This window comes from Poromitra crassiceps (assembly GCF_964638095.1).
Source record: "Poromitra crassiceps genome assembly, chromosome: 13".
Lineage (NCBI taxonomy): Eukaryota > Metazoa > Chordata > Actinopteri > Beryciformes > Melamphaidae > Poromitra > Poromitra crassiceps.
The window spans coordinates 24,985,257-25,057,345 of record NC_139644.1 but is presented as its reverse complement, the minus strand read 5'-3'; the positions used below and the strand labels follow the sequence as shown (position 1 = coordinate 25,057,345).

The 72,089-nt window shown below is 44.7% G+C and overlaps 3 protein-coding genes and 1 pseudogene across 4 annotated transcripts; 2 read left to right on the top strand and 2 right to left on the bottom strand.

The window, feature by feature from the left end:
* The first annotated feature begins 2,624 nt into the window (after positions 1–2,624).
* dock6 (dedicator of cytokinesis 6) lies at positions 2,625–35,285 on the top strand. The gene is made up of 49 exons (XM_083649563.1): positions 2,625–2,739; positions 5,015–5,102; positions 6,333–6,508; positions 6,743–6,811; positions 7,380–7,506; positions 8,163–8,375; positions 9,112–9,197; positions 10,118–10,184; positions 10,445–10,594; positions 11,344–11,424; positions 11,679–11,835; positions 12,118–12,248; positions 12,842–12,935; positions 13,514–13,676; positions 16,880–16,997; positions 17,403–17,473; positions 17,583–17,721; positions 17,842–17,943; positions 18,106–18,192; positions 18,567–18,798; positions 19,082–19,246; positions 19,383–19,558; positions 20,994–21,080; positions 21,573–21,668; positions 21,879–22,019; positions 22,334–22,447; positions 22,603–22,773; positions 23,094–23,233; positions 23,808–23,977; positions 24,103–24,254; positions 24,587–24,769; positions 25,347–25,473; positions 25,602–25,686; positions 26,293–26,389; positions 26,512–26,646; positions 28,235–28,387; positions 28,487–28,645; positions 28,765–28,865; positions 28,978–29,170; positions 29,467–29,610; positions 29,737–29,868; positions 30,007–30,021; positions 30,792–30,917; positions 31,044–31,133; positions 31,218–31,454; positions 31,956–32,099; positions 32,231–32,337; positions 32,448–32,621; positions 33,966–35,285. Exons 1-49 carry the CDS (start codon positions 2,690–2,692, stop codon positions 34,006–34,008), a joined length of 6,258 nt encoding a protein of 2,085 aa, XP_083505689.1. The 5' UTR covers positions 2,625–2,689; the 3' UTR covers positions 34,009–35,285.
* On the bottom strand, positions 14,248–15,558 carry angptl8 (angiopoietin like 8; the record flags this gene model as incomplete). The annotated part of the gene is made up of 4 exons (XM_083649291.1): positions 14,248–14,265; positions 14,355–14,465; positions 14,634–14,777; positions 15,253–15,558. The coding sequence occupies 4 exons, from the start codon at positions 15,556–15,558 to the stop codon at positions 14,248–14,250; spliced, it is 579 nt and encodes a 192-aa protein (XP_083505417.1).
* LOC310787812 (alpha-enolase pseudogene) lies at positions 27,025–28,042 on the bottom strand (annotated as a pseudogene). The gene has a single exon. The product of its transcript is annotated as an alpha-enolase pseudogene (transcript).
* Positions 35,286–38,921: 3,636 nt separating the features above from the next.
* kank2 (KN motif and ankyrin repeat domains 2) lies at positions 38,922–68,900 on the top strand. Its single transcript, XM_083649507.1, has 13 exons — positions 38,922–38,962; positions 49,253–49,357; positions 54,694–54,776; positions 55,121–56,515; positions 56,676–56,885; positions 56,992–57,103; positions 57,473–58,171; positions 59,958–60,045; positions 60,829–61,048; positions 61,206–61,348; positions 64,247–64,447; positions 65,268–65,366; positions 66,683–68,900. Exons 3-13 carry the CDS (start codon positions 54,740–54,742, stop codon positions 66,737–66,739), a joined length of 3,261 nt encoding a protein of 1,086 aa, XP_083505633.1. The 5' UTR covers positions 38,922–38,962; positions 49,253–49,357; positions 54,694–54,739; the 3' UTR covers positions 66,740–68,900.
* The last annotated feature ends 3,189 nt before the right edge of the window (positions 68,901–72,089 follow it).

Sequence of the window (72,089 nt, the reverse complement as noted above, 5' to 3'; positions counted from 1 at the left end):
GAGAGAGAGCTTTCATCATCAGTGATCTAGAGTGCGTGCTGCACGCTCTGATGCTGTTCTGACTGCTGCTCCATGCATTAACATATATCCCCGAGACGGCTGTCCTTGCTCAGCTACAGCCAAGCTTCTGTCACACAAGGTTAATTTCCCCCCTCAGCCTCCCCCCTCTCCATTTTTCACATCTCTCCTATACAATACATGCCATTCATCAGCCATCTTGCAGAGGCTGGCCTGAGTACCTGCAGCAGCTCTCCAGGGTGCTGAATAGGAGGACCGAGGGGCAGAGGGAGGGAGCAGTGGGGGTAGGGCTGCAGCGGGCACGTTTGGCTGTATGATTTCCTCATCGCAGGCGTGGGGGTAGGGAAGGATGGCGGGCAGACAGGGGGGGTGGAGATGCAGACCTGCCATTACAGTAAATTGACACATTTTGCCACAGTTACTACAAAAGCAACACTTCATTTTAGGCAGAGAGGGAGAACAGTGAAATACATTTTTCCTTTTTTAAATTTTTCCACATTTAATAATCCCCAACACATAGTAGCCCTGCATGACCTCACACACTCCTATAGCTGTTTGACAAATGTGAGGTATTTGTTTAATAGCATTACATATAATTGGTTCACTAAACTGCCTCTCAGTCACTCTTAGACAGTAAGCCAATATACAAGGCTATAGCTATATTTCCTCTACTGCAAGAAGTCAAATAGTCTAGGAGCAAGCAGAGGACGCAAGACGTCCTTTCTCCAACATCCATGGTAAACACCCCCGCCTGCTGGTTTAGTGGTGGTACAACACCCACTGCTATCTGGTGATATTACAGAAATGGCCACACGGTGCAGTCCACTAGATGTCGCTGTTGTCCATTTTCTTTTAGTGCCTAAATGGACATGAACAATAGAACCGTCATTGTGATTTGAAAGTTTTGAGGCAGTCAAGGGAGTGTGAAATGTGTCCATCTCCCATAAACACAACATTTCATGCCATTTGTACGTCCACAGTCAACTAAATCAAGTCATGGTGGTGAAAGTGTAGAGCTTATCTGGCCTGCTTCCTTAATTTTTATAGGGTAGGCTACTGAAATGAAACCAGTGAAACCCTAAACTGTGGAAGATTGATACTGTACCGCACTCCGTACCGTTCTCTGTTCTCTTGTGTGATCGCTTCAAACCGGTCAGGTGAGATTTCTACATCAACAGATGGTAGAGAGCAGACAGTAACGGATAGGTGTCAAGCCACCGAGAAAATAACTAGATTAAGACCGGAAGTAATGCGATCCTGTCTTCAAAATATAAGCGTACCCCCCCCCCCTTTTTTTTATGAAAAATAATAATAATATAGTCGGGTGTGTGGAGTTACAGATTGAATTGTATTAATGTAACGGTAGCCAGCGGGTAGTGCTGTGCAATCGGCAAAATAAACCTCACTTCCTGACGCCCTATGAAAGTGGTTTCTCAAATTGGGGTCCAGGGATCCCAGGGATACTTTGCTTGAAGGGGTTCCAGGGGGTCCCAGCTAAGGTGAATCATTTGTTTCCACTATACTTCCATCAATAAGTATGTGATGACCCTCCCACTCCCCTCGCCCTGTCTTGCAGTGGGGTCGTTTAGGATGATTGAGTGCACCTGTACCGGATGTACTCCTTGGGTTTTAGAAGTCTGCAGACTATTCTGTCTCTTTCTCTCCTCACCTAGGTGCCCCTTTTGTTCATTTGGTTTAAAAAAAAATCTTCGTTTTTAGGTAACAAATTTGTGTTACTTTTTAGAACTTTTACTTTGTGACTCACTCCTTTGGTACTTCTGAAGTAACAAGGAGGACTAAACAACTACAAACCAAAAGAGCAGAACAAAAAGGTGCACACAGGTGAGGAGGGAGAGCGACACTGAATGGTCTGCAGGCTTTTAAAGCCCAAGGAGTACACCGGGCCCAGGGGCACTCCATCGGGCCAACGACCCCAGCCACCAGGCCCCTGCAAGACAGGTCCAGGAGTGGGGAGGGTCAACACAAGTAATATCATGACAGAATGACTATTTTGGTCATGGGTTTCACTTTCTTCCTGTAATAAAACATCTAAAAGCAAAAATGTTATTCGATTGGGGACCCTAGGACAACATATTATCAAATGGGGGTCCATGGTCTAATTTAGTGAAAAGTTTGAGAACCAAATGCTTAAGTGACGCTCTAGCAACAGACACTATTGGTTTTAGCATCCTTGCTAGAGTGTCCGTCTCCCATGCCACAGGTTCCCGGTTCGATCCCCAGCTGCGGGGGGACTACACAACGCAGGTCATTGCGCATAGGCCTACTCATCATAATGAAACTGCCTTATGGATGTGTACATTTAAGGCTATATGGATGTTAATATTTTATTACATCAACATTCCTTGAATCTAACAAGCAATTAAAACGATGTACTAGCTTTTATTTCTTTATTTTGAAAGTGACTACCGGAAGTTGCATTTATATTGTGGCTGTCTTAACCTTTGCCCAAATGAACCTCCGCGGTTCAGCTCCCAACCACTAGGAGGAACAAGGATTCCCAGGCAGCGTGGAGAAGGAAGCGGTCTGACTCCTCAGCGCCCCCCCCCCCAACACACACACACAGGACGGGACAGAGCCAGAGCCAACACGCAGGAGGAGGGAGAATACTTTACATTTGACTTGGAAGACTTTCTCTACATGGGGACACGAAATGACGTCTACAGCGAGCGAAAGGAGGGCGTTTGCTCATAAAATCAACCGGTGAGACTCGCGGTTGTTTACAGAACTTATTTTATGCTGTAGTGCCCGGTTGCTATGTGTGAAAACCTATTGGATAGACGGAAGGTAGCCACTATGCTAGGATTTGAAGGGGTAACGTCAATGGTCATAAACTGTTTATGATAAACATGGTCAACCAAAGCAGTTGAGTCTATGTTTACGAGAATGGTCATTCACACTACCCACGACTTCCATTATCAGCCTGTTTTATATGATCAATCGCGGACTATGTAAGCATGATTAACGTTATCAACAATGATGTGATTACTCAATGATCGAGTGCTACTCTGTTGTGAAGCTAATGGATATTCTAATGTCCTAAAGATACATCTAATTGAGGAGATGGAATTATTGAATTTGGTAATAATGGTAGTAGCAAGGCCAACCAAATTGGATCAAACTGACTAGTTATGCTCCTTGTCAACGTCTTGCAGCTTGTTTCCACTCGTCATTTAAACTGGTCTCCAAACTGGTCCTGTTCCCATAATAAAAGTTATGGCACAGCATGGAACAAGCAGTCTTGTCGCCCATATAGAAAACTGATCACATTCCAGGAGGCATCACTGATGCATCATCTGTCAAGTGTGAACTGACCTATTTGAATAGTCATGGCATGAACTGTGATAGTTTCAGCCAAGTGAGTGCCTGTTTGCTGTGATAGTTTTACTTACTAATGGAACACTTCAAAACCATTATTTAGTTTAGGCCATGATTGACCTATCACCACTCCACTGACATTCATCATCTTCATTTCATAAGTAGTCTTTGTTGTTATGAGTCACCCGGCAGGATCGCTCCTCCAGAAGCCTGTGAGAAAACAAACAGGCTAACAGATTATTGCCACTGTTCTGCAAGTCTGCATGCTCTTCCCCCAGCGACACAAACTTATTGAAGGCAGTGCAGATATGTAAACAGTGGACCAGGCTGCGTCATGCTGTGGGCTTGCTTTAGTTTTCATTGAGCATGGTATGAATGCTCTACCTACCTGCATGAATTCAAGGCCATGGTGCCATGTGAGTGACTTTATCTGCCTGTGGCTTCACTGCTGTTCCTAGTAGATCCTAGAGTGATATTGGCTTAATTGATTGGCCTCCTACTGCATTCCCGGAGTCCTGTCTGTCCTGTCCTGTCCTGTCCTTAGTGGGACCCAGACCATTGTTCAGTCCCGGATACAGGAAAGGGTGGGTTGGGGTGTTCCGGCTATTGCCCTTGGATTCAAGAGCTTTCCTTTTTCCTGTTTTAATGGGAGGTGTGTAGAGCTGCAGAGTTTGTTTCCACATCTTTTGAGGATATATGGGAGTTATAGTGTCAGCCCATAAAGTTGAAACATGCAACTGAGGCAACCGCTGCATTGGGTATATTTCATGGCCATGACGTTAAAGAGCCGAGCGGTGTCTTAGAGATAGGTGTTAGATACATAACAGCAGCTAGGCTACACTCGGGTGCCTCTTCCTCTCTTGGTGCTACGACCCTGGTATTTGTGTATACAGTAGGCCTATATGGAATGAAGACATCCTACTGTATGTGATCATGACTTGGGAAAGGTTGAGTTCTTTGCAGCTGTGTGTGTGAGAAACAGCCATTTTGAGTTTGTAGAGGAGCAGCTGCTCGCTGTCTCTGTGAGAGGATTTTTTTCTCTTTCTTTTTTGTTGTCCCTCTCTAAGCCTCCCATTTGCCGTTAGTCCATAAAGGCCCGGGATAGAGTTCTGGCTGTGTGCCTGCTCCCTGGAGCCCGGCTCGCCACCTCTCTGACAGATCCGCTTGACTCCCTTTCACAACAGCTGCTGCTGGTCTTCAGCACCACTGTGGTACCATGCAGCTTCTGAAGACGGGGGTAGAGGGGCTGCTTCTTAGATCTTATAGCGCATGTTGGAAGTTGAGCCATACAGATGCGTTAAATGAGCCTCACTGTGGATGATGTTTTGGAAAGGATTTTGTTCACCCGAATTGTGTGTGCATCATAATGCTAAATTTCAACCTAGATTTTTCTCAGCAGTGATTTTAGATAACGGTATGCAATCCTGATTTTAGGAGAGCATTCATTGCCTTGATAACATCAGAGGTACACTCACGCACGCACGACACACACACACACACACACACACACACACACACACACACACACACACAATCAAATAATCTATATATAGTCAATTGTTGATTGTTGCTTTTTAAGTTATGTCACATCTATAAATACAAGTGCCTTTGTTCTGTGTTTGACTGCCTGACAAATCTCTCTCCTCTCCGTGTTGCTCAGGACGGTGGCTGCCGAGGTCAGAAAGCAAGTGTCCAGAGAGTATGGCTCTCCTCAAATGTCTAAGAAACGAGGAGGAGCGCAGCAGCCTGTAAGTCACCATGTGTTTAACACTGCTGGAGTTTCAAGTCACCTCAGCTTTATTTCATATAGCCCTCCAATTCATCACAAAAGCCAGTCTCAAAGGTCTTTCCAAAGACAAGCCTACCTAGATCTAACTAACCAGCAATCAGTCATAATAACACATCATGGAATACAGTGAACAAACAAAATAAAACACAAACACAAAGCACAATACGTCATATTGAAAGACATCACACGCCTATCTAACCTACCTACCTACGGTACCTACAGTATCTAGCATAAACCTACCCAGCACCGCCAACCTAGACCCTCAGTGAAGTCAAGGAAAAACTCCCAAGAAAACCTCATTAGGAAAAAAGCAAGCATGGTCAGCCGTCTGGCCCGTCACATTAGCACTGTATTTGTTGAGACTGATAGCTAGGTCAGAAATCGATGGTCGTGTTGTGAACTAGGTATAAGGATACACTCTACATACAAGGTCCTGTATTATACCATTCTAGTTCTGATTAGAGTTGACATGGCGTGTGGAGGGAAGTAGTTTTGGAACATGATATACTAACCCACTCTCACCCAGCTTTGTCCTTTGACATTCAGGCCAAGTTTCTACATAGTTGCTCCCCCAAAGTACCACAAGGGATAGTGACATCATGTCCTGGGCTAGTGACATCGTGTCCTGGGATAGTGACATCATGTGTTTTGGTGAATATGTCCACGTCTGAGTGGTTTCACGTCATATTGAAAGGATGAGGGTGGAATTTGGAATCAGTCCAACAGTGTATTAAGGATAAGATTACTGTATGGATTCCAGTGAAATCCCTAGAGATCACCAGAGGTACAGTAGGCTGCAGAATACAGAGTGGTGATTTATTTATGGAAGCCTAGATTTTCTTCATTTGGGCAAAAGAAACGAGCTAAAATGGGTTTTAGCGCAAGATTGGTGAGGGTTTTGTAAGACAATGTTTTTAGTAATAAGCTACTAAACATTGCATGAACTATGGAATAAGCTACACTGTATATTCTGAACAGATCTGTAGATGTAATCATTGTTCACATGGCTAAGTTAAATGAGAGGCACAACAACATCTCTTTCTGAGTCTTGAGTGAGAAAAAGATATAGCTGTAATCTGTCCTTGGCATCCTATCACCTCTCTCTGCTGCACTGATAAGTGCTTTTGATCAGATGAGGGGCTGTATTATATTGTTATCGGCTACATAATAGTCTTATGTTGATTGGCAGGTACCCCTGACGGAGGTGGTTGAGCCTGTGGACTTTGAGGAGTATGTGAGCAGTCATGCTCCCGGGGCGGAGCCTGGCCCCCTCAGGCAGCTGATGGAGTTCCCCCAGGATGACCTGGAGCTCCTCCAGCTGGAGAAAGAGTGCACTACACTGGAGCCCCCGCTGCCTGAAGAGGAGTAAGTCTCACTGATAATGACCGACACAAGCCTGGCACTGGAAAACACCCTCTCCAACACATCCCAGAACACCCGTAACACCACCACACAGATATGCAGAGAATTAGCATGACTGTAAAAGAGGACAAACATCACATCACATAAGAACAGCGCCTTTCATCATGGCTGTAACATGGAATAGACATAAATATTAAAAGCATGCCTTCTCAATTATTAATGTGTTTTTCTATGTAGCACGCTAGATCCCAGAGTGAGAGATGCGTTGGCAGTCTACACAGATGAGTGGCTCCTCATTCAAAGAAAGTAAGTGACGTCAGTTCGAGTTGTGATAACAGTTGCAATAACCCAAACCCACATGTTTGAACTGTTTAATAATGTGCACCACTCTGTCACGTGATTCTAGGGGACTTCACGACGAAGCCACTAGTCGACACTGTGACTTCATCATTCATCAATCATTCATCTGTGGTTTTAGGAATAAACAATATAAGTAATTAAATCCAACATAGATTTGTTTGAACAATCATTGTCTACATTATGCCATGTTAAATAAACATAATTTAAGGTTTTTAGAGATGGAAAGATTCCCATATATGTTGTTACTGCAGTCAAACAGTCGATATCTTCAGCTCAGACTAGTTGCTGGTGTTTAGCGGCTCATTTGTTTCAGAGCCAATCAGGACTCTTCTATGTCACATACCCCCAGGTTGGTCCCGCCTACATTAGTTAATCCTTTAATGGCTCTTTTTGAGACCTTTTTGACCAGAATTGATCATTTTTATTGGGTGAAAAAAAAAAAAATCTCCCGTGAGTAGTCGGCTACTTTTTGAGAGTAGTCGATGACTACTAAAATGCAGTTGTTTTTCTGTAGGTGTCAGCGCTACAGTACCATGTACACCCCTCACAACTCTGAGCGTCAGCGGGAGCGTCAGCGGGGCCTGCTCAAACAGACCTTTGAACTGGATGAGGCCGCCGCGGCCGAGCGTCACGACGACCAGGTAGCTGGCTGCTGAGGAGGGGAATGCAATTTTAAACACTGAGCGACCGTCCAGTCTCCACAGAATCCTTTTTGCTTCATTAAGCTAAATTTATTCAACATACAGCGTTGCCAAGAATAACGCGCTTAATTCCATGGCACATCACGTATAAATAATACATCCCAGTTCCCATGCACTTAACCTATCAAGGCTCAAGGGGGGGAAATCATCCATCTGAGAAATGGCTGTCATTAATGTCCATTTGAGCGTTTATGTGTTTTTAGACTAGTCGTTTAGTAGTGATTGAAATCAGTTGAAATTCCTTTACTCGCTGGACACAGAGATGGAGAGCCAGCAGACAAAGAGTATAGTGCTAATTTTGAACAGCATGGGGAAGGCATTATGGCTGGAATGCTTTCTGGTTACTGAGATGATTGTATAGGGAATTTGCAATGGATCGCGGACAAGGCACTCAGCTCTCTCACTCAGCTCCATTTGTGAGTGCAGATAATGGGGATCTGCATCATCTCTTCCTAATTATGTTTGGTAACATCTATACCCCCCCCCCCCCCCCCCACAGTGAGTCACTGTTGCACTTAAAGCTTACAGCACTGCCTGGAAGAAGAAGCCATGATCTCACCTCCCTGCCTCACCCTTCCTTGGCTTGCGTGTTTCAGGATGATGCAAAGCGGCGCTCGGTCTCCCTCGATGACACGCCGCGGGGGAGCTGGGCCTCCAGCATCTTTGATTTGAAGAACTCCTCCCCAGACGCTCTCCTGCCATCTGTGTTGGAGCGCACAGCCGCAGAGGACATGGACCACCGCAACACCGAGGCCCGCCTGCAGGGGCGCCATCCCGACCTGCTGGGCCTCTACCCTCCCCCCGATGAGGTTTGTATGTGCAGGAGGCCAGCCTGCCTCTGCCTCTGTCAAAATACGGTAGTAATCTGGCCCGGGACATTTTCATATAAATAAAAGTCCGCTTACCGTGATCATTTTGGGCCTTGTCCCACCTGAGAACAATGGATTTTCTTTTTAACTACAGTAATTTTATTATTATTTTTACTTACAAACTGCCAAAAATTTGCCATATTCCGTCACTTGGTTTCCATTGAACACAATGTAAAGGCAATTTAAAGTACTAAAGTAATAAGCTGGACTTCAGCCTGATGGCACGTTCACCGCGTGTGCCATTTATATCTCTTCCCGTTCAGAGCAGATCCGATAAAAAGCAGCGCATTTCACCCGGTATCACTGATGGCTTTGTCACTTTTAGACAGAGTTTGTGGATATTATTGGGTTTTTGGGCCAATCTAAAAGGGGCTATATACTTTTCTATACCACCAGAAGACTGTTGGAAATGTTGGTATATTATGAAGTTGCCATTTGTTCAGATCAGGGTAGGAAACCCATCCAGTGCCAGGGAACTGCTTTCCTTTCCTCTAGCTTGGACTCAACTAAATAGTTCTCATTGCCTCTCTCGCTCTCTCTTCCTCTTTTCTCTATGTCTGTGCAAACACTATCGCCGTGTCTGTTGCCATGACATCTGTGTAAATGTTACGTACGTGCGTGCGTGTGTGCGTGCGCATGTGTGTGTTTCACATGGCTTTGTTTTACTGTGTGACAGGATGAAGCAGTAGAGAGATGCTCTGTCCCTGAAGTGCCCAAGGAACACTGTGGCCAGAGGATCATGGTCAAGTGTCTGTCTCTCAAGTGAGTAACAACATGCAACGTTTATGCAGTGTAGGACATTATCCAGGGGCAAAGGCAAAAATGCCGCAAAAGAATCTCAGAATGCCCCTAAAAACCACGATTCAGGGTAAAAAATTGCCCCCAACATTTTCATATATATATTTTTCAATCAATCAATTAATTTAATTTACATTTCCATCTCTTAACCCACGCTCAGCACCTGAAAGCTGTTTGCCAGAACAAGACCATGAAGGAAAAAAACACACACTAACAGTGCTGATGTTCACACTACACTTTATACTTCAGTGTTGTCACTGTTTTGTAATGATACTTCTCAAGGACTTTTCAAGCAATAAAGCTGGGGGGAAACGGGGGGGGATTAAAACAAAAATGTAGCCACCGCAGGTTACCTAGGCGACCAGCCACATATTTGAGCTAAGAATGCATACGAGAGAGCACAACAGCCAATGACAGCTCAGCGATCAGCAAATCGCTGTATAGTGATACTGTATATAGGAAGAAAGTGTGTCAAGCTTGGCCCAGCACTAAGAATGGTGTCATAGGTGAATTATGAGATTACAGAGTGCACGAGGCTCAAACTCAGAGATTCCGGTAAGCTAAATCCAAGCACGTTTAAGGGCCTCTTTATAAAGCCAAGGACGTTCAAGTTCTGATTATTTTTTCTTAAATCCAAGCACTTTCTAGACCCTTGGCAACCCTGAACTTTATGCACTAATTACTATTTGCCCCCAAAATTTTCTAAATGCCCCCATTTTTTAGACAGTGGAGGCAAAAGTTGCCCCTAAAATATTTTTTCAAATTCCCTACACTGCATTCATGCATGAATTCAGTGATTCATTCATATATCCTCACTCATTAAGACCCCCACTTGTAAATGTGCTTTCCTCATCTGACTGAAAACTATTTTGTATGCTTTTCAGATTTGAAATAGAAATTGAGCCAATATTTGGAACACTTGCTCTGTATGATGTCAAGGAAAAGAAAAAGGTACTTTTTGTTTTTACAATACATTTTTTAATTTGATGTGACTATTCCTCCAGTGAGTGTTCCTTCTGGCAAACCACATACGTAATGCTGAGCTCATGCTTGACTACCGGTAATTGAATTCCGCCCCCCATCTCAGAAGTTCTAAGTGGTCTTGTGGTTTAAATCACAGTCAAAACCCAATTAAAATCCCCTGACGTGCATTTCCACTCTCTTCTTCCCCCCTCCCTCTTTCCTGCTCATCTCGATCCTCCCTCCCGCAGATCTCAGAGAATTTCTACTTTGACCTGAACTCAGATCAGATGAAGGGGCTGCTAAAACCCCACACGCCGCACACAGCCATCTCCACCCTGGCTCGCTCTGCAATCTTTTCCATCACATACCCTTCTGTTGATATCTTCTTGGTAATCAAGGTATGGCTTAGATAAGACCGCTTATAACGTAGAACAGTCTGACTCAATGTTGGTGGAATTAGACTCCTCCCCCCATTTTTTCCTCCCCTTGCTTCATACAGAACCGAACTGACCCTTTTATTCAATATTTTCCCATTGTGTGCCCTTGAAATTAATCCAACCCTATCCAACCTTAATGCTACTTAATTACGACATGATTTGATTTGATCTTTATTTTATCTCGAACAGATCAAGCATAAAAGAAATCGCAGTAAAGACAAAATGTGACCATATACGAATAAGTCAGTCTTTATCAAAGAAAACAAACAAACAAGGATGAGTTCAAGAAGGGGCAGAAGGAAGCAAAGCTTATCTGGTCCATCCGGCCCCTTCCTTACAATATCATAACATGTAAATTAAAAATCTCTTACAACCTAAAATATAATAATAAATAAGACTAAAAAACATATTTTTTAAGAAATCAAAACATTCCCTAAGCACAACTTTCTATAGTTCCTCAGTTCTGTATTAGTCTATTGATGTTTTTTTTGCATCTGTTTTTGAACTGTGTGCGGAGAGTAGGAGGTTTTAAATTAAGTTTCCCTCTTAAACTACTAATTATCTTTAATTTAAATACATCATATAAAGATCCTGTTCAAAAATGGTCATCTGTTTAGCAATATGAGAAATAGTTGTTTTAACTTGTCACTATGTACTCAAATTATCTTAAGTGTGGCAAAATGTGATATGATGTTTTTTGTGTGTTCCAGCTTGAGAAAGTCCTTCAACAAGGAGACATCGGGGAATGCTGTGAACCCTACATGGTCATGAAGGAATCGGATTCCTCGAAGGTAGTTCAGCCAATAAACTGTTGCAATGCCCAGGCAGCAGCCAGGCAGCAGCCAGGCGCGTGGCACTCAGTTACTGTCTGCTCATACTTATTACTCAATTCTCTCTGGATAGCTCCAATATTTGCTCTTCTCTTTTTGGCAGGGCCATTGTATTTGCTATCGCAGATTTTTATATAACAGTTGGTATCAGTAAAATGCCCTGAGGATGAATTTATTTGATTAAATTCTGTCTGCTCTTTCTTTTCCCTGCGCAGCACAAGGAGAAGCTGGAGAAGCTGCGTTCGCAGGCGGAGCAGTCATGCAGTCGTCTGGGCCGGTTCCGCATGCCTTTTGCCTGGACGGCCATTCACCTTCTCAACATCGTCAGCAGTGCGGGAAGTCTGGACCGCTCGGATCCTGACTCTGACTCTGGTACTGCTGGCTCCAGCCGCCGCCGCCCCCTTCCCCTACACGTTCACACACACACACGCACACGCACACGCACACACACACACACACACACACACACACACCACTGCATCCAACTGCTTACGTGAAAAAAGGCCCTTGTAACCGACACACGTGCCTCTCTTATATCATATATATATATGTATCTATCTATATATCACCTATATATATATTATATATATATATGTATCTATATATCACCTATATATCATATATATTATATATACTGTATGTATCTCCCTGCAGAGCGAAAAGGCCATGGGACGTGGAATGAGAGGAAGAAGAAAGGCTTTGAGCGGATGAGTGTGGGGGAGGACATGTGTAACTTTGCCACTTTCCGTCCAGCCACACTGACCGTCACTAACTTCTTCAAACAGGTCCGTCTCTGTCCAGTGGTTTTGCTTATTTATCAGTATTGTATCGAGTTTACACTAGATGAATTGCATGTCCTTACACTACAGTATTAATGTTAAGAGCACAAACACAAAACATTATGTTAAAAAGGAAGGGCTAAAATATTATAAACAGGGAGATCAAATTACATCGGTTGGTAGTTCATACTGTTGAAATCATCCTGACTTTGCCCATAATTATTACAGCACCATTGTTTGTGTTTGGCTCTCATTCATTATTAGGAGACCATATACTTCTCTGCAAGTTGTGCAAGTTATAGGCAAAATATAAGCATTACACCCCACTAATTACCTGCTTCATAAAACACCAATGCCAATCTATTTAATTGTATGTATTGTTTTGAATAGCATTATTATCATCATCTCCTATCATTATTTTCCCAGTGGTCTTGACAACTATATTACCACATTAAACAAACAAATGTGTCAGCCACACATATTGTTCTTAGTAGTCTACATTGTAGTCAGTCACATACTCTGCGTAATCACAGTTATCAATATTTGTGATCCCATTACGTGTGATATATTCCTACAAACCCTGCTGTTTGTGTCTAAAGGAGGGGGACAGACTGAGTGACGAGGACCTCTATAAATTTCTGGCAGACATGCGCAGACCGTCCTCTGTTCTGCGGCGACTGAGGCCAGTCACAGGTAAGGATGACACACACACACACACACACACACACACACACACACACACACACACACATAGTGAAGATCCACATTCTCATGACTCACTATGTTTTACTGAGGCCAGTCACAGGTAAGGATGACACACAAAGATCCACATTCTCATGACTCACTATGTTTTTTTTATATGCCTAAGAAGTCATCTACATTAGAGCTGCAACGATTAATTAATTGATTGTCAACTATTAAATTAATCACCAACTATTTTGATAATAATTTAATTGGTTTGAGTCATCTATTTTCTGGTTTCTTTACTTTATACTTTAGACTTAGTATCTTTGGGTTGTGGACAAAAGATGACATTTGGGGATGTCATCTTGGGCTTTTGGAAACAGCGATCGATATTTTTCACCATTTTCTGATATTTTATAAACCGAACAACTAATCGATTAATCAAGAGAATAATCAACAGACTAATCGACAGTGAAAATAATCAGTTTGTTGCAGCCCTACTACACATAAAGGTTTATGAATGATTTATGATTTCCTGTCTTTGTCCGTCGGTGTGTGCATCCTGTATGATTGTGTGTGTCCGTCAGCCCAGTTGAAGATTGACATCTCTCCAGCCCCGGACTCCCCTCACTACTGTCTGTCTCCGGAGCTGCTTCATGTAAAGCCCTACCCAGACCTGCGTGTGCGGCCAACCAAAGATGTGCTGGAGTTCCCTGCTCGCTCCGTATACACACCCCACACCACCTACAGGTGAGCATTCACATAGCACACATGCACATGCTGTAAATTGGCCTACATAACATACATTCACCCACTTATTGCATGAAAGGCTCACTGTGCTTGTTTGGTTATTTTTTTATCTTTAATTTTTGTTCCATACATATTTCTCTGCTCTGAGACTGTAGTTTTTAACAGGTACATAATATCAAAATACAAGAACAACAAGCCATTGCCATTCAAGAATTCAACAAGATATTCTGGAATGGAATTAAATAAATTATGATATAGAATATGAAATACAATCTTTAATAATTTAATAACTTTATATAGCACTTCTAAAACAAAGTGTACAGTCTGGTTCACACGAGGCAAAAGGCGGCGAAAAAAGGTAGTATCAGAAAAGCAGAGGAGAGACGAAACACCAGAGATGAAAGGACTTTTAGTTGCAGCTGTAAGTGTAGATGAACTGTAGTAGTAGATATGTAGCGTACCAGAGGAGAGGCAGGGAGTGCAATTAAGTAATAAGGTTCAAATCTAGATGGAGTCATCACATTTGCAAAGAGCTCTGAAGACCTGGGAGACCTCAGCACCTCTGTAGCGGCTATGGCATAGCTTCACTCTGTAACAAGAGAACATGATGCATTTAATGCAACAAAAAGCATTGCTTTAGCCATTAGGCCTTCCACATGTTTTGAAACAGTGGCCTACCATCTTGTGTAGTTTGGAAAGCTCCAGGCTCTGAGTCTCGAGGCTCTGTTTCTGGTCCTGGACGAAATGTTGTAAAATTTTCAAGACGTATGAGTGCTCCTCTACTCTCTCCTAAAAAAACAACAACAACATCAAACAATGTAAAAGAGCACACATTTACTGTATGATGATGTAAGTCAATGCTGCATATTTACATACAGTATGTATATAAATTATCAGTATCAGTCAGCTTGGCTGGTTTGACAGGGGGATGATAGACAGGGTTCAGCTCTCTTTTACCTGCAGCTCTTTGATGCTGTTGGAGTTGTTGAGGTATGTCTCCAAGTTCTTCACTTTTGTCTTCAGCTCCGCCTCTTCCTGTTCCACGCCGACCAGCCTGTCCTTCGTCATCTTGGTCTGAGCTTCTAGCTTGGCCATCTGGTCCTGTGTCAAAAGAGCATCTGCCCACTTTATCCTCTTCCACCTCCAACTGATCAGTGCAGCTGTCTGATCCACACTGTCACATGCAGCTTTCTAATGTCACTCTGACACTCTTTTCCTCGATAAATGAATTAGATGCATCTGATAAATATGAAACTATTCGATTGGAAAGAGGAAGAAGTTTGAAGTGCCCTGGCATTAATGTACTATATAGACATAGCACAGGCAGTGTTGTTTTGTTTGATGCCTTGGCAAACCAGCAATAGAGCCCAGAGACACAGAGGCTTATCTGACAGGGATTTCAGATCCTTGGCATACCACCGCTATCTTTCTCATCCTGCATGTTGTGCCTTCAGATCTGCAGTTTGATTGCAATTCATGGTTATCTCTCTCGAAATAACTAGACCATTTGACGAGACTGATAACCGGTCAGCGGTCATTGGAAAGAGCTGGGCTCTGTGTTTTGGTGTTTTCTCACCTGTAGCAACCCCAGCACCACTTTGATCTCCTTCTCCACCTCTGCAGCCTGCTCAGTCTCCTTCCCCAGCTGCTGGAGGGTGCCTTCAAGGCTCTGTATGGACCGGCTGATTCGAGCCATCTTTGCCTCGGTGGTTTCGTAAACATAGTTGAGAGATTCGCTGAGCTGTATCACGCCAAACATCAACACGTTCACGTCTTGCTGCGGGGCTTCCTTGTCCACCGTCTTGCCGGGCTTCCAGATAGGGCCTGCATGGACTCCCCTCAGTCCCACAGCCACACAAAGCAGGCAGAGGGCATAGCTCATCTTGATGGCACCAGCCGCTCACAGACTCACTGCTGCTTTGTGAGCGTTTATATGGGCTGTACGAGCATGTGTGCAACACCATAGTAAAACATTAGCCCAGCTGTGTTTCGATCGGGGGCTTGATGTGACCTTAAGTGACCTTGCATGAAGTTCATCCCCTGAGATACTAATTTTGTCTTTTAGGTCACAAACACACAAGACCTACATAACAATCTGGCAGTCGCTCTTGTGTTTCCCGTAGTAAATGTATGTTTTCTTGGGTTTTGTTTTTAATTGACCAATACCATAATCTCCTTTTTAAGCGTTGTCATGTGTGATGTGGTGACGATGATTGTGGGGTGACTAGTTGCCTCTTGATGACTGGATAAAATCAGCTATTTTAAAATATGACTCACAGTAACCTCCCATGTTTGAGTTGGATAGGAGTTAAGGTCACTCACCATGCACATTTTCAAAGCTAGGTCAAACTCCCCCTCATGCACAAACACGCACACGCACACACACACACACACACACACACACACACACACACACACACACACACACACACACACACACACACACACACACACACACACAACTCAATATTATAATGTTTCTTCACTAATTAATTGGCAAGGCAATGCAGCTTATTTGTATAGCACATTTCATACTGAGGCAATTCAAAGTGCTTTACAGAGTAATAGAAAAAAATACAATTAAAAAGTGCAAAGGTATAGACAAGAGATAGAAAAGATGAAAGACTTATAAAAAGATAAAGTTCATATAAAAGTAGTAAGAACAAGCAAATGCATTGCATTAAAAATTCAAATCAAGTAAAATAGAAGGATATTTTTACCCTCCTAAGGAAACACAGAATCAAGCGCATTACTTCTTGGTATATACACTCTGGTGAGAGTGACAAGTTAACACTGTCAACCAGTATACAATTAAGTGTGTCTTACTTCTCCAAAGATAATCACAACTTAAAAGGCCTTTTGTCGGCCTCACCGGACAAAAATAATATAACGCTAATTGTTCAGAGAGTGAATTCCCTCAATTTTTCTTTTCAAAAGGAAATCAATTAATTGCATTAAAACAAATATTTTGCATATTATAAGAGTTGTGTATATTGTGTTATATTGTTAGATGACAATACAGATGAAAGGTATTGACAACCAAACAAGCTGAAGCCAGGGTGGCAAATTTCCAACCAACTTCGAGTAAATTTGGCTGGTCATTTATGCTACCAACAGCAACCAATCCTCATTTCAAGGTTTATTTTCTATTATTAAAAAATGAAGTGTCTTTCTCTGCCTTGCATCATTTTCATTTTCTTCAGGAACCTGCTGTATGTTTACCCACAAAGTCTGAACTTCAGCAGCCGTCAAGGCTCCGTGAGGAACATTGCTGTGAAGGTTCAGTTCATGGCAGGAGAGGATCCCAGTCAGGCTATGCCGGTGAGTGGCTCCACCAATCGTAAGCCAGGATACTCAATTGCTGTGACTGCAATGTTCTCAGAGCAATGGCATCCCGTTCATACAGAACAGCTCGAGGCAGTGAAATATGATGACTTCTCGCAAGAGTGAACATCCTTTAATGAGCAACAGAGTCATATAAAGGCAACCCCAGGTCCAGTTCCATGAGGTTTGAAAATGATGTTTTGACCAAAATGGCTTCAAAGCTTTTACAAGTTAAATCTAACGAACCATCATTTGCAGTAAGCAAGACAGAGGATGAAAATGCGGTTTATTTGTAAACTGACATGCTCATGGACTTGACTCAGGACTGCCATACGGTATCAAAAGAGCGCCTCCTACTGCCCAAGAAAAATCTAAACACAACTTAAACTGCCATCATGACAGGTCATCTTCGGGAAGTCCAGCTGTGCTGAGTTCATAAAAGAGGCGTACAGTCCCGTCATCTACCACGACAAGTAAGGCTCACTCAACCGCACGCGTATCCGTACCCCTCTCCTTTGTGCCAGTGCAGTACTGTTTCCCGCACGCTTTCTCCAAACATTGTGTTTATCTCTGGCTCTCAAGGTCTCCGGAGTTCTACGAGGAGATGAAGATGAAGATACCTGCCAATCTGACAGACAACCACCACCTGCTGTTCACCTTCTACCACATCAGCTGCCAGCCCAAACAGAACACTCCCCTGGAGATGCCCGTGGGCTACACTGTGAGTACACTACTTCAGATGGCCTAGATTGAATACCTACACCCACACGCTGACTCATTTGATAGCTCCTTCTGTCGCCTCGCCACTGGTTCGAGATTATGTGTCTGTTTTCGCCCGCAGTGGATCCCTCTGATGCAGCACGGCCGATTACGCACCGGTTCCTTCAGTTTGCCCGTCTCGGTGGAAAAGCCCCCACCTAGCTACTCCGTCCTCACCCCCGATGTGAGTGAGTGAGTGAGTGAGTGAGTGAGTGTGTTGTTGAGAGAGACAAGAGAGAGAAAGAGAAGAATAGATAGATGGTGTGAATATCAGATTCCCTGCCATCAGCTACTCCTTTGTTGTTGTGGTGGAGTGTTAAATGTGCTGGATGTCACTCTGCGGCAGGTTCAGCTCCCGGGCATGAAGTGGGTGGATAATCACAAAGGCGTGTTCAATGTGGAGGTGACAGCGGCCTCCTCAGTTCACACTCAGGTACAGACACACGCGCATACTTTCTCTACCCAAGTTTTTCTCCCACCTTCAAAAGCCATATTGGAATTTATCTTGTGTTCTTGGGGAAGGTCCTGTAATTGGAATTATTATGATTAGCATTAGCACCCATCATTTTAATGCAGTGTATATATGACACCCTTCATTTTTGTCTGGAAAAGGAAAATAAATATCTGGAGGAAATTGCACACAGTTTTTCACCCAGGCTATGATATGAGCAGCAATTTGAGAGAACTCACAGAGATCCTTAATCCCCGATGAAAGGTCGTTGTATAAAAATGACATTACATGACCTCTCCCAGAGAAATGTGTCAAGTTCAAGCAGGGCTTCATATTCATTGTGTTTGTACGTCTAGGACCCCCACCTGGATAAGTTCTTCACTCTTGTGTATGTCCTGGAGGAGTACTCCTTCCCCTACCGTCTGAAGGATGGCATCATTACCGAGGCCAACATGGAGGGGGAACTGAAGTCCAGCATGGCGGCGTTAAACAAGGCTCTCCTGGACACCTGTGTCAGGTTCCTCCACCAGCTGCTCAGCAAACTCATCCTGCTCATCGTCTACCCGCCCGTCATCGCAGGCCAAATTGGTGAGTATAGGGCTCTTTAGGACAGAAATTGACATCAACTGTGTTTTTGGAGATTTGACGTGTGAACATGACTAAAATACTCATTCTGATTATTTTAGGAGCAATCATTATTCATCTCACTACTATAATAAGGCGCCCGGCGGCGGTGGCGCACAATTGCTCAACTGCACATGTGCAGTTGTGGCGAGCGAGCGACAAGAGCAAGGCACTTAGGTCACACTAAAATAAAATCAGCCCTAATTTTACGCCCTGCCTCATGCCCATTCTCAAAATATATTTATAGTAAACCTGGGCCGCGCAGCCTTTGAAGCGATGGCTCTGTTGGTCAACCAGATCCACAAGAACCTGGAGGGGAACCAGGACCAGCACGGCCGCAACAACCTGCTGGCCTCCTACATCCACTACTGCTTCCACCTGCCCACCACCGAGCCGACCATGCCCTCCTCCAGTGAGTCACAAGGCTGAACCCTACAAACTGTACCTGTGCCTTACTGCCCTCTTCTATGAGGAATATACTGTATATTGATACAGATATATTGTTAATATCTCTCAAGTTACATCTCTGTCCCTACTTTTTCCACAAGAAGCAGGTTCCAATTCCTATGAGATGCCCATCCAGTATGCCACCTTATCAAGGGCAACCGGCCGCCCCAGCAGCCTGCACCTGTCTCGCTCTAAGAGTATCAGCAACTCCAACCCAGACCTGGCCACCACGCCCGTTTCTCCTGACGAAGAGGTGCAAAGGATCATAGGGAACAAGGTGAGGGAGACTTATCATATCTGCACCGGCTACAACGTTACAGCTATTGTTGTTGTTACAGGGTGTCTGCAGGTCCTGGAAAAAAATATTAAAATGTCTTAAATATGTTGTCTGAAGTCAAGGCCTTAAAAGGTCTTGAAAATGGTTAAATGTATAATTTTTTGAGTCTTATAAATGTTTTTGGTGCTGCTGTTCTTCCAGTGGGAAATCACCACTAGTGAATCAGCTCCGGCCTGTGTTCTTACGACTACAGTTGTAACTTTCTGTATTTGCAAAAATGGTCTTGTATTTCATATGAACTGCCACTAAAAAGGTATTGAAGTTTGGCAGATTTCCATTCTAGGCATATTTGTCTAATGTCTATATCTCATCCCTCATTTGGTTCACCGGTAGATTGCAAAGCGCAAAATGACTAACTCTTGTGTTGTTGTTTTTCCCAAGTGCCCTTTTCCCCCATTTTCTGTTAGCCAATAAGATGTGTGTCTGCTGTTTTGTGGTAATGATAGCACCGCCCCCTCTCGCCTCCACTGTTTGCAGCTAATCCAATAAGCGGAGATTGATTTTGACCATCTTCATACCAAAGGGTGCAGGGAATTCTGTGCCAGCAGTTAATTACATTGCTTATGTCAAATATGCAATTACGCTTTGTGCCTCTGTCTCTTGTGTCCCCCCCATGCCTCCCATCTTTCCTCCCTCCCTCCTCTTACCTTCTCTCCTCTCTGGTCCTAGCTTCCTTTTATATTCTCTCCATCTTTCTTCTTCTCCTCTTACCAGTCCTACCTTCCCTCCCTCCTTCCATTCATCTCTTGTGTGTTAATTCCCCTCCCTTTCCTCTCTTTGTCCTTTCCTCTTGCTGCACTGTGTGTGTGTGTGTGTGTGTGTGTGTGTGTGTGTGTGTGTGTGTGTGTGTGTGTGTGTGCGCGTGCGTGCGTGCGTGCTCGCGCCCGTGTCTGTGTGTGGTGCGTGCATGTGTGTCTCTGGTGGCTAATGGCAGGGGATAGACCGCTCCCACTCCTGGGTAAACTCTGCTTATGCCCCTGGTGGCTCCAGAGCTGTCCTGCGCCGGAATCCCAACTCCAGCTGTGAGCTCAAGCAGGTGCTAAATCCCTCCACCTCCTCACCCCTCCCCTCCCCTCCCCCCGCCACATCCATGTATCTGTGTGTGCCTGCTTCTGTCTGTCTGTCTGTCTGTCCGTGATCACATCCTTCACACTGCATCCTCTCACCTCTATTTAACAGACCATATTTTGGGGGGTATGTTTGACTGACAAAAGCACTGCTGGAGGTCTGTCAGACTCCTTACCAGCCTTGCTGTCAGAGAAGCGACAGAGTTTGTTTATATCTCTGTCTGTCCATCCATGCATCTGTACTCATCCTTTCTCACACCACTTTGTCCTCATCTCTGTGTGTTCACCTCACCATCACTCCATGTCAGGCAAGCGAACGCAGCTGCAATCGCATGTCTGCCTTTCTGGACAGCTCCACCTTCTGTTCAGTTCCCACAAGGCAGATTGCCAAGAAGGTAAAACTGGCATTCACTGTAACAAAACAAAAAAAAACGACACATTTCTATGTCCTAACATTCATGTCATCCTCATTCATTATGTTTTAACAATTGTGTCTATCTGTGAGTTTGTGTGAGAATTTGTTCCTTCATACAGTGGAATTTAAGAGTTTATCTTCTGGGTTCATCCAAAGGTTTCTTGGCTAAATCTATGGCAGAAGCACCAAATAGTTATCTTCAATTTGTTCTTTACTACCACATGGCTTCTTATCTTTGCGTTCATTATCTCAATTTGTTTCATCTGAATAAAAATAAAGACCTAAGTTACTATTAAACAATTGTTAGTGCTAAGCTAGTATCTTTCCACACCACAATTATATAGTAGTTCACTTCTTGCTCTTTGTGAAAGAGCAAATCTTAATGGCGTAGCTCACCTGGTTTCTGAAGTGTAATGTGTCCTTCTTCCCTGCCCTGTTTCACCTGGCTGGTGGTGTGTGGGTCCTCCTCTAGCTGCTCCATGAGGAGCTGGCACTCCAGTGGGTGGTCAGCACCAGCTCAGTGAGGGAGGCAGCGCTGCAGCAGGCCTGGTTCTTCTTCCAGCTTATGGTCAGTATGCCTTGGGAACCTCACGTTTGCATTCTTGCCATTTTCCATGCTATAATGAATATAATGGTAGTGAACAGAATACTGTGACAAAATGCACAGTGGAAGCCATTCATTTTTAGGATGATAAAGACAAGGCACTATTTTAAAAATATTATATTACTATATCACAATTAATATATTTTCCCCTCTTTCTTTCCCCCTCTCTTCTAGACAAAGAGCATGGCCCACCACTTATTCCTCTCCTCTAAGTTAGGCGTTCCCAGGCGGCAGCGTTTCCCAGACCGCTTTGTGGACGACATCGCTGCACTCGTGTGTGCTATCAGTGCAGACATCGCCGGCCGATACCACAAGGTACAGAACATACGACAAGCAATTCAAGAATTTAAGGAAGGAAGTCCATTTGATTTCCATGAGCTGCGTAACCAAAAGTATGACGTTTGAAGCTTTTTGTCAGCTAGAAAGTTGTCTGCAGTGTGACTACTGAGTGGTATCACTTGTCGGCACCCAGTCACATGCTAACATTGCTTTATGTTTTGCCTATTGCTGAAACATCACTGGAATCATTAACTTAAATCAGCCAATGAGTGAATAATGTATGTTTTCTTTGTTTTTGTTACTTCTCACTATATCATGTGTAATCATACGTATATCCATCTCTCTCTCAGGATGTAGAGCTTGTGGAGAGACTAAACAGCAGTCTAGCCTTCTTCCTGAACGACCTGCTGTCTCTCATGGACCGAGGCTTTGTGTTCAACCTCATTCGCTCCTACTACAAACAGGTGCACACCCCCCCCCCCTTCCCTCCCCATCTTCTCTAACCACAAACTCTGTAATTCCCATGCATATCATAGATAGCTCCTTCATTGTCTCAATGCTAGTACTACAGTTACAACAGCCATGTCCTTAAACCATCACTTCATCTTGTATTAAACAGATTGCCAACAAGCTCCACACGGCCCAGAACCCCAGTTCTCTGAATGCCCTGAGGATGGACTTCACCCGTATCGTCTGCAGCCACGAGCACTACGTCACCCTCAACCTGCCCTGCTCCACCCTCAGCCCCCCAGCCTCCCCATCCCCCTCCACCTCCTCCACCACCTCTCAGGTACTGGCATGCATTTCTCTTATATCGCTGTGTTGATTACTTCCAGGGTCAATTAGAGGGGTTCCTTCTTCTCATTCCTTGCTGGTGGAACAGTCTTGCCCCCTACAGGCCAAGTGATATAAATATTGATCTAAGATACTGTCTATAACCTGATAGTTGATATACATCCCTTGCTTATTATACTGTTTGCTGTTGCTCCTTTGCTGTTGTTGTGGAAAAAACAGCAGAATGCCTAAAACGTAATTTGATTCAAACTGGCCAATTGTCACTGCCCACAGCTTCTCTTACAGTATTCTTCTCTCCTACTGTTGTATTCACAGGGTTCAGCGTTCTCCAGTATGGTGCAGGACCAGGGAGTGGCCAGCATGTTTGAGCTCTCCCTCCCATTTCGCCAGCAACATTTCCTGTCTGGCCTGCTACTCACTGAGCTCTCCCTCATCCTGGATCCTGATGGAGAAGGGTGGGCTGTTATTATTTACATACTGTATACACTTTTCGTTGTTTCCCCAAAAGTATCATTGTTTCATCTCATCTAATTTAAAATGAGATATCCAAAAAGGATGTCTTTTCTTGATTGGCATAAAAGTAAAATAAAAGACATTACATGTCATAAGTCATCTCAAGATTGATCAAAATAGTTGTTTTGTGTTTAAAATGATCTAAAATTGTTTAAACATTCACTAATTCACTAGCAACATTTTTCTATCATAGGACATTTTCTTGCATGCACACATCATCATCATCATATAAAATTGAGTAAGTGGGCTCTGTCTGTCTGCGATTTTGGTCCCACATTGTGAGATTTGTGATGATTTTGGTCAGTAATGATGTCACTGATGTCACAATGTCTATGACATCATCAGTGATGTCACTGGGCAGGCAAGGCCACGCAGCAGCCGAGCTGTGTATGCGAGCCCATGCAGCAGGTGAGCTGCAGGGCAGGTACGGCCAAGCTAGTGAGCCCAGGAAGCGTGCATGATTTCTAGTACAGGAAAAATGCCAAAGGTTCTTATGCAGCCATTTTCAACCCACAGGGTGTTCTTCCTCCATAAGAAGGCTATCAGTGCCGTTCACTCCCTGCTGTGCAGCCATGATGCAGACCCTCGCTACACTGATCCGCAGGTCAGATCCCACATCGCTCAGCTCTACCTGCCTCTCCTCCCCATCGTCATGGAAACCTTGCATCAGCTCCATGACTTCACTGGTCAGTCTATTAGCCTATTTTCTACATGTTCACACCTTTAATGTTCCTGTATTTGAGCTCTTTATGCATATTGTTGCATGTGAGTGGGCTTTTTACAATAGAATGTGTATTGTTGTTTTTTCCAGACCCCTCACCTGCTCGGGTCCGCCATGCCTCAGCCCACGCTGATGACGGTGACCCAGACAACAGCAACACCATCAGTCAGTCTGTTGCCATGGCGATCGCCGGCTCCCCGTTGCCGCATGCCAAAGCCAACCCGTTTGCCCTGCCCACAGTGGTGAGTGATAGCGGCAGGGGTCAGGCCCTTCCCCCGGGCCATGCAGACTTACAGGTCACAGCCTCACGGCCTCTCTTCTGTGTGGGAGGCTGCTGCCTCAGCCTGACAGACGATCACTCTAGCCTTTATGTAACTCCACACAGCCACTCATTCAAAATCTATTTGCATTCTTCCCTTGTCTTGCCACTTTTCTGAGGCACAACTACTCCTCTTTGCCTCTAGATGGCTCTCTGTCTGTTGTTTTCTCTATAACCATCTGTAAACATCCATTTTGTGCTGTAGTGACAGAGATGAAAAGACTGGCACTGAGTTTGTTTGTATGTTCATGTCAGGCTGGCCGCCAGTGCAGCTGGCTGTCGGCAGAGTGCAGCAGGACTCTGCTGGTGTGTTTCCTCTGGGTGCTGAAGAATGCAGACGCAGCTCTCCTGGAGCGCTGGGTGTCTGATTTGTCTGTGCAGCAAATCAACCGCCTGCTGGATCTGCTGCATCTCTGTGTCTCCTGCTTTGAGTACAAGGTACAATAACCAGACGCACTCACTCCCATGAGAACCTTTCATCACTAACTCTCCCTGTAGGAGGACCCAAATGCAATGTCCAGCTATCCTCTGCTTAATTTGAACACTGCTAGACTGCAGAGGTGGGCAGGAGCGCACCACAGCTACTTTGTTATTCTGTCAATGCTGAGTTGTTCTTTCAAAAAAATATACTCTCACATTTATTTCTAGTGGAACATGCTCTAGTTTACTTTTTGTTCAACAACCATTTAAAAAAAATAGTCTACGACTATTATTACCATAACCCTAATACACTATTGCCAAATTTGAATGATCAGTGTTTCAGTCCATTGTTATGCTTGCGATGATTCGCATATTTGTACGATTGCAAATTAATTTGTCTATTATCATAACATTTTAGTAATGTAACTAGTATTTTTGTAGTGTTTGTACCTGCCCACTATTCAAGTACATTCCAAAACCCATATAGCTACTCTTTATTTCTAGTTGAAATAAGAAGTAACCCTTACAATGGCATAAAGATGTCTTTGTACAGTAAGCAGCCAACTCCGGGGTATCATTTGTTTTCCTGTGGCAGGGGAAGAAGGCTCTAGAGAGGATCAACAGCCTGACGTTTAAGAAGTCTCAGGACATGAAGGCCCGTCTGGAAGAGGCCATATTGGGCACCATTGGAGCCCGTCAGGAGATGGTCCGTCGCTGCAGAGGTAAATAGGCCGTAAAACACAGGAGAGTGTGTGTGTCAGCAGCTGCTTTAGTTTGAGGGGTTAGGGTTTGTGTCTGTGTTCTGTGGTTGAGGGTGTTCATGGAAAGTGTAACTTGTTTTTGTTTCCAGAAAGGAGTCCCTATGGCAGCCAAGAGAACGTTAGGTGGAGGAAGAACGTCACTCACTGGAGACAAAATACAGATAGAGTTGATAAGTAGGTCATTTACATTAATGCCAACTAACACCGATGGGGACCTTGATTTTGTTCAGGACAATATGAAAACACTTTTTTCTCTCTCCCTGTGTGATATACAATGCTCACTGGCCAGTTTATTAGGTACACCTGCTCGACACAAATAGCCTGCTTTTCCAAACAGCGAATCATGTGGCTGTAACTCATATTCTCTATGTGTATTATATGGAGGGGGTTAATTTTTAGTATGATGTCTGATATGCAGCCAGTTCACGGAGGATAAGTAATCTGTCTCAAAATCCCGGCATGGCTGGGCAGACACAAAGCCAACAGGTGGAAGTTGAGTCGAGAACACAGCCTGAATTTAGCTTGTGCCTTAATGTAAATAAAAAAGGAAAAAAGCAGACTTCTCCTACAGGAAAATGCCAACAGAATAGTGATATCCATTTGTGTTAGACTACTTTTCTTACCTGATGTACCATCCATAAAAAGGCCACTGACATGGTAGACTAGGATTAGTCATGTAAATGCTTTCGTATTAATTACATTACCATACTGCTTCATCCAAATAAGTGCAATACTGTATATACTGTATGATACTGATGGTAAACAAACATGTTTTACCAGAACTAAAGCTGAAATGGAGCAGGAGTCAGTGGTGGATGGGAACCTGGCTACTGAGGCCTCTCTGGTCGTACTGGACACACTGGAGATCGTAGTCAAGGTAAAACAATGGAAAACTAAAACAGTAGATGCTGCGGCCCTTGGCCGACCATTCGCCTACTGACCACTTTATGTTGTGTTCCATCCCCCTCATTCGTCCCCTCTCTGTCTGCCCTGTTTCAGACTGTGGTGGCATCAGAGCTGAAGGAGAGTGTTCTGGGCGGGGTGCTGAGGGTGCTGCTCCACAGCATGGCAGGCAACCAGAGTGCCCTCTTCCTGCAGCACTGCTTCACTACACAGAGGGCTCTGGTCTTCAAGGTGTGTGTGTGTATTAGTCTGTATTCAGAATAGGGCTGTCGGGTTCGACATATTCAAATATACATTTTTGCACATTATGTCCACAAGATGGCAAACCAATACAACCACCAGAGACATAACAACTTGTTTAGGTATGTTTATTTAAAAAATAAACATGTCTACATATACCTACTCATTGCAAAATAACCAAATAAAATAGTGTCCTATAATGTTACCGAAGCAAATAAAAGCCTGGGGTATTAAAGTTTTATGGTGTATAGATTAGAACGAACATTCAATGCTCCGAACAAGCTGTGATAAAGATGGAACAATGGTGGAATGGTAGGCTATCTGTAGCTTAACTACATAGCTTGCGTGGTGTACAGTATGTGTAGGCCCAAGGAGGAAGACCAGCTCAGATGGGGTGCCTGAAGTCCTGGCCCGCAAAACGGGCCTCGTCTCCAAGCTCCTCCTCAATCCTGAGCAGCTGGTTGTACTTGGCCAAGCGCTCAGATCGGCAAGGTGCACCTGTCTTGATCTGTCCAGTGCAGAGCCCGACCACGAGGTCAGCGATGAAGGTATCCTCTGTCTCTCCGGAGCGATGGCTGACCATCACACCCCAGCCGTTGCTCTGAGCCATCTTGCAGGCCTCCAGGGACTCTGTGACGGAGCCGATCTGGTTGACCTTGAGCAGTAGGCAGTTGCAGGCCTTATCGGCCACGCCCTTTTTAATACGCTTGGGGTTGGTGACTGTGAGGTCATCGCCGACCACCTGGATGCTGGTGCTGGCTGTGAATTTGGTCCACGCCTCCCAGTCATCCTGGTCAAAGGGATCCTCAATGGATAGCACTGGGTATTCCTCGACAAAGCTCCTGTAGAGGTCAGCCAGCTGGTCGGGAGTGATGTAGCGGCCGGGGTCGTCAGGTGACTTGAAGTCCAGGTCGTACTTGCCGCCCTTGTAGAACTCAGAGGCAGCTACATCATGCCGATGACAATCTTGTCAGTGTTGCCGGCCTTGCTGATGGCGTCCTTCAGCAGCTCCAGAGCTTCATTGTTCTCCAGGATGTTTGGCACGAAGCCTCCCTCATCTCCTACATTGGTGGCATCCTGGCCGGATTTTTGCTTGATGACATTCTTCAGGTTGTGGTAGACTTCAGCACCGATGCGCATGGCCTCCTTGAAGCTGCTGGCTCCCACAGGCAGGATCATAAACTCCTGCATGGCCAGCTTGTTGCCTGCATGGGAGCCACCGTTGATGACGTTGAAAGCAGGGACCGGGAGAATGACTTCCTTGTTGCCAGCCAGATCAGCAATGTGGCGGTAGAGGGGCACACCTTTCTCCGCTGCACCAGCCTTTGCACATGGCCAAGGAGACGCCCAGAATGGCATTAGCACCAAATGTAGACTTGTTTTCTGTTTGCCACCATCATTTTCTATCACTGTTATCTTCATCACTCTGCTTCTGTGTTTAATCGCTTTGTGTATAAGTGTATAAGAAGTGTATAAAGTAAAAATGTGTGTGTGTGTGTGTGTGTGTGTGTGTGTGTGTGTGTGTGTGTGTGTGTGTGTGTGTGTCTGTGTCTGTGTCTGTGTCTGTGTCTGTGTGTAGTTCCCAGAGATGCTGTTTGAAGAAGACACAGAGCTGTGTGCAGACCTGTGCCTGCGTCTCTTGCGACATTGCGGCAGCAGTGTGGGCTCTGTCAGAAGCCACGCCTCCGCCTCTCTCTACCTGCTCATGAGGCAGAACTTTGAGATTGGCAACGTAAGTCTAAACGGTATTTTGCATTCTGAGTGATTTGTATGTTCATGCCCATAATGCTGTGACTCACCTTTTGAACTTCTTTCTTATCTCTTGGTCCAGAACTTTGCGCGAGTCAAGATGCAGGTCACCATGTCTCTGTCCTGCCTGGTGGGAACGTCCCAGAACTTCAACGAAGAGCATCTGCGTCACTCCCTCAAGACCATCCTGACATACGCTGAAGAAGACCTGGAGCTGAGAGACACGCCCTTCCCAGAGCAGGTGCATATATCCATCATCCACCATCACACTGATCTGGAGCTGGTAGAATGAATAGAAAAAACATCTGTTTATGCAGTATTGATGTATTAATTTGCTGAGTTGTACTCTTGCCACTGCAGGTCCAGGATCTTGTCTTCAACTTGCACATGATTCTAACTGACACTGTCAAGATGAAGGAGCATCAGCACGATCCAGAGATGCTGCTTGACCTGATGTACAGGTACTCACATGCACGTCAACAGGCCTGGCATGTTCAACTAAAACACCATCATACAGTTCAAACCGCTGAAATTCACTTCTCGTACTTTACCTAGTTTTCCTTTCCATTTCAGGATTGCCAAGGGCTACCAGAACTCCCCAGACCTGCGACTGACATGGCTGCAGAACATGGCAGGGAAACACTCGGAGAGAGGGAACCACGCTGAGGCAGCCCACTGCCTGGTGCACAGCGCCGCCCTGGTGGCAGAATACCTCAACATGCTGGAGGACTGCCGCTACCTGCCAATCGGCTGTGTCACCTTCCAGGTCAGTGGACTACAACTTAATCATTTTGTTAATGAACTACATGTGGGGCAGCAGGGTAGCGCAGTCAGTGGGGAGGCTTTCCTTCAACTGGAGGACCCAGGTTCAAGTCCCCGTTTCATGTCATGCCTGTTAACGTGTTCTTGAACGAGACCCTACCAGCTCTAAAGTCGCTTGTCTCCAAAGATGCCAACTCTGCACATCTATGGAGGGGACAAGTGTAAAGAGAATCTTTTTTGTTTTTGTTATCCTCAAATCCTCCTGTCATTTGTTTTGACTGCCCTGTTCTTTCCCTACAGAATATTTCATCCAACGTGTTAGAGGAGTCAGCAGTGTCCGATGACATCCTGTCTCCAGAGGAGGAGGGTATCTGTGCGGGGAAGTACTTCAGCGAGTCTGGCCTGGTGGGCCTCCTGGAGCAAGCAGCTGCCTCTTTTAACATGGTACACGACTCACATTCTCCAACCACATGGTGACAGTCTGCGTGTTAACACGGCACAAGTTACAGCGCTAACATGGTTAAGGAGTGGTATGTGACGGAGCGGTATGTCCCCCCCCCCCCTTCCCAGGCTGCCATGTATGAGGCCATAAATGAAGTGTACAAGATCCTGCTGCCCGTCCACGAGGCCAACAGAGACTTCAAAAAGTTGGCTACTGTCCATGGAAAGCTGCAGGAAGCTTTCAACAAAGTCTACAACCAGGTGAGTGGACACTTTCATCCTGATGTCATCACTCGTCAGCACTAAACAGGCTTGTCTGTGTTGATGTCAGAATGAGCAACCACTTGGTTTCCATCTCACATGCTTTTTTTTCTTTTTCTCCTCCCACAACTCTTCCAGAGCTCAGGATGGGAGGTAACAACTTCAACTTGTTTATCTTACATACTATATTTCATTACAACTAATAATTGTATTTTTTGTAATAACAATATTGTTTTCTGTCTCTTCCTCCATTGCTTACGTCTCTTCTCCCCTCCTGTGTGAATGACATGTTACCGGTGAGTGAAATGGTCTAAAACTACTAACACTTATTCAGACACCCGACTTGCCCTCACATTTATACATACTGTAGTTACAAAAGGGCTTGCATTCTCTTTGGCCTCCCTGCTGGTTACTGTGGTGCAACATGTTGGCTAAAGGGACAGACGAGCCTCAATAAAATGTGTCCCTGTGTCCTACTACAGTTTGTTTTTCTGTTGGTTCATCACTATCTACAGGCAATAATGATAGAGCATATTTTGTCTCAAAGATGAAACAGCTTGCAGAAACAAACTGGATAAGATAGAAAATATCACATTACCAAGGATGATGAGTCATGGGGTGTAGAAACAGACAAGTCGCCTATTGAGTCAACAAAGTTGACTCATCTTTAATACAGTAACTCCAGACATCACTTGCATCTTGATCACACATTAGTCTTGTTTCACTCATTTCTACCCATGTGAGAGTTTGTGGTCACATATGCTTATTGTGGAATAATTCACCTTCTTTCTTAAAATGATTGTTATTCCCCTTATAGGTCACCTAAGTTCTAAAAGTCATCTGTTTTGGATGCACTCCTCCCAACCAACCCTACCCAACAGGCTTTAATCCACATGTCTTTTCAACTCCCTTTTAGTGTGTAGAGAATGTTTGGGACCTACTTCCGGGTTGGTTTCTATGGCAGCCTCTTTGGAGACCTGGATGAACAGGAGTTTGTCTACAAGGAGCCATCGATCACCAAGCTATCGGAGATCTCACACAGACTGGAGGCACGTCAACTAGTCTCCATACGCATGACATGTCAATGATGATTTATGATCCTCTGGAGTGCATCATTCATTGCAGAGTTGAGCAACGTATTTATAAAAATAACACTTCCTTTATTTTGCGTACAGGAGTTTTATTCTGAGAGGTTCGGGGATGAGTTTGTTGAAATTATCAAGGACTCCAATCATGTGGACAAGAACAAAATGGATCCCAACAAGGTCAGCATGGAAAAGAGAAAGCTGCAGTATTACAGATTTGGCAGGATGTGTTGTTATGCTCATGTGCGTTTGTGCTTCTGTCAGGCCTACCTCCAGATCACCTACGTCGAGCCCTTCTTCGACACCTACGAACTGAAGGAGAGAATCACCTATTTTGACAAGAACTACAACCTGCGTACCTTCATGTACTGCACCCCCTTCACTCTGGATGGCCGTGCCCACGGAGACCTGCATGAGCAGTACAAACGCAAAAGCATCCTGACCACTTCTCACGCTTTCCCTTACGTCAAGACACGCATCAACGTTATCCACAAGGAGGAGGTGGGCGTTGGTTCATTAACTCTGCCAAGGAGGATATGTTTTCAATGCAATCTGTTTGTCTGTCGGTCGGTCTGTCTGTTTGTCTGTGAGCAGGATTACACAAAAACTACTGGTCCGATTTTCATTAAACTTTGTGGAAGGGTGTAGCATGGGCCAAGGAAGAACCCATTCATTACATTTTGGCACAGATCCGATATGATTCGGGTCAAGGAAGGGGGCAGGCTTAGGGAAAAGGGGCCATAACTTGGGATAGGAAGGTCGTAGAGAGTCAGGGTTCAAGGGGTGGGTAAGGGGGAGTGGCTGGGCGGATGTGGGTGGGTTAGGGTTCCGATCCGACTCACAAAATGTGCATATCATAGCAGACTGGAGTATTGGCCTTGGCAGAGGTCTGCGCTCTCCGAGTGCACTTCTAGTTGCTATATTGGACATTGCACATGGAAAAAGAGAACAAAATGTGAGAGTGTAAACATCATACTCATTCTGTTGTGTTTGGCTGTCCAGATCATTCTAGTCCCCATGGAAGTGGCCATTGAGGACATGCAGAAGAAGACTCAGGAGCTGGCCATCGCCACCACCCAGGATCCTGCAGACTCCAAGATGCTGCAGATGGTGCTGCAGGGCTGCGTGGGCACCACTGTCAACCAGGTGCCTCTTTAGATGCTTACAGCTAATAATTTGCATGGTGTATAGCCGTAATGCATTGAATGTGTATGCGTGTGATTGAAGTCATGACAGACATTCCTGAGCAGATGTGTAACAGTCTCTCCCCCTCGCAGGGCCCCCTTGAGGTGGCACAGGTCTTTCTCTCCGACATTCCTGATGACCCAAAGCTGTTTCGCCATCACAACAAACTGCGCCTCTGCTTTAAAGACTTCACGAAGAGGTGATGACACACTCCAAAGCCCAGACACACACACACACACACACACACCGCTGTGTAAATAATAAAAACAAATCTTGACTCCCCGTGTCCGCTCTGCTCTTGTCGTGCAGGTGTGAGGACGCCCTGAGGAAGAATAAAGCCCTGATTGGGCCAGATCAGAAGGACTACCACAAGGAACTGGAGAGGAACTACAATAAGCTGGCTCTGGCTCTGGGTCCCCTCATCAACCGCAAGATCCCCCAGCTCTACAGAGCCCTGCCAGCTCAGACTACACAAACACAACGGTAACTTGAGTCACCATACGCACACACGTGCGCGCGCACACACACACACACTCAACACTCACACACAAAATGAGCTCATGCTGCTCCGCATAGCTCATCTAACCAACTCTTAAGCACAATAGAAATATAACACCAAACTCTATCATACTCCAGGCATATTTTGTGAGTTTGTCACCAGTAAGTGGACCCCGGGAAAGAAAAGCCACAACCATCTTAACATGAATTAATAAAAGCAGTCAGTGCAGTTCTTGAATAATGTAGACTGATTTACTATGGAAACTATCACCACATGTTTGTTGCTTTTCACTGCTTCTTGGCATCAGCTGTCTGTATGTGAGGGTCAGAGTTCAGTTAATATTCAAAAACTAAGCTGCAGTCAACAGCACCTGTCAGAGTAATGTTAGAATACTGATCATATTTTAGGATTACTAGGGCTAGTTGGCTCTTGGAAACTCAGTAATGTTTTTAGTAACCTTGTTGCTCTGTGCACCACTAACCAACGATGAATACAAAGAGTAGTACCAATCTGGGCGAGTATCAGTCTGACGACTAATAAGACTCTGGGACAGACAACCGATATTTCGGGGTTTCCAGTGTTGAGCGGATGTCCGCGCCAAGACTTCCGCTTCTGTGCGCAGATGTCGTTGTTGACAGTCAGACTGACGCGAGAATGGAGTTGGAGTTGGACTAGTCGGACTATAAACTATAAACAATGACAGAAGCAGACAGACCTCTCTACACCGGAAACCCAGAACTATCGGCCGTCTGTCCCAGAGTCTTATTAGTCGTCAGACTGATAGATGCTGCGTGCCCAGATTGAGTAGTCCTTTTATCCTTAGTCATTGAAATGATTGACTGTATTGCAGTTGATAATATGCCTGCCTTTTTTATGCAAATTTTAAGATCATCCATAGAAGTTCAATATTGGTGAAAACCTTTGATCATACTCAAACTCAGTCAACCTTGCACATTGAGACTTTTTTTTTCTTCTTAAGCAAAATTAAAACAAAAACACACAAGAAAAGGTTGATGATATTAATCGCAGTTGCAATAATCTGTCAAATAATCACAATTAGATATTTGTGTGGGAATATCGTTCAGATCTAATCCATAGCTTTCCTAATAACTTGTTCACTCCCTTGTCCAGTAGTTATGGGTGAACGCTTATTCCTGAAAAAAATTCTTGGACAAATGATTCATCTCGCACATCCCAATATTAGACTCACTGCACTTCAACTGTTAACATTGTTAACATGTTAACAGCTGATAACATAACACTTTTCAGTAACTACAACACTTTGATCAAAATAAACAAATACAAATCATCATGCATTTTTCTCCCAGGAACTCCTACAACAGGTCCAGTCTTCGCAGAGTCGACTGCTGAAGCACGCAGGACAGGATAAGAGCAGAAACAACAAGCTTCAGAAATGAGCCGCATCTCATCCCGTCTGTTCTCCCCCTCCCCCCCTCCCCTTTACACACCAACTGTCACCAACACACACGCGGCATCTTCTGCCTGTCTAGCTCGTTATTTCACCCTGACCACCCAGTGACTCCATACCCCCCCCCCCCCCCACACACACACACACACACACACACGCCTCCTGAACCACCTTCCCCCGGCATCCCACCCTCCTGTCTCTCACACCTCTATATGAGAAAACTTAACGCTGTTTATACTGGAAGTTTATCTGCACTGTAAACAGAGATATTTGGAGCGAGGCTCTGTCTCTTCAGCATGCGAGGCCAAGATTTCAAGAGTAGTCTCTCCACTGACGACCTAAAGGGAACCACGTTTTCATTTTAGGTTTTACAGAACTAGAGCATCCAAACACTGTGAGGAACCGCTGTGACTGTGCGTCTGTCTTGTATCTGTCGTTTGTGTTTGAGTGTCTGCTTGACTGAAGAAAGATTAAGGTTCCTTTACTGTACATCTGCTTGTGTATTTGTACTGTTTGCTGTTGAAGTGGCTAGGTTTCCTTGCAAAGTGAATGCTGGTCTGTTTTGTTCTGTGGCCTTATTGAAATGTGTGTGCTTCCTTCTTATTTGTGTTGGGACCAGCAGTAGTCACTGCCAGACATAGTTTCTTAATAGTCCCAGGAAGCTTTTCTGTTATCAACATACCAAATAATTGACATTCCTCCTTTGTCAAGTTCTCACATTCATCCGCCCATTTCATTATAGGAGTTCATTATAGAGTAGAGGTGGGGATTGTGCTTAGGCAGGAGGGGATGTTTCAATGTTTTTAAACTGTGAAATTCTCTTGTATGCACTGCAGTCACCCATCAGATGTTCACCACAGACGTGCTGACCCTGACAATCTCCTTCACCCGCCCAAACACTTTTAAACTGTGACCTTTAGTTTGCAGTAGAGTCGCACAACTGACAACAAATTCTGCATGTTTCGTGTAAAAAAAGAAGAAAAAAGAATTCCTGCCATATTGTATCTGAACTGGTGTCAAAAGCACTCCACATGTCTTGTATCTGTCCACCCTGGTTGTGGAAGATCTACTGTATAGTCCACGTAGCCATTTTCGAACTACTGTATTGGAACTACTGTATATTATATTGCACTATTGAAACAAACTGCAGCACGTAACACTGTAACTATACTAAAATATCTCTGCTTTTGTAATTTTACCAAGCTGGCGGATTTTTTTTTTTTTTAACCTATTGGGATAAACAACTTTTAATTTATTCACATGATCTTTTTTACCGCCTTCTATTAAACTTCTCTTCCTTCTCTGCTAGTCCAACTTTATTTGTTGTAACATGGAGCTAATGTATAATAGAAATATAACATGCACTAGCCTAAATCACTCGATTATGTTTGTCAGGATGAATTAGATGTTCCATATTAACCTTTACAAAAAATCACCAATATTCCTATATTAGGGACTTAGACTATCATGAACTTCAATACTTAATTTATAGGTAACTTGGTCTACCATTGTAGGCAGGGGTGTAGTGGTAAATACAGAGGTGGGTAAGCTATCCAAGGTGAGTAGTTTACCCACCTTGTTTGCCCTCATTGATTTATATAGGTGATCTGAAAATAGGTGAGTAAACTATCTGCCTCATTTCAAAAGGTGGGTAAACTGCGTTTACTCGTGTTTACCCTCCACTACACCCCTGATTGTAGGCTATTTTTTGTTCGGCCCATTTTTATTTCCAATGATCGAACTAAGAGAGACTTTTGTTGTGCGTATGTGTTGTATTGTATCGTCCTAAAGATTATTGTAATGTTATTGTAGTTATTTTGTTTTAGCACATTTCAAAACAAGTTATATTTCTATAGGTTAATCTAAACAGTCACATTAGTCATAAGGCCGAGTACAATGGTGTGGTTTTCATTCCACCTTTGCCACATTTCTCATAATTTCCTGTGGGGTCTCCCATGCTATCCTGCAATGTTTGTCTGATTTACCGGAGGGAAGGCCCCCATGTCGGCAGACTTGCTTGAACTCTGCATTCATAAAACCCTGTGCATTTTACGCATCAAACACTAGCAGTCAGACTGTTAATACAACTATTGTTCTAAAATCACTAAATCACGGCCCACCCTGCTGTTTTTCCAAAAGCTGGCAAAATACGGTTACGCTAAAATAACACAAATGTTGAACAAACATTTTAATTTCAAATCAGAATAGGCTAGGCCTGATTGAATTTCATTCTTCTGCCAAGTGGTGTGAGCAGCAATTAATTGCTCTGGGTCACAGTTGTGTGAGATTATCGGTTAATCAACCATGACTCCACCAATCAGAGTTGAGAACCGGAGATATCCGTTTTCTAAACTGGATGCATCCGCCCGTCCAGATGGACTGAAGCCAGAGACCACGAGGAGTGGGAAGGCGACATGACTGCATGACGTCATGTAAAAAAAAAAAAGCCAGTATGAAAAAGGCGTTGTTCCAAAAGCCTTTTGGAAAGTGAGGTGCACTTTGAGAAAATGATTACTGAGATGCAAGTCAAAATATATAGGCTAACCGTGTCCATATAAATGACGATAAACTACATTTTTATTCACAAAGGTGTAGAGTAGGCCTACTAGTATTATGGGCATACCGGTAAGCTAACCATCAACCTAAGCTAGCCTATATATTTTATGACATAGCTATAAGTTGCCTATTTCTGGGTTTACTTTCCCCAAAATGATAACATTTTATTTGCCAGAATTGCAACCATATAGGCCAGGGGTTTTCAAAGTGTGAGACTGGGCGATCCCATATAGACACTCAACAATTGTGCCAAGATACCCTGATATTGCTGTTTGATACTTTGGAATACACCAAATAGCCTATAGTTTCTGACTCTGGGAAAGTGGCCAAAACAGTATACTTCCACAAAACTGAATCTCTGAACTATCTTTAACCAAATCACACACACTTAGGCGGATCTCATTTACATTACATTACATTACATTACGTCATTTGGCAGACGCTTTTATCCAAAGCGACTTACAATAACACATTTTTGTCAGCAATAGAGCGATCAACTATGCAACACAGCCCATGACAACTACAACATCTGAAGGAATAGTGGTAAAGTTAAGTTCGTTTTTTTTTTTTTTTAAGAGAGAGAAAGAAGTTAGTTCAAGAAGGGCCCAGATCTCCTTTTGATAACTAGGGTAATAACTAATGTAATATGTTTTCACTTCCATTCACTGAGCAGCTGAAACTGCTTCGAGCCCCCCTGGGGAGGCCCACCTCCCACTTAAAAAAAAAACCTAATATAGGCTACATGCTGAGAATTTTCAGGAGTCCCAGTTGAAATGTCATTTGTTTTCTGTTGTGTTTTTAGAGTCGGCCTACACACCAGCTAATTTAACCAATTAGCCTAGTTCCTCCTCTCTGGTTGACATTCAGTGAAATCAGCTGCTGTAGTGCTTGGTTGGAGTGAGAACCTGCACACAGGGTACTCTCTGTTGCCTATCCCTGCCCTACAGCAGGTTCCCAATTTGTTTCCTGTCAGGGACTATATATGTAATTACATGTCTACAGACTATAACATTTGATGACATCTTCTCCCGGGGAGTCATGTTTCCAAAGACTTGTTATAGCCTGTATGATTACTGCCCAGCTGTTTACACTGATCATCAGTCATTCTTATGCATTATGTCAGTGCATGGTTCTCAACTGACATAATGCATAAGAATGGGGTCTGGGGAGTGGGGCGTCATGCAAGCCAAAAATCTGAGGGGGCGAACTCTGGCGCCGCCCGGAGGGCGGCAAAAAATTTGGGGGGTTGGAAGCCAGATTTAGAGGAATATCTAATTTTAAATGAACAGACTGAGCAGGTGTAACCATAAGGCTATTTTCCAAACTGCTCAGCCTCCTGGAAAGATCCATAATCACCAGACTAAGTACATTGCCACTGCCCAGGCTCAATGGACTTGACAAAAAAGGGAGACCACATGTTTCAAAGCAATGTAACACAATGTTTATTTTGGCTGGTATTGCCTTTTCAGAAGGTAGAAATCTTTCCTCTAGAGCAGGGGTTCCCAACCTTTTTTGTGCCAAGGACTGGTAGATAGGCCTACATGGGGAAAAAAAGTCGCGGACCGGTTGTCAATTCTAATGGTTTTAGTTATATATATTTACTCACCAGGTGGCGACAAAGGGTAAATAACAGCCTTTTGTGTTGTACTGTATGTAGCCTATACAGTATTTATGTTTTTGTTTTAACTACAAACATACATAAACGTAAACTTGAAACTATGTTTCAACTACCATACACAGCCTATAATAATATAGCCTATGTTTATTAAAAAAAAAAAAAAAAAAAAAAAAAAAAAAATTTACCTCTCAAAAATCTGAGGGGGCAATTGCCCCCTCAGTTACAATGGGCATGACGCTTCTGCTGGGGACCATCAGGGCTTCTTGGGGGATTCCAGGGGGTCCCCAGCAAACTGATTTATTATTCAATTTCACCATTACTGTCTGTATTTGATTTACAAGAAGTTTACACAATTATTATTGCTATTATTATTATTGGACATTATCTAAGAATGTTTTAAAAATCCCAGATTTGTGTTTGAGAGACAAAATCTCCATGTTAGGTTGGTGAGAATCACTGCATTATGTAACTGATGATAATGATTAACTTCCTCGTCTTGCTGTGGACGCTGGGGTCACCTCAACCCCCTTGAAGGTCCTTAAAGGTCCTTGGAAGTGCTTGGAGCTGGAGGTCTACCTACCCACTAGGCTGCCTGGCCCTTTAAGCGGAGAGGGAGGAGGGAGGGAGGGAGAGCGGAGCATCTTGGCTGCGGTGTTTTTGTCCCTCTGTCAGTGAGCGCCCCTGGGCCGAGCGAGGCGGCTGAAAGGATTTCCACAGGACAGGTATGGACAGCAGAGATTTAACACAACAACTCTTTATTATCTGACTCGCTTACGTTTTGTTCCGCTGCATTTAAAGCGCTAGTAGACGCCAGGCGCCTTTCCTGTGGGCTTCTTTTGTGAAGCGCACGGGTCCTGCCTAGCCCATTCCCCCGGTCCTCCGAAGTAACGGGTCCTTTATCCTCCAAAAACACCCGCCTTCGGGGCTTAGCAGTGCTATTACATCCCACTCGGTGTTCAGTGTGATCTTATTTCTGAACAGTCTGTTAGCACATAATGGGCTATAGCAGGGTATTGTTGTACATGGCTCGTGGTTCATGGTTGTTCCCCCCCGCGCGTGTCTTTTTGTTCACACACACTCACAGCATCATCGGTAACTCGCGCTCCGCGGTGGCGAGGAGCGCCCTTACCGAAAAACCACTATAATAATATTCATACAATGGGCAATAGCGCCTGTCTGTTGTAGGATGGTGACCTAATAGTGAACTATATTGTGCTTTGTGTGGTATTTGTATCGACCAGTTTATCTATATGAACTATCATTTGGCATGACGAAAATAATACTGTATTCCTTCCTATAGGATAGAGACTATAATGTTTTTATAGCTGTAAAATAGCTGCAATATAGGATCTCTCACGTTAGTTGTATATGAGGAGGAGCTTTTGCCATACGCAACAACAACTTTTGCCTTACTGAAAGAGTTTTAAATGCGGGTGGGAGGCTGGGCGTCCATCTGCATAGCCAAATATTTCTACCACGTCATTTTTGAATGATATAACTGTCTGGGCTTTATAGGCCTACCCATGCATATTGTTTGAGCATAGGCTACTTCATATAGGCCCTAAACTTTCCTCATGCCTCACAGGTGATGTGTTAAAAATAAATGATGTATTTATTTGTTTATTATTTTTTGGTAACTGCATGAAAAGAAAGTCCCGTGATCCCCAAGACTCGTGGGAGAGGGTGGGACGGAGCATTTGGAGTTTTCATTACTTCCAGATGTTCATCAGCTTTTCGTTGCTGCTTTCTACCCTCAAACTTGCTTGTCTCACCTCCTGTCGCTGGTCAGTGGTCAGCCAGGGCAGAGGATATCCTCAAGATGGATGAGGCATGATAGACCTACATGTCACCGGGATATAGAGCAGGGAAACCCCACCTAAAACTCAGCATAGCCACATTTGTAGGCTGCCATAAATCTTGTGGTAATCCCTAGACACTGAATGTAGACTACAAATATTAGAAACAAAGCTTACTCCTTTCATGAAGTAGCCTACACTGATTAAATGAATCCAGGTCAATCTAGCTTGTAACCAACAGTCACAAAGGAGATGTCGAAAAAGAGAAGCAAACGAGCTGGAGAAGGATCAGCTTTGAGATGAGATGTGATTGTGCAAAAGGGCTGCAACTTATCAGGAAAATGTGCCTAATAAAAGTAGGGTCAAGTAGTACAAGTTAAATTAGCTCTTTAGACAGAACAAAAGCACAATGCTTTTCTGAAAATCTTTTTTGATGTTGGTGGTTGTTATGGTGGTCGACTGTCGGAGGTCAAGAGTTTATTCATCACTGGATGCAACAGGATGACGATATGTGGGACACACTGATAGTCCAGTTTAATCCGTTTAATCAGTAAACACATCCGATGATGTTTTGATGAAGGATTATGCAGACTTGACTGGGTCTGGAGGTGTAGTCTCCAGTCTGTTATCATATGATACTCTGTTGTTGTAACATAGGCTAGGTTGTTACTAACTGAACACCCAGGGAATAGGCGCAGATCATTAACAGCTGCATGGCCCTTAGATAGGGCACGGGGCACCGTCATTCATCCATGGGTGGTTTGTAGCAGTCTGTGCCTCTCAAACCTTTTTCAGGTCAAGGACCACAAATACAGTACATAAGTATTAGACCACAGAACCAAGACACGCCCCAAAGACTGTGGCCCAAAGAAGCCCATCTGAGATATGATCTGTTAGATTAGACCCCCACTACATCCTATTGTTGTGCTAAATCATGGTGAGTAAAATCCTATAATAAGAATGTGAAGTATGTGTGTGTGTGTGTGTGTGTGTGTGTGTGTGTGTGTGTGTGTGTGTGTGTGTGTGTGTGTGTGTGTGTGTGTGTGTGTGTGCGTGTGTGAGTGAGTGAACAGAAAGTGTGTTCGGCCGCAGCTATGCCATTTTACGTGTGATCGCGCTGAATCGTTCAAGTAAAGATCATCCCTGTGGGTGACCTAATGGAGCCGGATGTTTGAATTAGTTAATTAGGGCCGACTAAATGGGCAACAATGGCTAATTAGTGGCCAAAATGACTCAACACGGGTTCAGCACCATGGAGAGCTCCAGAGTGGAGGAGCACACACCTGGGCTGAGGTGGAATCAGCCAGGGAAGTGGACTATGAAAACCCTCTGGGGAGAGAGAGGATGCATGCCAACTCTATGAGCGAGGCCTGCGCAGATTAATGGCCGAACTTGCCATGCTGCGCAATGGCTTCACAGTCCGATACGCCGCATGGGTATTCTGCTAGTAATAGTGAAATTGAACTATTCCTCATTTTTCTGGCGACCTCCCTGAATCCCCAGAGGCCAGTTTGGGAAGCACAGGTCAGGTCTGAGCCCAGCTGGAGTTTCCTTCAACAAGTTTCTGCCGGGCTGGAATGTGATTGTCTCATGACAGCGTTTGGACCCAGGGGTGCTGTCGTGGAATGCAGGGTTATAAACCCCATTTGCACAGTGGGCCACACGCCGGGCATTTAAATGGTTTAGCCAGTCTAATTGAATTACACCCGGAACCTGCAAGAGACTGTCTGTCACTGTCTGGGGACAGTCCATTACGTATTTTCAACTGCATAACAAACCACTCCTTGATACCATCTGTTCAATTGAATCAATCTGTTATTATTTTCATCACTTTAAATAAGGCAACTTGATGAGCGATTTAAGGATTTGTGATAGCTCGCATTTTTCAGTGTAAGTGCAAACAGTCGAGTTGTATTTGGCTCTCCCCTGTTATGTAGTTTATTATCCCATAGTCTACTGTATGCTGTCCCATTACATCAGCCACTTACTGCTGATCCACTGGATACTAAACCTGACCTCATCCCATTTAGGCTTGCCAGAAAGAAGACCAAATGCATGTTAAGTTGTTCCAGAATCAACTCAAATATGATGTCATTATTCAATGTTTTCAATGCTTCTATGGTTTTGTCTAAATCAGTGCTTCTCAAAGTGGGGTCCAGGGGTTCCAGGGGGTCCCTAGCATTTATTATTGTGATTTTTTGCTATAATTCCATCCATAAGTAACACAATGATGGAATGTATGAGTATTTTGGTCATGTGTTTCATACACTTTCTGTAATAAAACATCTGAAAGCAAAAATCTTATCAGATGGGGGGACCCTTGGACAAAATCTTAACAACTGTGGGTCCATGGTCTAATTAGGGGTCCTTAAGTTGACATGAAGAAGTTTGAGAAGCATTGGTCTAAATGGCCTGCAAATATGAATGTGCACACTAATGAAACAATAACCCATTTTAATGATAATCATGATACAATTCCTTACGATAACCGTACCGCTTCAAATTTTCATTATCATTAAAACCGTGGTACCGTGATTACAGCGCTTTGAAAAACATGGTAAATACTGTCCATCATCAACCAAAGTTGGCAACTGTCTCCCTCTCCCAGATGCAGACACGCAGCCTTGGAGAAATGATTTCAGTGCATGTATCAGTCTTTTTTGGCTCTGACTTTTCAATATAAAAAATGGTGAAATGATTTCTGTGAGTGTATCAGTACTTTTTGAACATTTTCAGCACACTTTAACAATACCGTGATCATACTGATAACCGTGCAAATTTTGGTCACTATAATCGTGATATGAAATGTTCATATCATTTCATCTCTAGTGCACACCATTAAAGGGATGAAAATATTAAATGTCTGAGTAAGTGTTTGTGATTAAACCAGGAAGTCCTTGTTTTAGAGGTTTGTTTATAATAAAGCCAAGGGGTAAACACAAACAGTCCAGTATTAGTAGCATCAGCGCGGCCTGGTCAGGACTTACAGTGAGGGTTAATACTAGCCTATACTTCGCTATATGAATGGGGCAACAAGCTAGTGTTTTCAGTGAGCATATGGCCTGATGTGGCTTTTAAAGTGCTAACAGCCTAAATCCATTGTCTGCTTGAATAATCTGACTTGAGCTCCTTTAATACGTTAATCAGTCAGAAAAACAAGATGGATGCTGTATTTAGTGAAGTACACAAACATGCTGCAGTGTGCTGCTGTCTAGACGATTGCCTGCTCTCTTTGTAGTCTCTGTGGTCACAGCCATTTGATCATTATTGAATCAGGAAGTTATTGATGAGATCTCTGAGAGGGACCCACTTCACTACATCAACGCTGCTGCTGAGATTGCTTCCTGTGCGCCGTCCGCTTGACACCACAGCACACGTTGACCTGAGCTTCTAACCCCCAGCAGCACTGCTTGGATCAGCTCTCCACTTGCTCGGACCAGCTCTCCACTTGCTTGGACCAGCTCTCCACTGCTCGGACCAGCTCTCCACTGCTCGGACCAGCTCTCCACTTGCTTGGACCAGCTCTCCACTGCTCGGACCAGCTCTCCACTGCACCATCTGGTCTTCGTCTGCTTCCACTCCAGACCACTCCACTTCCTCACATCATCACAGCACTCTGTCTCTCTGGCCGTCGTCATTCTTAATCCCCACCTCGAGCGCTGCGCAGGAATTTCCTCCCAAAAACCTTTTTTCCCTTCTTCTTCGTTTCCGGGCCACTCCTGTCCCTCAGCCCCACCCTTTGCTCAGTTTCCTGTCGGAGGTCAGCGCAGTGGACCAATAGCAGCTGGGCTGGTGTTTACTCTGCTCCTGTTCCAGGAGTAATGTGAGCAGGCTGGCCCCTCCCTCCCTCCCTTGGCCTTACTCGAGCCGGCTGGCCCCTCCCTTCTGGCCTTACTCGAACCAGCTGGCCCCTCCCTTGGCCTTACTCGAACCAGCTGGCCCCTCCCTTGGCCTTACTCAAGCCAGCTGGCCCCTCCCTTGGCCTTACTCGAGCCAGCACCAGACGGCTCCAGCCCAGTGCCGTCTGCTCCTCCATAACACCACTGCTCCTTCATGTGCAAAACAGGCCATTTGCAAAGGGCACAGAGCCTAGACGGGACGTCCCGCTGCATTTTCCTTTCACTGTCCCGACTCCCCAGTGTGAGGACAGTCGAAACTAGGGTTGTCACGATACTAGGATTTCTAACTTCGATACCAATACCCAGAAAAATATTGATACTCTCGATACCACAGGGGCAGGATGGCAACACATCAAGAGGCATAAAAATAAACAAAGACAGATGGATGGGCAGGCACACGCTTCTCCGTAATCTAGGCCAGATAAAACTCATTAAAAATGTTGCACTTACACAGCAAATTACCCCTGCTCTACTCATCAGCCTATAACAACGCAGGATAATACCCCTGCTCTAGTCATCAGCCTATAACAACGCAGGATAATACCCCTGCTCTAGTCATCAGCCTATAACAACGCAGCAGAATACCCCTGCTCTAGTCATCAGTCTATAACAATGCAGCAGAATACCCCTGCTCTAGTCATCAGCCTATAACAACACAGCACAATACCCCTGCTCTAGTCATCAGCCTATAACAACACATGATAATACCCCTGCTCTAGTCATCAGCCTATAACAACGCAGCAGAATACCCCTGCTCTAGTCATCAGTCTATAACAATGCAGCAGAATACCCCTGCTCTAGTCATCAGTCTATAACAATGCAGCAGAATACCCCTGCTCTAGTCATCAGCCTATAACAACGCAGGATAATACCCCTGCTCTAGTCATCAGCCTATAACAACGCAGGATAATACCCCTGCTCTAGTCATCAGCCTATAACAACGCAGCAGAATACCCCTGTTCTAGTCATCAGCCTATAACAACGCAGGATAATACCCCTGCTCTAGTCATCAGCCTATAACAACGCAGCAGAATACCCCTGTTCTAGTCATCAGCCTATAACAACGCAGGATAATACCCCTGCTCTACTCATCAGCCTATAACAACGCAGCAGAATACCCCTGCTCTAGTCATCAGCCTATAACAACCCAGGATAATACCCCTGCTCTAGTCATCAGCCTATAACAACGCAGGATAATACCCCTGCTCTAGTCATCAGCCTATAACAACGCAGGATAATACCCCTGCTCTAGTCATCAGCCTATTAACAACACAGTACAATACCCCTGCTCTAGTCATCAGCCTATAACAACGCAGCACAATACCCCTGCTCTAGTCATCAGCCTATAACAACGCAGCACAATACCCCTGCTCTAGTCATCAGCCTATAACAACGCAGCACAATACCCCTGCTCTAGTCATCCGCCTATAACAACGCAGCACAATACCCCTGCTCTAGTCATCAGCCTATAACAACGCAGCACAATACCCCTGCTCTAGTCATCAGCCTATAACAACGCAGCACAATACCCCTGCTCTAGTCATCAGCCTATAACAACGCAGCACAATACCCCTGCTCTAGTCATCAGCCTATAACAACGCAGCACAATACCCCTGCTCTAGTCATCAGCCTATAACAACGCAGCACAATACCCCTGCTCTAGTCATCAGCCTATAACAACGCAGCACAATACCCCTGCTCTAGTCATCAGCCTATAACAACGCAGCACAATACCCCTGCTCTAGTCATCAGCCTATAACAACGCAGCACAATACCCCTGCTCTAGTCATCAGCCTATAACAACGCAGCACAATACCCCTGCTCTAGTCATCAGCCTATAACAACACATGATAATACTCCTGCTCTAGTCATCAGCCTATAACAACACATGATAATACTCCTGCTCTAGTCATCAGCCTATAACAATGCAGCACAATACCCCTGCTCTAGTCATCAGCCTATAACAACACAGCACAATACCCCTGCTCTACTCATCAGCCTATCAAAACCACAGTCTATGATCAAAACACAGCAAATTAACCCTGCTCTAGTAGTCATCAACACATTTAGCTTGTTAAATCAGATACCTACCAATGATAGGGAGGAGATTTTCATTAAGAGAAAGAACTGCTGGTATCGATACCGTTACAAATGAGCATTGTATACCCTTCAAATTTTTTGTATTGATACTTATCGATACTTCGAAACCCACATGCCCAACATGCTGTAATACCATGATGATATGAGATCATCTGACACGTGGTCATCTCCTCTCTGTCATGCAGTGATGTGCAGAGTACAGACCCAGTGTGTCAACTAGCCACCATTCTTCTGCCAGATGATAAGTGTCTGTTGTTGCTTCTACAGTCCTCCATACTGTAGCTGTTCAGGAGAGAGATTTCTCATTTATTGATGAATTATTCATTCAGGGCCAGTTGGCTGAATGAAGCCATCTGTGCTGTGAAGTGTGGAGGTACAAAGAGGTCTTAGTAGATAGATGCTTGGCCACATGACACAGATCAACAAAGATTGTTTCTGTTGGAAACTTTATGTGACATTTAAAACTCTTGTCTACGTGTATATTAAGGTTTTCGACGTCTGCTATATACGGTTTTCACGGAATTGTCAGTCCTGTCCTAGGAGACCAGACAGTCCTGTCCTACTGTACAAACACTGCAACAGGAAGTGAGCTGGGGTTCAATTTAGAATGTTTATGTTGTCAAGTTAAAACCATCTATACTGCGCAATCCCAAACAATGAAAAAAAGCAAGCTTTGATTAAAAAACAATTGGCTTTTTTTAGTTACACAAAGTACCGCCTCTCATAGGGGTTCTCTATTGTAGGCCTATTTTTAGTTTTTGGAATGCACAAATGATGGTAATCTTCTAGGCGGAGCCATTTGAGATGATGAGGGAAGGTCTTTTGAAATCTTATTTACTCTTTGGTCAGAAGCTCTGCATGTGATCCTTGTGATGTTCCTCCTGCTTTAACAAGAGCAGACTGCATTCTGGTGTCGGGCAGGATTTACAGTGATTCATGCTGGTGGAGTCCAAGTCTGAGAAGAGTCATGGTGTTCTCATTCGAGAAGTTTCCATCGAAGACTCTCAGCTGCCTTTCTGTCCCCCCCCCCTTTGCAGCTTTGCCTTTCTTTTCTCACATTCCCACTCTTTCTCTCCCTCCCTCCCTCCCTCCCTCCCTCACTGTACTGTACTGCACCTCCCTTGCTCACTCATTCTGACCCCCACTCCTTGTTTCTCTTTGGTTCACCCTCTCCTGGCTTCTCCTTGTTACTCTTTCTCCTGGGCTTGGAGGAAGTGACTGAGTTTTTTCTGGATCCTTGGGGAATAGAGCGATGGAGCTCCCTTTCCTGTAAGCCTTTCTTCATCAGGCCTCTCAGACTATCACCACTTTCCATTCTGCCACACTTCATTGTGTCTGATGATGAGAGCCACATGCATGGGCACAGGCTTTAGCCTCTCTTAGCTCATTTCATCTTCAGAGTCGTCCGACTGTTGTTACGAATCCTGCTACTTGTTCAGATTCATCAGCAGCACAGCAGGCTGGAAGAGAGGGACTCTGCTTTGGTATCATTAGGTAACCTGACGCTCATTAAGGCCGGTACCTGAATAAATCCACTGAAAAGTTCCAGCTGTGAGTGTTGATATGTGGGAGTCTTCAGGCCTTGGACAGTGTGTGTTGTTTTGTGCTGTGTGGGAGTTGGCAGCAGTCCATGCTAAACTATCTTCTGTCAAGTATTTGCCTTTCTGCGAAACACAGGATTATATACGTAAAACCCTCCGCACAGCAGCACGCCGCCTTTCATCCCCACTTTGAGTTTGTATTATTTTGCCTGTGACATTCCAGTGTCTACGGGCAGGTAATGATGCGTTCATAATGCCCGCCTCCTTCACTATCTTACGTAATTAGGGCCACAGATAAAGATAGTCTGTGATTCTAGGAGCCTGCAGGCATTTCTAGACGTAGACATCATCAGTCATCATCAGTCATCATCACTCCATATGTCCAGTCTGTCAGTGTGTGTATCCATAACACCGTCTGTTTTGAGGCTGAATTTATTGACACACACAGTGAGCACACACACACACACACACACACACACACACACACACACACACACACACACACACACACACACACACACACACACACTCTCTCTCTCTCTCTCTCTCTCTCTCTCTCTCTCTCTCTTTCTCTCTCTCTCGCATGCCCCTCCTAGCTTTATATTAGAACCAGCTGTGGAAGTAGGGGCCGAATGAATGGTTCTTTGTGATTTTGGCTGTCGTTCCAGTAAGGGTCTCTCTCTCTCTCTCTCTCTCTCTCTCTCTCTCTCTCTCTCTCTCTCTCTCTCTCTCTCTCTCTCTCTCCTTCTCTCTCTCTCCTTCTCTCTCTCTCTCTCTCTCTCTCTCTCTCCCCCTCCCCGCCCTCTCTCCTACTGGCATGACGACCGTATGAAACAATGGACTGAACAACATCAAGTCTTGTTATGACATTATGCAAAGGTCAATGTTCGGCTGCAAAACCCTCAGACAAAATGTCGGCCGCGGGCGGCGTGACGTCACACGTTGCAGCCTGAGTCTGTGCGGCGGTCCCGGCCAAACGGGAATCAGCAGACGTTATCGTGCAGCTTATCTGGCGGACAGACGCTCAGTAGTGTTGTGCCAGAGAATGCAACACATGGCTCATAGGTCTAACGGTGAAGCTCGTAGGCATTCCCACACAACTGGAGGGGTGTTGCTGCCACTGGATTTAGGAGTGTGAGTAAGGAAGGCGAGAAAACAGAAAACATTGCTCAATCACATGGCAGGGAGGTTCCCAGTCTTGGATTGATTAGCACGGTCTGTGTTGTGGCAGAGGAGAGGAATGGCTGGGGGTGAAGTCGGTTCGTAGATGCCGGGGAAAGTGGAGAGCTCACCATGGATTCATCTTAGCCGCACCGCAGGGAGGCCAGGGTGACTGGCATGTCATGGGGGTGTATTGTCCACATCCGGGGTGTCAGTCAAAACCACTGGAATGTTTCTTTTCTGGTTTTGCAACCTGTGTTTTTAGTCTTGCAGGAGACGGCCATTTGTAAGCTGTCATAAGTCTGTTGTTATCCTGACCACACACCTACGTTTTGTTGACATTCCTTGGCAACCCAATTGGCATCTAGATCTTCCTAGTTTTGTCCCAACCTCTTTATTTCATACTTATTTCACTATTCATGTGATCTATGTTTATGTAGGTGAAGTAGTTTGTAAGAATCACTAAACAATGTCTGCTCAAGCTCCACTTTCTCTGTTGTTGTTGTTTCCCACAGGTTGTCTGTAAGAGAGAGAGAGAGAGAGAGAGAGAGGAGGAGGGGAGAAGAGAAGCCAGAGTGAGGAGACAGGGGAGGAGAGATCCCATCCAGCGCGAGCAGCTGGTATGAAGCGGAAAATGAATCCCTCTTTCTCTTTTCCTAATTCATAAACCATTCCCAACCCTGTGTGGAATAGCCATCACCATAAGGCAGAGACGTAGTAAGGCAGTGGAAAAATCCATAGCGTTTTTCTCTGGGCGGTGGGAAGATATTTCTGACTGGTATTTCTGACTGAACGATACTCAGGTCTAATCCTTTGTCGGGGGCAATACAAATACTGTGAATGGAAGCAATGAGTTTGATCAACCTGGAGAGATCTGACCTTGAGATGAAGTCTACCTCTCTCAAATTGCTCTTCTGGGTGGTCTCATTCCATCATTGACACAGGAATCTACATACGTACTGTATTGTAAACTGACTCCGTTTTTAATCCTCTGTGCTCAGCCGTCAAGGGCTTTGGTTGTAGCCAAGTCAACCTGAAGATCCCTCGTGCACTCCCTTGTGCAACACTGTTGCAGCAACTGCAACAGTTGCTCCATAATAATAATAGCACCACTGTGTGCAACAGTGTTGCAGTTGCTGCGGCGGATCAACGAAGAATCAGCTACGATGTAGCCGTTCTTGTGACATCTAACAGGGACATAGCAGAGACGTGTAATTTGTGCTGGATGACCTGCAACCCCCACCCCACCCCACCCCCCTACTCCCCTACTCCCCCACCCCCCTACTCCCCTACTCCCCCAGGGGGCGTCTTAATCTGAATGGCATTAGAGATGTGAGGCGATGCTCACTTCCGTTAGCTTGGAATGCAGCTGTGGGATGGTGGGGGGATCTGAGGCATTTGTCCTGGATGAAGCTGGCTAGAGAAGTGTGTGTGTGTGTGTGTGTGTGTGTGTGTGTGTGTGTGTGTGTGTGTGTGTGTGTGTGTGTGTGTGTGTGTGTGTGTGTGTGTGTGTGTGTAGGTGTGTGTGTGTGGGGGGGGGGGTTGTTCCTTGGAAGAATGGTAGTCTGGTGCTGGGGAAGGGAGCACACTGCTTTCTGTTCAGTGTCATCTCAAAGGAACTCTGTTTGAGAGCCCAGCGAGAGAGGGAGGAAGGTCGACTCGGCAACCCACCCCTCCCCTCCCCGCCCCACCCACACGTGCACTTAGACACTCACACACATAGGAGAGTGCGCGCACACATGCAAACACATCTGAAACACCCAATGAGTTGCAGACGAGGTTTGGCGTGGGCGTCGGAAGGGGCGATCCGGGCGAGGGGGAGAAACGGCACTATGCAAAGCATTAGCAGAAGAGAGAGCTGAGAAAACACTGATACATTTGGAAAAATGGAGTGAGTGTGGGTGTGTGCGTGTGTGTGTGTGTGTGTGTGTGTGTGTGTGTGTGCGTGTGTTACGTTTCAAGATTCAAGATATTAATTGTCACAGCCTTGTACGCACGTGTGAAATTCTTAAGCTAGGGGTTCCATTACAGGTCAGTGTAAGTTAATCACAACAGTAAATACGTATATATAAAAATATATGTATGTATGTATAAAAGTAGATAAATAAGGCAAACAGTGAAACTGAAAAACACAATAGAATAGAAATAGGATAGAATAAATAATAGAATAAATAATAGTAATAATAATAATAGCGCCACTTGTCAGTGGAAGGTGCAGTCAGGGCAAGTTATGTAGCAGCAGTGTGCAAATGGCAATACAACTACAACAGAATTATTGCACTCAGTCAAGGGTATTGTGCGTGTGTGTATGTGTATGTGTCTGTGTGTGTGTGTGTGTGTGTGTGTGTGTGTGTGTGTGTGTGTGTGTGTGTGTGTGTGTGCGCGCGTGCGTGCGTGTGTGCATGTGTGTGTGCACGTTTGATTAGAAGAGGAAAAGAGGGAGTGATACTTGAAAAAGTGAAGAGCCTAAGTTGGGCGAGGTGCAAAGATGGAGACAGAATGGACAAATGTTGGCTATCACGTCTAAGGGCTGGGAATCTGGGATGTTTGCTTACAGTGAGCTAAAACTGCAGACCCTAATTATATCTCATCAACTGTCCCCTGTCAGCTCTGTCCTCCACCCTGCTGCTGTACTCTCTCTCTCTCTCTCTCTCTCTCTCTCTCTCTCTCTCTCTCTCTCTCTCTCTCTCTCTCTCTCTCTCTCTCTCTCTCTGTCCTCCCCTCACTTTCCCACACATGCACTCATAACCACACCACACTGCACAACCCGCTTCACATGATCAATCTAACACACACATTCCATAGATAGAGTCGGACACAGACGGGAAGTCTTTTACACGCCTAGCGGAGATATGCGTGATGAAGAGTCTATAAATTACAAATCTCCTGTGTTTCACATTCGTGCGCGTCGCTCTGAAAATGCACATCCCTGGGATAAATTCCTCAAATATGGGTGCCACATCTAATCATATTGAGCATCCAATGGAATCACTTCATAGTACCGTCGTTAGATTTGAACAGTTAGTTTAGAGTAGTTGTAATCCTCTCACTGCTTACGCCCCCCTGTGCGCGTGCACATATCCCCGTGTGGGAGAGTGTGTGTGTGTGTGCGTGCACATATCCCCGTGTCGGAGAGTGTGTGTGTGTGTGTGTGTGTGTGTGTGTGTGTGTGTGTGTGTGTGTGTGTGTGTGTGTGTGCGTGTGCGTGCACATATCCCCGTGTCAGAGAGTGTGTGTGTGTGTGTGTGTGTGTGTGTGTGTGGGGCGGTGTTGGTATGAGGGGGTGATGAAGGGGCTCAGATAAGAAGAATCATACCGAGACATTAAACTGACTACAGGACTTCAAAAATACCAAGTCAATTCAGTCAGTGTTTCCAAGTGCCCTAGTTTCACGAGCACTCACTGACTGACTAGGGTCACAAGATAGCGAGAGAAAAAGAGAGAGAGAGAGACAGAGACAGAGACGGGGTAAGAGAGGGACACAAAGAGAGAGAGAGAGAGACTGAGTGAGAGAGGGAGAGAGAAAAAGAGAGAGGAAGAGACAGAAAAGACAGGGGGAGAGAGAGAGGGAAGGACTGAGAGAAGAGAGACTCAGATCTTGCTGATGGAAGAGAAAACTGGGCTTGAACCTCAGCGAACCCGAGTGCCCTAAAACAAAGTGGAGGATTTGAAGTCCAAACTTTTGATCTTTAAAGCCTCAACAATATAACAATGCTCAAAGAAGGGCTAATGCTGGGCATGGCTTAAACATTACATCCTCGGGTTCCCACAAACCAATGACCTAGAAAGTTAATCTTTTGCAGGGAGACACACAGACTATTCCCCTTGTAGTATTTATCATACTAGTGAACTATATAGGGAACGATCAAACAAGTTTCGGACACTACCTCACTCTCCTTCAGCTTCGGTAAACATGGCGGCGTTGCATTGTGGTATATGGGAGAAACTTTTGAAAGGATATTAGTGTGCTGGCCTGTTCTCTTTGTTTGTTTTTGCCTTGCACCTGGGTTTTTCTCATTGGTGAGTCTGGACAGAAATTGTAGGCTGCATTCTCTGTTCACTATTTTGCTCTGCATTGTGGGTGTTTTACATTGGACTATATCGGGAATCAAATTAACAGTTGAGAATTCGGACACTAGCACAAAATGGCCAACACACTATTAGGGGTGGGGGAAAAAATCGATTCACCTAAGTATCGCGATTTTTAATTTCACGATTTTTTTAATCAATCTTTTATTCCAGAATCGATAATCGCAAAAAAAAATAAAAAAAATTGGTGCTTGCAGTCAGGCCACTCACTGAACAGCAGGCCAGGCGCCGCCTACTGGTTTACTAGTGGTTTTATTACTTTATTAGTTAGTCTGAAGTAATAATTACACTTCAGGGTTAAAGTGGGTGCATCTCATTGTAAAATTGGACTTCAAACGGCCCAAATCTGGCTTCAAACGGCCCAAATTGGGCTTCAAAAGGCCCAAATTTCACGCGCGTCGGCCCATATCGGCCTGGCCTGCTTGGTATCTAATGCCCGGCCTGAATTATGATCCCAGTCCGCCCCTGTTTTTAACTATATCGCCCAGCCCTACTCATGATATATAATATACAGTCTCTAGTGTATGATTCAACTTTTCCCATGTTCTAATCTAGTGTAAAAAAGCAAACAAACTGAAAAAAGAAAAGAAAAAAATAAACAAAAATCGCAATAAATCGTAATATCGAATCGCAATAATCGTAGAATCGCAATACTTAAGAATCGCAATATAAATCGAATCGGCACCCAAGAATCGTGATAGTATCGAATCGGGAGATAAGTGAATCGCCACAGCCCTACACACTATATAGTCCACTATTTTTGTAACAGGGCCCGGTTTTGAACGGGGCTAAAGTTTTGTTTATACAAAGTCAAAATGCATAACTTGTGGTATGAATTATGTATTATGTAAGTTGTTAGTGCACATCAGCATGCTGCCGGTGTGTTAACGTAATGAGTGGTGAAGGGGGAAGACACGGAGCAGCTGAAACCTCCTGATTGTCAGCTGACGTCGAGAGTGAGAGTAAGAAGTCGATTGAGTCTGAAAACATAAAGAGAGGACAAGGAGCGAGCGAACAGAGGGGCAAGATGTGCACAAAGTGTGTGAGCGAGAGGGGAGAAGAGTGTCTGTACTGTAAACCCCAAAGTGAGAGGCGAGCTTAGCGTCCACAAGTGATTCCTAATAAGGTTGTAACTGGCGGTCTCAAAGCTCTGTCCTGGAATAAGCTGCCAGGAAACTTTCCCCTGGAACTCTCGATACTAAGAACAGAAACAAATGCATAATCGTCTGTGGCCACCACGCTCATAAAAATGAACAGATAGAGTAAGACAGTGAAGCGCCCGGCGCTTCCTGACCATCATATAAGAAGAAGAATGCTGACACAAGAAACATAAATTCATCACTGGAATATATGGTGGAATATATGGTGGATCTATGTATGTAGTTTATACAAGATTTCCAGACTAACAGTAGGCATGTCGGCCCAAGGAAGTTAATCTTTTTACTGGCCACAGGCTTACAGTTTTATTGGCATCGCCTTTTGTTTTCTTTTGTGTGGCATGATATGCTTTCCTAGTTTTCTTTTTACTGTCTGTGCGTAAGTCAACATGTACCTGTCTGTCTGTGCGTATGTTTGTCAATAAAGTCAACATGTACCCGTCTGTCTGTGCGTATGTTTGTCAATAAAGTCAACATGTACCTGTCTGTCTGTGCGTATGTTTGTCAATAAAGTCAACATGTACCCGTCTGTCTGTGCGTATGTTTGTCAATAAAGTCAACATGTACCTGTCTGTCTGTGCGTATGTTTGTCAATAAAGTCAACATGTACCCGTCTGTCTGTGCGTATGTTTGTCAATAAAGTCAACATGTACCCGTCTGTCTGTGCGTATGTTTGTCAATAAAGTCAACATGTACCTGTCTTTCCCCAGGTGAGAATCCGTGGGTGATTGTGTCATTTGCAGCCACAGGCTCATTATGGCTCAAGTGCTGCATATGGACCCCAGCTTCCCAGGTGCAGAACATATACATATGTATTCCTTTTAATTCTTAATAATACTCAACATAATACTGAAATCATGGCAACAAAGATATGGTCACATTACATTAATTTTGTTAGGGTTTAACCTGTACGACGACAAAATAATTTCTGAGTTGTGATATATCCCGATACTTGAAAGGTCAGACTGTAATGTCCTGCACCATTCTAGTCAACTTTGTTTGTGCCTCATTTGGAGATACTTTCAGAGTGCATACGTAAACACACAGTAGGCCAGAGATAATACTATTTTCTGAAGTCTGAGCCCAAGATTAGACACAGATTTCCGTTTGTTTAAACTTGATTTCCTTCCTCCTCAGGGAAGCTCAACACGCCTGCTCCCCCTTCCCTGCATGGCAAGGAACAGGAGGTGCCCTACTCAGTGGAGACCCCCTATGGCTACCGTCTGGACCTCGACTTCCTCAAATATGTTAACGACATAGAGAAGGGAAACACCATCAAGAAAGTGCCCATCCAGCGCAGGCCACGCTATGGCTCCCTGCCCCGTGGCTATGGCTACACGGGCTCCTGGTGGACCTCCACAGAGTCTCTGTGTTCCAACGCCAGCCAGGACAGCCGGCACTCCTCCTTCTCCTACTGCGCCCCAGGCTACCACACCTCCCAGAGGCCCAGCTTCAGCAGTGCCCGAGTGGAGAAGACCCTGCTGGACGCACGAAGGAAGCTGGAGGAGGAGAAAGAGGGCCGGAGATTCTCCAACCTGGGCAGCATGCACAGCAGCATGGCAGGCTCCAACACCTCCATCAGCAGCGCACACAGCTTCAACCGGGCCCAGGGTGGAGGGGGCTCCTTCACCCCCATGAGTTCAGGCCTGTCCACGCCGGTGTCCCCCACTCCAGCCCACCTGCAGCATGTCAGGGAGCAGATGGCGGTGGCCCTCAGGAAGATCAGGGAGCTCGAGGAGCAGGTGAAGACTATTCCTGTGCTCCAGGTCAAGATCTCCGTGCTGCAGGAGGAAAAACGGCAGCTCAGCGTCCAGCTGAAGAGCCAGAAGTTCCTGGGCCACACACTGGGTTTCAGCCGAGGCCGTCCCCGAGGAGAGCTCTACATTGACATCCCTGAGGAAGAAGCGAGCGTCGGGGCCAACAAGTGCACCAATAGACCAGCAGGGCCACTGTCGCCCACCACCCCTGATGGCTCCAAGCAGGACTCAGGGTGTGAGATTGAGGACACGGTGATTGTGGGTGGTGCGCGGCCAGGCACAAAGATAGAAGTGCGCACCATCGGAGTGGGGCCGGAGGACGAGAGGGGCAGTCGTCAGGTGGGAGTGGGGGTTCGGGAGCAGGATCTAGGGGTGCTGCCAGAGACAGAGGCCTTGAGGAGTCAAGTGGGTCAGCTTGAGGACCAGTTGAAGAGGACACTGCAGGAGCTGCAGGCTGCACAGCAGCAGGTAGAGGCAGCCCAGAGGGAGAGGCAGGCTCAGCCCCCTAAGGCGGAGCACCCAGTCATGGCCACCAGCGTGGGCTGGCAAGAGCCACCGGGCCACAGCCTGCAGACTTTGGTCAGCTTCACCCAGCAGCCCCAACAGAGGGAACAGAGAACTGTGGGAATCCAGGTGTACACGCTGGAGCAGCCTACCGTGGTGGAGGTGGGCACACTGCTCCGAGCAGAGAGCTGTAGCTCCCCCTCCCTTCAGCCAGCTGGTGTCATCCTGGAGGGTCACAACAGAGGACAAGCTGAAGCTCCGGGGTCAGAAGGTAGGGCATCAGCAAGGAGTTTGTGTTACAACGTCTAATGAAATATATTTGATAGAGTAGGTTATTTTGATCAAATGTGTCAAGTGCATGCATCAAATGCATGCTCATTTAAAGACTTCAATCAATCATCTTGTCCTCATCATCTGCTTCTGTCCTCCAGACGCTCCAGTTGAGTTGCCGATTGCAATCAGCTCCAAGCAAGTACGAGATGTCCTAAAGAGTGAGGTGTCCACTTCAGTACCTGTAGCTTGTCCTGCCATTGCCATGAGCACTGGTGATCAGATTGGCACATTGCATTTGAAAGAAGGAGCTACAAACCAGCACACAGACATAGAAGCCATCCAATCTCAAGAGGGCTTATCTAAGCCAGGTAACTGGACCAATTGTCCATCTCTATCCATTTGAAATGTTATATACCATATTAATCATACATGTTCCTACATTACATTAATATGATAACTTGTATCACTCTCTAGCCTCAGCCTCTCCCCAGTCTTCTCTGAGGTCCATTATGAAGCGGAAAGCAGAGGGTGAACCTGGCTCTCCCTCCACCAAGAAAAACCTACAGTTTATTGGAGTCAATGGAGGGTAAGCATCAGTCATTACAGTCTAGAGTGTTTTCAATGTGTGCGATAAACAATTTCCTACAAAGATATTTTGTGTGAAACTTTTTGTAGTGGTGTACATGTATGAAATTGATATTACTTAAAGGAGAATACCACTCTATCAAATACTTTCATGAGTATTCCATTACTAACCGCTCCGCCAAAAAGCTAGGAACAAGAAAAGCAATGGAAGACAGTAGTGAATATTCACTTATACAGACCAATCTATGCAAGGGCATATGGTCAAGATTATTAAGTTGAAATACAGTGGTATTCCCCACTAATGTGAAATGGTAACAGTCACAAAGACTGTTGGGGCTGTTTGACAGGGAAACATGTTCTTGTCTTGCAGCTATGAGTCCACATCATCAGAGGACAGCAGCAGTGAGAGCTCTGAAGAGGAGAGTGACTCCAGTGAATATCATGAAGCCAGAGAAAAACTACCAGAGCCTACCGTCCAGCACCAGCAAATCACAGCTACCCCAGACGAGGCTTCCCAGCCCCAAGAGACCAACAACACACCTCAGACGACTGATGTCAAACTACCAGCCGCCATTCCTGACTCTCAACAGAGTCCCAGCCAGCCCGCAACCGCAGACAGCGGACTGCAACATGAAGCCACCCAGTCACCAGCCACGGACGCTGCGGTGGAAAATTGTGCCTCTCAATCACCAGCCTCTGGCCACACTCCCCCACCTCCAGAACACAATTCTCTCCCTTTAGAAACTATCAACCAATCATCAGAACAAAACACAATCACCCAGGAGAGTATCTCCACACCATCTAGCACTGAATCCACTCCTGAAGAAAGATCTATAAAGTTCTCAGTTACTTGCTCCACACAGCTGTGCTCCACTCAAACTGCAACCACTGAGATGACTGAGCAGCAATACACCATCCAGCCAGAAACAACTGTCCTCACTCTTCAGCATGGAGCCTGCCAATCAGAACAAATCTCCCAGCAGACGATAATGCAGTCGTCTTCCTCCAAGTCAGCAGCTGAAAGCAGCCCAAACGACGATTCGGCAGCATTAGCCAAACAACAAATGAGGTACTGTAAATGCGCACACACGCTCAACAGCTAGCGCTTTTACACACACACGCTCAACAGCTAGCTTTACACACACGCTCAACAGGTAGCGTTTTACACGCGCTCAACAGCTAGCATTTTACACACACGCTCAACAGCTAGCGTTGTACACACACGCTCAACAGCTAGCGTTTTACACACACGCTCAACAGGTAGCGTTTTACACACACGCTCAACAGCTAGCATTTTACACACACGCTCAACAGCTAGCATTTTACACACACGCTCAACAGCTAGCATTTTACACACACGCTCAACAGCTAGCATTTTACACACACGCTCAACAGCTAGCATTTTACACACACGCTCAACAGCTAGCATTTTACACACACGCTCAACAGCTAGCGTTTTACACACACGCTCAACAGCTAGCGTTTTACACACACGCTCAACAGCTAGCATTTTACACACACGCTCAACAGCTAGCATTTTACACACACGCTCAACAGCTAGCGTTTTACACACACTCTCAACAGCTAGCGTTTTACACACACGCTCAACAGCTAGCATTTTACACACACGCTCAACAGCTAGCGTTGTACACACACGCTCAACAGCTAGCGTTTTACACACACGCTCAACAGCTAGCGTTTCACACATGCTCAACAGCTAGCATTTTACACACACGCTCAACAGCTAGCATTTTACACACACGCTCAACAGCTAGCGTTTTACACACACGCTCAACAGCTAGCATTTTACACACACGCTCAACAGCTAGCATTTTACACACACGCTCAACAGCTAGCGTTTTACACACACGCTCAACAGCTAGCGTTTTACACACACGCTCAACAGCTAGCATTTTACACACACGCTCAACAGCTAGCGTTTTACACACACGCTCAACAGCTAGCATTTTACACACGCTCAACAGCTAGCGTTTTACACACACACTCAACAGCTAGCATTTTACACACACGCTCAACAGCTAGCATTTTACACACACGCTCAACAGCTAGCGTTTTACACACACGCTCAACAGCTAGCGTTTTACACACACGCTCAACAGCTAGCATTTTACACACACGCTCAACAGCTAGCGTACACACACGCTCAACAGCTAGCGTTTTACACACACGCTCAACAGCTAGCGTTTCACACATGCTCAACAGCTAGCATTTTACACACACGCTCAACAGCTAGCATTTTACACACACGCTCAACAGCTAGCGTTTTACACACACGCTCAACAGCTAGCATTTTACACACACGCTCAACAGCTAGCATTTTACACACACGCTCAACAGCTAGCGTTTTACACACACGCTCAACAGCTAGCGTTTTACACACACGCTCAACAGCTAGCATTTTACACACACGCTCAACAGCTAGCGTTTTACACACACGCTCAACAGCTAGCGTTTTACACACACACTCAACAGCTAGCGTTTTACACACACGCTCAACAGCTAGCGTTTTACACACACACTCAACAGCTAGCATTTTACACACGCTCAACAGCTAGCGTTTTACACACGCTCAACAGCTAGCGTTTTACACACGCTCAACAGCTAGCGTTTTACACACGCTCAACAGCTAGCGTTTTACACACACGCTCAACAGGTAGCGTTTTACACACGCTCAACAGGTAGCGTTTTACACACACGCTCAACAGCTAGCGTTTTACACACACGCTCAACAGCTAGCATTTTACAGACATAAATGGTGTCAGATACTGTCAAGTGTGTGTATGTGCCTCCATGACTGTTGTTGTATTGTGTTTATATATTCATGTTTCACCCAGACTGGAACTGAGCGACAGCCTCATGTCAGCGCTTCACGCCCTGCAGAAAGCCCTGGGGGAACCCAACGCCTTCAGCCAACAAGGAGCGGTACGTTGGCAATCACACCCACAACCCCAAGCAGAAACAAGACTCCAATCTGATCACTGCCTTGAGCTGTCTTACCTGTCTGTCTGACAGAGATGGGGATTTGGACTTGAGACTCGGACTTGAGTTGCACTTCAGTCACAAACACACACACAAACACAGACACACACACACACACACACACACACACACACACACACACACACACACACACACACACACACACACACACACACACAGTGACTTGAGACTTGACTTGAGACTTATCCTCAAAGACTTGAGACTTGACTTGGACTTGAGATTTGGGACTTGTGAACAATCTTAATTTTTTTAATTTAAATTTTATTTTTATCTTTATTTTTGTGTGTATTAACATTAAGGAAATGTCTACTAATAATAATTTCAACTAATCAATGCTGATTACTGTGTTCTAATAGATAGAGTGAGGATAATACAGTACGCTACTTCCTTTGCATTCCTTAGTTTTAGCGCTGCAATGTTCTAAGCAGACCAGATGGCATCCAGCAGATGATAGAACGCTCATCCGTAAAGAGTAAGACTTGAGACTTGACTTGGACTAGAGCTCAAAGACTTGAGACTTAACTTGAACTCTAGCTCAAAGACTTGAGACTTGACTTGGACTCGTAAAAGACTTGTGAGCATCTCTGCTGTCTGAACAGTCCTCTTGTGGATAAAGGCATATGTCAAAGACTGGGCCTTTCCCCAACAGTCTACTGAGTGTGTATGTGGCTCTAACCCTCTCTCTACTGTGTGTGATCTCCTCAGAGGACAGCCTACACCACAGTGCTGCAGGAGTGGCTGCGAGTGTCCTGTCACAAGGCGGCGGACACGGCTGTGGTCAGGGCTTACATGGACGCCTTCGCCTCAGTCTCCCCGCAGCTGCTGGAGTTTGTGATCAACATGGCCGACGGCAATGGGAACACAGCGCTGCACTACACCGTTTCCCACTCCAACTTCCCTGTGGTGAAACTGCTGCTGGACACTGGTGAGCCGCGATTTGTGATGGATTTGTAAAATTGTTTTATTTAAGATGTTTCCTATCCTCCCATCCGTCCCATCTCCAACATGTCAGACATCCCTGTCATATTGTTTGTGCTGTTTGGGTATTACCTGCCACAACAATTGTCCTATTTACCTGACAGGCCTGTGTAACGCTGACAAGCAGAACAAGGCAGGCTACACGGCCATCATGCTGACGGCTCTGGCTGCCTTCCACTCTGACAGTGACCTTCACACCGTCCTGCAGCTGCTGCGCACAGGGGACGTCAATGCCAAGGCCAGCCAGGTACGCCCTCTGCTGGACTACAGGCCTTCCTGCACCTCCACACTCGACCAAAATCAAGTCAGAACTGAATAGCAGGAAGAAGGCTGGAGTCTTGCCTGAATTTGCAAGACTAGAAGTAGTACTAAGTAAATAGTACTAAGTGTGCAGTCATTGGAAATGTTGCTGGGGGGAAATCATAATCATCATAAGCCAAGGAAATCTTCCATTTTAATAGTAAGTTTAGTGTAGAGGCGCATGTCAATAATGACATTTACTTTCACGTTTTGGCCAGAGATCAGGAATGTAATAATTACATTTTGGCCTGAGAATAAGCTATTATTATTATTATTATTATTATTGGAGAGTATTATAATAAAGACACTGAGGAACCTCTAAGTGTCCTCATTTCTCATCATGGATTGAAGGGTCAATCATGATTGTGGCCTATAAACATGGGGTAATTGACAGTGTCTGTTGACACTGACAGAATGAATCCTAAACACTTTTTTTTTTTTTTTTTTATCTGTTTGCAACCACACCACAACATCTGGGTGACCTACTACTAAAGCAAAAAGCCACACCACATCCAGCCGGCGATGTTTTGTTAGCAGATCCAACATGATGCCAAATGAGTCATACATGACTGAGTGAAGAACTGTTTTACCACTCAACTATCCCAAGTTCCCACCATGATTCATGCTTTTCCATACGCTACCAAATGTATTCTACAGGGTAGCCCGGCCCCGAACCAAATGCAATATTCATATGGCTGATTACATACTTAAACCTGGCTCTCAAGGCAACCACATTCATATGTGGATACTGCAACCATTGCAGTATTTCAAACAAATAATTTTATGATCTCTCCATGAAGCAAATTTTCCAAATCAGATACTTTGACATTTTCTCTGTACATCTCTACATGCTCTTGTGAGTCCATATTGTGCTTTATATGCAAAGTGTACATTAATGAAAGGACAGACCTGCAGATGTACTGTATACTAGTATACAGCCATCACTATTCCATGGCTGCCCACCAAAAATATTTTTTATGCGACATCTGGGTAGTGTAGAGGTACAAGCACTTGCGTAATACCATGGGAGACCCAGATTCAATTCACGATAGCGGTACTTCCGGTGTCTGCGGGTGGGAAGCCGGTGGGGTATGAGTCCTGGTCGCTGCACTAGTGCCTCCTCTGACCTCTTCCAGGAGAGGGAACTGGGGGAATAGCGTGATCGTCCCACGCACTACGTACTGCTGGTGAAACCCCTCGCTGTCAGGTGAAAAGAAGCGGCTGGCTCCTGTACATGTATCGGAGGAAGCATGTGCTAGTCTACAGCTCTCCCTGGATCGCCAGAGGGGGTGGAGCAACGACCGTGACAGCAAGGGAAATAGGCCAAGTAAAATTGAGGAGAAAAAATAAAAAAAACTTGCTCTCTTACTCAAAAAGCAAACAATCAAAATAATTTATATTACTTTACATTCTTTCCTTACAAACAGCGTCAGATGCGCAAGACGGAGGCAGAAAGACAGACTCCGCGCAGCCCTGTCAAGTAGTTTTCCAGTGGTCCGAAAACTATTCGAGCAAGACATGTCTTCGTGTTGTACAGTGGGATGCCAGAATCGGAAAGCTATTGTAGCAGAGTATTCGGGTCCGCCTATTCACACTTGGTTAATAAAATAATAAACGATAGAGCCAGGCTGTAACGTTATAACCAGCTTCACCTTTTATTCTCCCCACATATCCTGTTCTACGGCAACCGGAGGGAACATACACAGCCTCGCACACACGCAATAGAACACAACACAACACTGAACAGTCTGTTACACTATCAACAAAGCAAGGACTAAAGTTTTACCGAATCCCGTCAACTCATACTGCTTTTAATGCTAACCGTAGGTGTCTTTGGTTGCAAGTCCAAAGAGGAAATCGTTAGAAATGCCCGACTTTGCAGTGCTCGCTCATTTCATATCAGGTATGCTGTAGTAGGCTACTAGTGACAGCCACATCGCTCGGTTAGTTAACAACCAAGTAACGTTAAATGTCATTATTGAGTTGAACTGATTGGAACGAGGACATCATTAAAAATGCCCGAAATGTAGTGCTCTTCATAATCAGGTAAGCTGCCTGAAACTGTAGGCTGCTCAGCCACATCACTCGGTTAGAACGACCAAGTAACGTTACATAATGTCATTATTGAGTTGTGTGCATTATCAACATAACAATATATCTTTGCAAGTTACAGAATAATTATGTAGGCCTACGCTATCCCCAGTTATAAAGGAATGCACGATATATGTATTGCTGGCCACTCTAGGCTTGGCGAATTGACAGCGCCAGTGCGTATGGTATGGGTCTGTAAGACGTATCCCATTAACCAACGTTAATTTCGATGCATAACATTGCTTATCACTAGGCGATAAGCTGTGGTAGTAAGCCGAGAACTGCATTTTAAAACTAAAATCTAACTGTGTGTCGCAGATGAGCACAGAGCAGTCCTGACAGCGGCGTCTTTCACACAGCTCTGTCTGTGTCAATGAGCGGCTCTGGGCTTTTTGCCTACACGATGCGCGCGCAGCTCCATGTTGACAAGCTGTATAAGGGGTCTATAGCATCTATTTCTTTTCATTTTTGGTCTTTTTTTGTACTTTTGGTTTTTCAGTCTGAACGACACTGATCCAATTCTGATCTTGTGTTTTATGTTTGGAGCGATTTTACATAGTTATAGACGTTTCGCTGGAATTCTGTTGCCTAGCTTATTTTTTGTCAGTTATTTTATTCGCAAACACTGTAACAGGAAATAAGCTAAGGTCCATTTAGACTGTTGATATTGTCAAGTTGAAATGGTCTATGTTTCAGATTTTGACTAACCCCTGTGTGCGTGTGTGTGTGTGTGTGTGCGCATGCGTGTGTGTAGGCTGGCCAAACAGCGCTGATGCTAGCAGTCAGCCATGGGCGAGGGGACATGGTGCGAGCACTGCTGTCCTGTGGAGCGCAGGTCAATATCCGTGATGATGACGGCTCCACAGCGCTCATGTGTGCGTGCGAACACGGACACGTGGACATTGTGCGTCAGCTGCTGTCTGTGCCGGGCTGCGATGCCACTCTCACTGATAACGTGAGCCAATCATTTCCCTTCCTTACTCCTTTCTCAGTCTGTTGTTATGCCTCCGCCGACGATAGCTATGGCCGAAGGAATTATGTTTTCGGGTTGTCCGTCTGTCCCTCTGATGCTCGTTAACGCAATATTTCAGGAATGTCATGATGAAATTTCTTCAAATTTGGCTCAAAGGTCCACTTGGACTGAAGGATGAACTGATTAGATTTTGGTGGTCAAAGGTCAAAGTTCAACGTCACTGTGACCACATGTCTGTCCATTCCATCAAGTAAGGGGGGCGGGACTAGGTAAAATGGACCATAGCCAGGGATAGGAAGGTCATAGAGAGTCGGGGTTCGAGGGGTGGGTAGAGGGATGTGGGGGGTGGGAGGGGGTGGGGGGGATCAAAGAAGGGGGCGGGGCTGGGGAAAGTGGCTAGAGGCATGTGAGTGGTGGGAAGGGCCATGGTGAGGGAAGGGGGTGGGGCTAGGGGAAAGGGGCCATAGTTAGGGATAGGAAGGTCGTAGAGAATCGGGGTTCGAGGGGTGGGTATGGGGAGTGGCTGGGGGGATGTGGGTGGTTTAGGGGTAGCGGTAGGACATTTCCCATGTTGAAAATGATTAGCCGTGTTCTTGAGGTACCCCCAAACATTGCCTAAAGTGCCATAAGGCTGAATCTCCACACCACTACGCTGTGGGCTTCAAGGTATTTGTGCTTGTATGAGTTTGGAGAGACATGGATGTAGACTGCGACTTGTTGGCGGAGGCATACAACCACGAGGCGGTATTTCTATACACCTGAATCCCTGCAGCCCCTCATCTTCTCCTCATCTGTGTTTCAGGACGGCAGCTCGGCGCTGTCCATCGCCCTAGAGGCCAGCCAGAACGACATCGCTGTGCTTCTTTATGCTCACCTCAACTTTGCTAAGCCTCCTTCCCCTGTGAGTGCTTTCATACAATGCTAACCAAAACACATTGTAGACTACACTGTAAACACATACACAGACAGGAGTGTACTATAGAGACACTGCGGAGCGCATCACCATTCAGAAACCACAACAACCCCCCTCCAATCCTGGCGTTCTCCTATGTCTCGTGCATGGTCGCGTGTTGCACACAAAGATCGTATATACGGACGTTGAACACTCCAAATTACTTCCTTGACAGCTAGATCCACATTTGTCTTCTCGCCAATTCTCAATGTTGTTTTCCTCGGGAGTACAAAAAAACTTTAACTGGCGATTTTTTACATTTGCTGTCTGCGCAGCCCACCACACAACAGCTTTTAGCTATGTTTAATTCAAGGAAAATGATGCTGGTGTATGGGAATGAACGAGCGATTTCCCCCGTGATGGGCGTGGCCTATTGCATGCAGTGTCTCTATGGGCGCACAGGTCGTTCTGGGAAATGTAGGAAATCCCTAACTCAAGCAGAAGTAGGCGAGGCAGGTGGAGGGAAGGTGGGTTCACAAAAAACATAAATTACAACACGTCATCACAAAATAACTCCAGGAAGGTTTTGAACTTCACAGATTGATGATAACACTGATGACAGAGTAACAGCGCAAACACACCAGCTCCAAAAGCGCCACCAAGCATAAATTCAGCTCGAGCAGGAGACTGGCCGTTCACACGAGATGCTCTTTGCTTTGCTCTAATCTGTTAACAAGTTAACAGAAAGGAAACTGTCTGCGCTTCCAGGCATGGTGGGGATTTGGTACTTTTAGGGGCAAGGCCATCTGGCTTTCGGTGTCGCAAAAATTTTTAGGGCACAAGGCCACATGCCAGGACACAAAGGCCATTGCTCTATTGACATTGTGAAGAAAGATTTTTCTAAAATGTGTGTTAAAATGAGCCAATTACACATCCTTTGCATAGGGCAGGCTACATTAAACTGAGACCAGTTGCTTTTAAAGCAACTGACAGTAGCAGGCTGGTAGCAGGGCACTGCCAAGGTGGCCTTAGGGATCTCAGGGTATCACGGCCAGAGGGAGGGGCAACGGCACCTCTATGAAATTCCCACCCTGCTTCTTGGCTATTCATGCCACTTTTGCAACTGGTGTGTCTGCACCTTAAGAATGTCAGAGGGTGGAGTTTTTTCTTTGACTATGTACATTCACACATTAACTATACATTTTCACACCAAATCAAGTGAACACATACACATACATACACACACACACACACACACACACACACACACAAATGCCACAAAATGGTGTGAAATAAAGCTCCTTTTTATTTTTTGTGTTGTCTAGGTTTCACCAAAGTCTCCTCTCTTGGGTTCCTCTTCTCCCACTGGTGAAACAAAGTGAAGCACACTGGCCCGTCCACAACTGTTCATATTTCAGTGTGTTGTGTCATCTGTGTACGGTAATTGAGAGATACGTGTGTGTGTGTGTGTGTGTGTGTGTTTGTGTGTGTGTGTGTGTGTGTGTGTTCGTTGTTACCCTCCGCAATTCACGTACAACAGAGCTCAACAGTCACGTGACACCTCGGTTCCGGAAGAGGATTTCCGCATTCATATTCGGCACTGAGATTTTTGATTATTAGCCATAATGTCGCAACCTAGTAAGCTAGTTGTGAAACGAGGGTATACTGTATGTTCCTGTAGAAGTCGCACATCTGTATGATATCCTTGTTTATATAAAACAAAAAATTAACACTACCCACACTTTTTAAAGTGTAGTTTCAACATCTTTGATTGGTGGATTGATTTTTCGATAAGTGATGGAGAAAAATTAATGGTGAAATTCTCTTCCGGAACCAAAGGTGACATCACAATCTCACGTGACTTTTGAGCTCTATTTATGTGCAGATAATGGCATGACAGTTAGCACTTGGCACCATTGTAATTCACTGCCTTTTGTATACAGTGTTCTGTTTTGAAATACATACATTCCTGGTGTATAGACAGAAAGGCTGATGTCAGTTCAGTCTAGCAATAATTCTGTTTTTTCAGTACCATTTCAAATCAACTAAACTTCATTATACAGTTCATTATTATACACTCACTTTTCTCCCATATGGATCTTTTACGAGTTTCTTTTTAAAGCCCTATATTTTCAGTGTATCGCATAGAATTACTGAGACACAGTAGAAGTATTTTGTGTGTTGCCATCACAATCATTTATGGAATAACAAAAGCCACGCCCCTTCTCGCAGATAAGTGTCCTTGATCAAACAAAACATTCATACAGACAACACCTCTTCTTAAACAATGTATCAAGACTTATACACACGATTGATTTACTCTAGAATATTTTTGATAGTGTCTTTTTATTCTAATTGAATTCAGGATTTCCAGGGATCATGATTTTATTTCTCAAACTTATCACAGCTTTTTAACCAGAGGACACTAATCTCCTCTTCTTTGCTTGCCTTTTTTTTTATGTGAGGTCAGCCAGACCCCCCCATCCTCCCCACTCCCGTGTTGACCACATTTAAAGAGATAAACCCAAAGATGTTTCACTTACAACAGCTCTGTAATACTGCATCTTGAGGTCATCATATCAGTGTGTGGCCTGGCATCAGGAGAGGGAGGTTTTGTAGAGAACTGTGGAGGTTATTCTCTGAACCTTATGGTACTACAGTCAGGGCTCCACATTAAGGCTTGTCCGCTTGTCTGGGACAAGTGGATTTTTTTGTAGGAGAAGTGGAAGAGAAATGTACTTGCCCCACCGGACAAGTTAAGTCCCATGTTTCCCACACAGACTTTACTCGGGCAGGCTGCTAACAGCCACCCAAGTAAATTATTTGGCGACCCATTTTTTTACACCAAATTTATCAGAAGAACTGAGGGAATTGTGAAAAGTCTGTTTGAGAATTTAATTAACATTTTAAATGACTGATGACGAGGGTCAACTGTTTCCTACTGTCTGAGAAAAACCTTCGCCAAAAAAAGTTAACTATTGTAAAATGACACATTTTTACTCTGACAAGTAAGGTACATTTTCTTGTCTGAATGACTAGTGCCTCAAAAAGTTAATGTCAAGCCCTGACAGTCTTTGCATTTTTATTGGTGAAGGTGGATGGTTGTAAGGAAGGAGTTGAAAGCACTGTGGTGAATCCACTTCTTCAGTGGTCGTCCTGTTCAGATTTGTATGGCAACCAGAAAGTGACTGACTGGAGTCTTTGAAGGATGTGTGCCATCTGTGTAAGATAAGAATATCGAAATAATATATGTCATTAGTAGATTCCTTGGGGGGAAAAGTGTATTGATGTCAAAATTTCGGTTACTTTTTAAATGTTTTCCACCCGTTTCATATCCACTTTCAAGCAACTGAATTTTTATTAACTTTCCTTTTTTATATCTCTTTTTATACATTTAAATGTCCGTTCACAACTACTTTATGTAATTGCACAGGTCTTTGGTTTATCCTTTGTGAAGGCTTATGTAAAACCCTAGATTGTGTTTCTCCTGTTTGTGCATTCTGGAGGGGAAATTTTAATAAATATAGACCACACTACACACTATTCAATCTCTTGGTTTGTGTGTGTGTGTGCGTGTGTGTGTGTGTGCGCGCGCGCATGTGCGCATGCGTCAGGGACAGCGCTACACCAGGGCAAGGGGGCTACCCCTTCACAAATCTGCCAAGCCCCAGTTAAGCCCCCTCAAACAATTTAGTATCTTTTTTATTTTTAAATAAACAAATGTGTAAAGTTAATAACCAGCCATTCTTGATTGATTGAATTTATTTGCTAATTGATGAAAAAGATATGTATACAACTGTCATGCACTAGGGGATGCATGTCAAAAACAGGGAGTCCACACAAGAACGTAACATTTTGTAATTATATTTATTGTATTAAAGTAATTAAAACATAGAAAAACAACGACGTGTGGGATGTGAGGATATCAGTTATCAGTAATGTGTGCAGTGTATGGATGTATGGAGAATGGTGGGTGCGTGTTGTATTAGCTGGTGCAAAACATAACCTAACAAAAAAGGAGGTTAGGCCCTTGAGCCGGGTGGCAGTCCTGCTTGCAGGAAGGACAGAGAGAGAGACCAGCTGCAGCCAGGGGAGCTCCCTATATAGTCCCCTAAGCCACACCCACCTCAGGTGAGCACAATTGGGCTGACGGCCTGCCACACCCACCTCAGGTGAGCACAATTGGGCTGACGGCCTGCTGCACTCTGCCATCACAAAGGCTTCCCTCTAGCTTACAGTGAGGCAGAGTGGGCAGGGCCGTCACAACAACTGCCCAGCAGGAATACATACATACATACATTTAAAACATCATCGAGGTTGAGAACACAATAACAGGGACCATGTTGGAAATAAGTGTTTTCACTTTTACGTGCTATCCCTTGGATCTTTTATTGTCTCTATATTCATGAATAAAGTCAGTCAATCAATCAACCAATCAACCAAAAGGCGTATTTCCATTATGGACTTTTTCTTACCCTGATACTAACCTAACCAATCATCACTCCTCATGCCTAAACCTAACCAATCACCACTCATCATGCCTGAACCCAACCAATCATCACTCTGCATGCCTAAACCTAACCAATCACTCATCAAGCCTAAACCTTTGCATGTGAACGTTTTTGCCATTGCCTTGTGGTCACTTGTAGTATTATAGCTATATACATATATTTTATTTTGGCCAAATTAATTTAAAAACTACATTTATTTTGAATGTGATAATGCCATACTGGTTTTATTTGTGGGGGGGGGGGGGGGGGGACTTCAAAGTAACTTTGAAGTCATGAAAATTGACTATTTTCTTAGCACCCCCACATATTGGTCTAGCCCCCCCCAAGGCCCCCCTTAGAAAAAAGAGATGTAACAGGGTAAAAATAGTAGCCTATACAGTAGGTTAGTAAATTAAAGTTATGTGAAGATAGGGTCTCTCGAGGGCAAAAAATGTATTAGCCTACAACTTTAGATTTGTGTTAATAGGCCTATTGGTGGTTATTTGCCTAATGATTTTCACAAACTGCAGGTCAATGTCATGTCTTAGTTTACACATATTTTCATTTACCACCTTCATCACTAGAGAGTGCTCTAACCCGATAATTTTAGCTGAAATACCGGTATGCGTTTACCTTCTATCAGAGACCAACTCAGAGCAGAGCAGTGTTCACAAACTCTAGCCCAAGGCCAGGACCCGAACCCGAACTGTTACCATGATGCAGCAGTCTATTTAATTCCCCATACTCACACCATTCTATGTTTAGGCCTACCTAATATGTTATCCACAGTTGTTTATAGTAAATGTTTTTTCCCCCTCTATTATGCCTCCCAATGAGCAATCACTACAATACCCAAGGTGTGTGTGTCCACTGTGCATCCTTCCATCCGTCATTACTAAACAAACAATCCATCAACTGAGCATGCAAATGCCCCCGACTGATGATGTCATATGATGATGTCATATGATGATGTCATGCGCTTCACCGTTCTGGTGATCATTGTCGAGTGGTGGCCAGTGGGGATTGATGATGTCATCATATTAGTAAACAAACACAATCCATCAACTGAGCATGCAAATGCCCCTGACTGATGATGTCATGATGTGACTGATGATGGCATGTCATGACATGTCAAACTACAGATTGGAGGTGCAAAATCTAGTTTGGTGGAGTGAGGCCAACAACATCATTCTAATGCTTCTCAAATAAAGGAGCTAGTCATTGATTTCCGCCAAACAAAGGCACCCGGGCCATCTTCCTATCATAATCAATCAATGGCAGCGAGGTTGAGACAGGTTGATGATCAAGACTAAAAATATGAAAGAAAATACAACTGAAGTAGCAAAGCCCCCATAGCACCCCTGTGGAGCCGGGCCTGTCTCAACCATTGGTCTCAGACTCTCAACACTGTCAGAATCACACACAGCCTTCTTTATTTAACCGACAGGGTCTGAATCATCAGGAGCGCCCGAGAGAGAGACAGACAGAGAGAGAGAGATAGATCAAGGGAGCAAGATCAGTTTATTTATTTATTTATTTAAAGAGTTCATTTGCAAAAACAGGTATCTCCGTTTGTATTTTTCACTATCAAATATGAAAATTGAAGGAACAGAAACCTTTTCCTGTTGGCTCTCTGCAGTGCCATAGCTTGATAAGCCTATGTGACATTTGCTTCCAGGTCACATGGCCTTACGAAGGAAGGTCATGAAGATAAATTATTTAAAATGTATTTCGTTAATATAAACCAAATATATTCAATGTTTATTCATTCAGAGAACATTCAGAACATTAAAGTATGTGGTATTAGCTAACTTAAAAGGCAAATTATTATTGGATGCAATTATTATTTTTGACCTCCAAATTAATTTATGTTTTATGTTTTATTTTTGTATTTATTTTGTATTTAAAACAAAAAGAAAATGTATTATTAATAATGGTGATTATTGATGATGATTGTTGAATTGAAAAGGCTGCTGCTACGTGCAGAGCATAAATGATTGTTGACTTAAACTACTTTTAATGTTAAGTGTGGCCCTTTCCAAACAATTTAGCTAGTCAGTTACTACTTAGATGTATATTCAACAGTGTTTCATTCCTATAGACTAGCCTATAGACTGAATAACACATTTTGTGCAAGTCAGTCTTGTCAAAATAACTCGAATGAAACAAATGATCTCATTCTTTTGATCAGTTGTGTAGCTCACCAGCAATTTAAAAATGCAGGCCTATTCTCATTCATCAT

Excerpts from the sequence above, each read along its gene's own strand:
- kank2 (XM_083649507.1), top strand. The coding sequence starts at position 54,740 with ATGGCTCAAGTGCTGCATATGGACCCCAGCTTCCCAG. Across the intron at positions 57,104-57,472 it reads TTTATTGGAGTCAATGGAGG|CTATGAGTCCACATCATCAG; the intron begins GTAAGCATCAGT and ends CTTGTCTTGCAG. Across the intron at positions 64,448-65,267 it reads ATGCCACTCTCACTGATAAC|GACGGCAGCTCGGCGCTGTC; the intron begins GTGAGCCAATCA and ends TCTGTGTTTCAG.
- dock6 (XM_083649563.1), top strand. The coding sequence starts at position 2,690 with ATGACGTCTACAGCGAGCGAAAGGAGGGCGTTTGCTCATAAAATCAAC. Across the intron at positions 17,722-17,841 it reads AGATGCCCGTGGGCTACACT|TGGATCCCTCTGATGCAGCA; the intron begins GTGAGTACACTA and ends TTTCGCCCGCAG. Across the intron at positions 21,669-21,878 it reads GGTTCTTCTTCCAGCTTATG|ACAAAGAGCATGGCCCACCA; the intron begins GTCAGTATGCCT and ends CCTCTCTTCTAG.